Source organism: Jaculus jaculus, chromosome 2 (assembly GCF_020740685.1).
Source record: "Jaculus jaculus isolate mJacJac1 chromosome 2, mJacJac1.mat.Y.cur, whole genome shotgun sequence".
In the NCBI taxonomy this organism is placed as follows: domain Eukaryota; kingdom Metazoa; phylum Chordata; class Mammalia; order Rodentia; family Dipodidae; genus Jaculus; species Jaculus jaculus.
The window spans coordinates 101041489-101113577 of NC_059103.1; the positions used below are offsets into that span (position 1 = coordinate 101041489).

General features: G+C 39.0%; 2 protein-coding genes across 2 annotated transcripts; one reads left to right on the top strand and one right to left on the bottom strand.

Annotated features, from left to right (window-relative positions):
* Positions 1–6391: 6391 nt before the first annotated feature.
* On the bottom strand, positions 6392–6983 carry LOC101611790 (chromobox protein homolog 3-like). The gene has a single exon (XM_045144142.1). It carries the CDS (start codon positions 6893–6895, stop codon positions 6392–6394), a length of 504 nt encoding a protein of 167 aa, XP_045000077.1. The 5' UTR covers positions 6896–6983.
* Positions 6984–10624: 3641 nt separating this feature from the next.
* On the top strand, positions 10625–59670 carry Slc9b1 (solute carrier family 9 member B1). The gene is made up of 11 exons (XM_045143529.1): positions 10625–10693; positions 16344–16512; positions 26258–26428; positions 27489–27631; positions 29477–29604; positions 44536–44711; positions 45883–45989; positions 47469–47618; positions 53604–53712; positions 55008–55144; positions 59458–59670. The coding sequence occupies exons 1-11, from the start codon at positions 10625–10627 to the stop codon at positions 59668–59670; spliced, it is 1572 nt and encodes a 523-aa protein (XP_044999464.1).
* Positions 59671–72089: the final 12419 nt, after the last annotated feature.

Here is a 72089-nt window from a genome sequence, read left to right on the forward strand (position 1 = left end):
TTCAACTTGGATAGATAGCTTTGCAGGATAAAGTAATCTTGGTTGACAGTTGTTATCTTTCAGAACTTGGAATACATTATTCTAAGCCCTTCTGGCTTAAAAGTTTGTGTTGAGTACTCTGCTGTGATCCTGATGGGCTTGCCTTTATTGGTGACTTGCTTTTTCTCTCTAACTTTTCAATATATTTTCTTTGGTTTGTATGTTTAGTAATTTAATTGTAACATGGTGAGGAGAGGTTCTTTCTAGGTTTTGTCTGTTTGGTGTTCGAAAAGCTTCCTATATCTGCATTGCCATTTCTTTCCCAATTTGGGGAAATTTTTCTTATATGATTTCATTGAAAACACCTACTAAGGCTCTGGATTGAAATTCTTCTCCTTCTGTTATTCCCTGAACTCTTATATTTGATTTTTTCATAGTGCCCAGATATCTTGACATTCCCATTTATATCTTCCTATTAGCTTGTCTTTCTCTTTGTTGGTCTGTATTAGATCTGCCGCTTGGTCTTCTGGTTCAGATATTCTGTTGCTCTCCTTCATTCTTTCTACTGGTGAAACTTTCCACAGAATTTTTTTAGTTGACCTACTATGCTTTTTTTTTTATTTATCTGGTTGTATTATTTTTTCATGGCTGTGACAAAATATCTGACAAGAACAACTTAAGGGCATTGATTTTGGCTCACAATTTGAGGTACAGTCCATCATGGCAGGAACCTCATAGCAACAGGAGTATGAAGCAGCTGGTCACATTGCATCACCAGACAGAAAACTGAGATTGATGAATGCTGGTGCTCAGCTCATGTATTCTTGTTTTCAGTCAAGACCCTAGGCCGTTATGTGTTGTCACCCACACTTAGGGTGAGTCACCCTTGCTCTGTTAAGCCTTTCTGGAAACACTGTTACTGACAAATCTAGAGGTGTGTTTCTGTAGTCATTCTAAAGCTCATCAAGTTAACAGCTCCATTTAACCCATCTCAGCTCTACCTCTTGTCAACTGGATACTCGTCATTTTGTTGTTTTTTGGGGGGAGGGAGAGGGTTGGTTTTATGGGAGTGTTTTGTTTTTTTCTAGGCAGGGTCTTGCTGTAGTTCAGACTGATCTAGAATTTGTTACATAGTCTCAGGCTACCTTCAAACTCACGATTTTCCTACCTCCTACCTCAGCCTCCTGAGGGCTCACCATCATACCTGGCTGTTTTGGTTTTTGATCACATCACTGTAAATAATAACATGACACCCCTGATCTCAAAAGACTCATTTTCATCTCATAATGCAAGAGACATTTATTTCATCTCTAAATGTTTCCATAGTCTTTCAGAGTCCTAATGTAATCTCCTTAACTGTAAATCATCATAAAACAAAACAAAAGTTAGTGCTCAGAAGTACCAAATAAACATTCCCCCTATAAAAGAGAAAAATGTGGACATGGAAGAAATGATCAGGCCAGTACAAGACCAAAACCCAGCAAGGCAGATACCACATCCTGTAGCTCAATATCCAATATCTGAAACTTTGATTTTGTAACTTTTTTATGAGAGAAAGAGAATTGGCATGACAGGGCCTCCAGCCACTGAAATCAAACTCCAGATGTGTGTGCCACCTTGTGCACATGTAGGACCTAACACATCTGAGTCACCTTGTGTGTCTGGCTTACGTGGGACCTGGAAAATTGAACTTAGGCTTTGCCAGCAAGTACCTTAACCACTAAGCAATCTCTCCAGCCCCACCATCTGGAATTTTTGATGGGATCATCCAGACTCCAAGGGGCTTCCCCACACCTCTGGCTCTGCTGTCTATAACACACCTAGCCTCTCTCTTCAGCAAGCTCCACTCCATACCTACAACTGTCGTCAGCAGATATCCAATGTTCCTGGCATCTCCAACATCTTGGGGTCTCCACTGAAATGTGGGCTTGGTTGTAACAAATGCATGCAGTGATTTATCAGGCAATCTGACTGTGCCACACATTGTCTGTCCTTATCAGCTCATTGAAATTTTGGTGCCAGAGTCCATTGGATTGTGAAGATAAACTGTGGGAATGAACTGAAAGAACAAACTGAGAATGAACTCTGGGAATGAAGTATGGGAATGAACTATGGGAATATTTCTTATGGACCTTTCAGATAATTTTTCTGAGATTATTGCTGTGAGATGTTGAATTCTTTATTTGTAACTTACTCTAAAGTTAATCTACAAATATGTAATCTACCCACTTAAAGCAACTTTGCTTCCTCTGCCTTGGTATACCTTTAGCCTGACGAGCACAGGGGCCCAATATTGACAAGCAAAGTTTAGAGATGCTGACTGATCTTAAGCTATGCTCTTTGCCCAGTTCCACAGTGACCTGATTGGACACAAGTCAAAGCAAGCAAACATGCTTAAGAAGGGCTGGCCAGAGTATTGAAGACAACAAAGTCAGTAGTTACAGGCCCACAGATCTGTTGAAGACAACAGGTGGACTTAATGTGATTGCATTTGTGATCAGAGTGTATGTGCGTCTGTATCAGCAGAGTCCAGCAAGTCATACCCCTAAATACCTTCCTTTAACAAATGCTTAAGTATTATCCAAAGTCAAAAGTCCTTTACCCTTTGCCGATACAATATAGTACTTGTTCACATATTACTGGGTTTTTTGCTGTTTAATAAAAATGACAATGAGCACCTATATACAGAAGAAGTCATAGCTGTAGTAACATCAGAGCAATGGTGACAGTAGATATAGGAGGTATACTAATGGCTTAAACTAAAGTTCTTTTGAGCTTTGCTTTTCCTCAGGTTGTTGCTTGAGGCAGCTGTTCCACTGCTGGGATGGGGGTACTAGGAGTTAGCTCTCCCACTTCTCAGGCTCTGCTCCTAGAAAGAGTTTGACCACTTCTGGATAGGAAAGTTCCAGAAGTCAGTCTTTTCTAAACTCAGGGATGTGCCCCCCAAATAGGGCACTAAATCCTATATCATGTCTACAAAACTAGTACCATATGGATGATACCTGCATGTTCTACAGCCAGCTTAAATTATGCTGCCTAGCCTTCTTTTACCAAAGGCCTCATTTACCAAAGCCACCTATAGTGGCCTTTTTGTGCCTAGATGGTTGTTCACAAGCGCGGAACTCTCTTAGCAGAATTCTCAGTTTATGCTGTTTCCTTTCAAATGATTTTGCACTTTCACAAAATGGAGCCTTTAATGGGTAGGGTCTTGCCTTAGGAACCTTTTCTTTTGTCCAAGTGCAAAGTATAAAGTTTTTCTGCAAGTTGCTCTTTAATAATTACAGCTCTGTTCTCAGCATCAGCCTTATCTGCAAATTTATACTCATTTCTCTCTGCTCTGAAAGGCACATTATTCATATCTTGGTGCTCCACTTGTTCTCTCTCACTGTAGACATGGATAAGAATAGTGAGCAATAACTATGCTACAACCTGAATGCTATACAGTGTTAAAATTCAGTCCACCAACATAATTAGTCTGTGAGTTTTTGTATGCAGCTTCACTCAAGTTCTTAGAACACAGGCAGAATTCATCCAGACTCTTTTCCAGAACATAACATGAATAGCTTTCTGAATAGTTCCCAATAGAGTCTTTGTTCCCCTCCTAACTTTTATGAGTTGGGCCTCCATTGTCTGCATTTCTATTTGCATTCCAACCTTCCAGGCTCCCACCAAAATAGTCCATAAAGCTCTCTAGGGCATTGCAAGTCCACAGTTATAAACTGTACAACATTCTTCCCATAAGCCATTTTCTAGGACCTAAGAAATACATGGTTGGATTTATCACAGCAGTGGCCCCACTCAAGTTTTCTGGGATGTGAGGGCAATCTGGATGTGACATCTGTCACTGTGTTGATCAGCAGGGTTAATCTGGCTATCTAGACTGGTGTTCTCTTATACCCTTACTCCTCCATGGACATCCCTTCCAGGGCTGCACGCTTGGTTGAAGAGGAAGACCTTCCCCAAACACAAGAGGACTGGTCTTCAGTCAAGGGTGTTCAAGTAGGTGTGGTCCCCCTGCTAGACACTTCAAACAAGTTTTCAATTATTTTGGTATTGGCTGCTTTTCTTGTTGCCATAACAAAATACCTGACAAAAGCAACTTAAGGAAGGGTTTGTTTTCACCAACAGTTTGAGAATACAGTCCACCTTGGGGATGAAATCATAGCAGCAGGAGCATGAGGCAGTATATGCAGTCAAGAAGCCTGGAGAGAAGCATGCTGATGCTCAGCTTACATTCACCTTTTTTATTCAGTCCAGGACCCTAGCCCATAGTATGGTGCCATTCACATTCAGGGTGAGTCATCTCTACTCTGTTAAGCCTTGCTGAAAACACTCTCATAGTTATACCCAAAAGTATGTTTCCATGGTCATTCTAAACCTCACTGAGCTGACAATGAAAATCACAAGCAAAAAGCAAGCACTTAAGGTTCCTTAGATTGAGCCTTTTTTCATTTCTTATTGCTAGAATTCCGCGTTCCTTCTTATGGGATGATGGAACAGATAATGGTAGAGGAGGTAATCCCACATTTACTTGGACCCCCCTGCTCAGTCTCAGAGCAGACACTTTTTTTGCTGGTGGGCCAGCTACTTTTAGTGGTCAGCTTATGGTTTAGGCTTCTGTGAACATTTCATATGTAAATTAGTTGCAGCATTGCCAACCTTGAGGTAGATGCTGACCTTGGGTCTCATCTTGGTTTTCCTTTCTTCATTGCTGTCCTCTCTAGAACATCTTTGGCGAGGATGACCACCACAGCAGTAGTCATGCTTGTAACCTCATTTATATTCTGTCCCATTGCACTGCTTTGTTTTTCTGCTTCCCAGTTGTCAGCACCCTCCATCACTTTTCTTGGCATAGGCAGGGTAGGAGACCATGGTAGACACCCATAGAGTCCCCATATGGAATAAGGTACTTAAAATTTTTAAAGTTCTTCTTTTTAAATTATTTTTATTTATTTGAAAGGAAGAAAAAGAGGCAGAAAGAGAGAATGGGTACACCAGAGCCTCCAGCTGCTGTAAACTCCAGATGCATGAGCCATCTGGTGCATCTGGTATACATGGGTCCTGGGGATTTGAACCTGGGTCCTTTGGCTTTGCAGGCAAGCACCATAACCACTAAGCCATCTCTCTAGCCCTAATGCTTTTTTCTTAAAGGAAGAGGTAAAATGAAGAAATACATATAATTATCTGTGCTCATACTTCTGTTTACCATTTCCTGACCTAAATTCCTCATTAATCTGAGATACTGTTAAGTAACTTCCTTTCACTTTAGGCATGTCCAGCCTTTTCTTTCTTTTTTTTTTTTAAATATAAAACTATTTATTGACCACTGTTCACCATTATTTACAATAAAGTAAACAATATACAGCTGGATAACATTCTGATACTACAAAGTCATTATCCTGGATTCTGCTGTATCAGTGACCCAAATACTGAAAAGACTGAGCCTCCATGTGAGGAATGAGTCGGGGTAAAGCAGCATGCAGGTCAGGAACTCATAGTATCAAGTGTTGTGCCAGCAGGCCCTAAACTGCCATTTCTAACCATGATCACATCTCCATGCATTGCCTTAGAAATTCTATGAACTGATTTTTTAGTACAGATTTTAACTTTCAGCACAGGAATGACTTCAAAGAGGAACTATACAAATCTTGTTCTATTAACAAACTGGGATTTGTCTAGTTTTCCTGATTGAATGAGGAGTTGGTTGGTTAGTAAAAAATTTTGCAAATATACTATTGAATTTATGTGAGGGTATAGGTAATAATTATGATGTGGCTGCCTTTTAAATTACCCAGCCTAAACTATCCAGTTAACTACAGAATCATCTAATTTCAAAGGTCATGGCTTCAGGAAGAATTTGAACTTAATCTGAAGTGATTTCTTAGGAATTCTTAGAATAACAGCTCATCATCCATTTTTTTGAGGGGGGAGGAGGTATGTTGTAGGAGGATATTAAAAACAAAGCCACTTCCAGTAAGTATTTTATGCACACACATACACACACAGAGAGAGAGAACAAAAAAATACAGAATGGTCCTTCTTCACACTAGTTAGAATTAAGTTCTGACTGGAAATTTTCCCCTAACATTTAGAAAAAACTATTTTCCAATGTAGAGGAAATATACCATGGTATCAAATATTCTACTGTTAAGAAGCATCTATAGAAAGCTCAAAGTAACCAGTGCTCTCGGTGCAAAAAGTAAAATAAAAAAAAATTCTGACAACTGTCAATATTTTCAAAACCAATGTATCAAACTTGATCTGTATTAGAATGTAGTTATTTTTCACACCAGTAATTCAAAACCCAAGACCAGATTTTATATATATGTATAAATATATAAAAAAACAATGCAAACAATTATTGAGCTTCATCTTCTGGACAAGAGTGCCAGAGTGCCAAGTCAGCCTCTTCCTAGAAAGTGATGATGATCTGAGGACATTTCATGTTCGCCTCCTTCGCCAGCACCAAGTTGGCCTCATCGGAGTCCTTCCATTTCATGAGAAACATCAATTCCCCACTGCTGTCTGTGGCACCAATTATTCGTTCAGGTTCAAGACCTCTGGCAAAGCCTCTGGGTTTGTCAGCAACATCTCTTTTCTTCTTTGATTTGCTATCATCAGATTCACTGTCAGATAAAGATTTTCTTTTTGTACCATCTTTTTCTTTACCAGCCTTTTGAGAATTAAGAAATGCTTCAATTAACTCTGGACAATCTAAATTTTCTTTAGGTTCCCAAGTATTGTCAGCATCTATAAATCCCTTCCACTTCAGGAAATCCTCCACCTTCCCATTCACTACATGTCGATCCAGTACTTTTTCTACCACAAATTCTTTAGGCTCTGCCTTTTCAACTTTTTTACTCTTTCCATACTGTTTCTTTCCCACCTTTTGCAAAGTAGTTTTATCGGAGGCCATTTTTTTCTAACTGCAGACTGGAAGAGTTCACTGCGTCTCATGGTCCGGGCCGCGGGTCCTGCAGCGTCTCCAGAGTGTGCGCCTGGGCTCTAGTCTCATCTGAGGGGCCAGCCTTTTCTTTTTGTTTGTTTTATTTTGGCATGCATATGACTGTGTGCAGTATGCCTGCATGTGTGTATGTGTGTGAGCACAAGTGTGTGTGGGTGCATGTGCATTCAGGTGCATGTGGGTATGTACACAGACCTGCAGAAGCCAGATACTAATGTTGGGGGTCTACTTCTATTGCTCTCTGTCTCATTGTTTGAGGCAGACTCTTACACTGACCCTGGAGCTTACCAATTTGGCTAGACAAAGTAGTCAGTGAATCTCAGTGATTTCCTGTTTCTGCCTACCTCCCCTGCATGTGTCATCAGGCCTAGAAATTTTATATGGTGCTAAGGACCCAGACAGTCCCTGATGTTTGTGTGGCAAGTGTTCTACCTGCAGAACTGGTAAAGGCCCTCATAGTCCAACCTTTTGACATTGTGACACAACATTGTCTCCTGCAATGTTCACATTTGAAATATATGCAACTGAGTCACAAAAATAATCACAAGAAAAAAATCTCATGTTTTAGTAAGTATTCAATTTTGTGTTGGACAGAATTCATGGCTATCTTGAGGCACATGCAGCCATTGGGCCATGGGTTCAATGGACATATTAGCCGGTATTTTTAGCAAGAATGAATTCACTTCATTTTTATTTATCTGGGTATATTATAATTTCTCTTCATTTTGGGGTTAGTTTTGTTGAGTATGGAATTATACTTCACAGTTACTTTTTCTGCACTTTTGAAATATCTCCTTTGTCCTTCTTTTCACTTTTTCCTAATGAGTTGTTCCTGTGATTCAAAGTTTGTTCCCCTGTATCTTATTTCTCTGTCGACCTCCATGATTTTCTCATTATCTTTGGTTTACTTACATAATGATATTTCTGGGTGTGGCTCTCTTTGTGTTTATCATAGTTGGCAATTGTTGAGCTTCTGAAATTTCTTGGTTAATGTTTTTCTCATTAAATTTTTCAGTGTTTTCAATTATATCTTCTAGTACTTTTCTGCCCTCTCATTCCTTCTCTACTCCACTATTTATACATTGTTAACACTGTGATATATCAAAGTTTCTGATTATCTATTTAATTTTTCTTCTTTGTTCTTTCAGTTGATTAACCTCTGTTATTCTATCTTCAAGTTTACTGATTCTTTAACAAGTGCAAGTATATTCTTAAGCATAACTAATAAATTTTTAATTTAAATTTTTAGAGCTTTCAATTCAATATTCCTATTATTTTTTGTTGTTGTTGTTTTTCAAGGTAGGGTCTCACTGTAACTCAGGCTGACCTAGAATTTACCTTGTTACTCAGAGTGGACTCAAACTCACAGCAATCCTCCTGCCTCTGCCTCCCAAGTGCTGAGATTAAAGGCAGGTGTCACCAGGCCTGGCCAATTCAGTGTTCTTTTTTAAAAATAATTGATTAATTATTCAAGAGATTCAGAGAGAAAGAGGTAGAGAGTGAGAGAGAGAATGGATGTGCCAGGGCCTCTAGCCACTGCAAACGAACTCCAGATGCATGTGCCACCTTGTGCATCTATCTGGCTTAATGTGGGTCCTGAGGAATCGAACTGGGGTCCTTTGGCTTTGCAGGTAAATGCCTTAACTGCTAAGCCATCTCTCCAGCCCAAAGTGTTCTTATTTTTTAAGTGTGTATGAGTGTTGTGTGTATGATATATGTGGTATGTGTGTGTGCCCCAGCACCTATGTGGAAGTCAGAAGATAACCTTGAGGTGTTGGCTCTCGTTTTTCACCTTCTTTGAGACAGGATGTTGCAGTCAGGTTGGCATTGCTGGCAGAAATTACCCAACCAAGCCTTTGGGGTAAAAAAAGGATTTATTTTGGCTTACAGACTAGAGGGGATGCTCCAGGAAGGCAGGGAAAACAATGGCATGAGCAGAGGATGGACATCACCCCCTGTCCAACATAAGGTGGACAACAGGAAAGTATGCCAAACACTGGCAAGGGGAAACTGGCTATAATACCTATAAACCTGCCCCCAGCAATACACTGCCTCCAGGAAGCATTAATTCCCAAATCTTCACCAGCTGGAAACCTAGCATTCAGAACACCTAAGTTCATGAGGGTTATCTGAATCAAATCACCACATTCCACCCCGGGCCCCATAAACTGATATACATACAGGATATAAAATACAATGTAGTAAGTCCAACTTTAAAAGTCCCCATAGGTCTTATCAATCCTAATGATGTTTAAACATTCACATAATCCACGGTCTTTTTTTTTTTTAATTTTTTTAAAATTTATTTGAGAGCGACAGACACAGAGAGAAAGACAGATAGAGGGAGAGAGAGAGAATGGGCGTGCCAGGGCTTCTAGCCTCTGCAAACGAACTCCAGATGCATGCGCCCCCTTGTGCATCTGGCTGACGTGGGACCTGGGGAACCGAGCCTTGAACCAGGGTCCTTAGGCTTCACAGGCAAGCGCTTAACCACTAAGCCATCTCTCCAGCCCAATCCACGGTCTTTTAACTGAGCCATAATACAAAGGAAAAAAAAAAAAACCCAAATACCCACAATGGCACAGAATAAACATTCACGGTGCAAAAGATGACAATGGACATAGAAAAGAAATATTCAACCAATACAAGATTTAAAGAGGGAAACATCAAACAGTATAGCTACAAGTCCAACAACTCTAGTCAGTGATGAATCTCCAAGTCCGATAGTCCTAACCAGCAATGTCTGTGGAGTTCCGGTTCAGCCCCTCCACCTAGGCTACTCACAGTCCTAGAAAACTTCATGGGGGCTGGCATCTCTCCTTTGCAGCCATCTTGTGGTCCTGGCATCTCCACTGGGTCTTCACTGCAACCCGTGGTTCATCCTCATGGCTCCACCGGGTCTCCATGCAGGCATCCAGTAAACCTGCTTCACACTGCCCATGGCCATTTCCAAAACACAAGACCGTGTTGCAAACTCAATGACCCTCTCTTTCCTGCATTTCTTATACTCCACAATACCAGGTAGGGTGTCAATTTGTTAATCCATGGGGGAATAAAGCAGACTTTGAAGAACAGGACACTTCTTGAGCACTCAGGCCCCTTCAAAAGAATCTTCCTGTTGCCCCAGTGCAGGTCATCTGGCCCAATCTCAAAGGTTGTAGTCTCTCATATAACTGCAGCTGAACAGGCAGAAGTTTCAGCCCAAAGATTTCATTCCTGCACCATATCCCTCTGCACATGCCAGTCCATTTCTATGCGCTGCAGCACTGCACAACTTCTCAGGAAACTGACATAACACCAAGCCTCTCACACAAACAGCTGCTAGCCCAGTCCAGACAAAGCTCCTTTATGAAGGTAAAACTTCATAAGCCACACCTCACAGTCCATAATTCTTAATGCATTCAGGTCTTTCAAATCTGACCAGAATAGTCTATCAAGCTATAATCAAAGTACTGTAAGGCATCTCTTAGGCCAAGGTTTCAAATTCATCTACATTCCTCTTGAAAATCAGCTCCAAAAGGCCAAAGCAACACAGTCAGGTGTCTAGCAGCAAATGACACCACTCCTCAGTATCAACATTACTGTTGCAGCCAGGTTCTCATTGCTGGCAGGAATCACCTAACCAAGAGCAGCTTTTGGGAGACAAAGGAGGGCCTCATTTGGGCTTAAAGACTCGAGGGGATGCTCCAGTATGGCAGGGAAAACAATGGCATGAGGAAAGGGTGGACATTACATCTTGACCAACATCAGGTACACAACAGCAACAGGAGAGTGTGCCAAACACTGGCACGGGGAAACTGGCTATAATACCCATAAGCCTGCCCCGAATAATACACTGCCTCCAAGAGGCATTAATTCTCAAGTCTCTATCAGTTGGGAACCTAGCATTCAAAACACCACAGTTTTAGGGGGACACCTGAATCAAACCAACACGTAAGGTTTCTCTTGTTTGCCATTGCACGTACCAGGTTACCTGGCCCATGAGCTTCTGGATTCTCCTAACCCTGCCCCTCATTGCTGTAGGCATGCTGAGATTAGAGATGTGTGCACTGCTTGTGTCCCACTTTAGTTAGGTTCTGAGGATATGAACTCAAGTTGTTACATGTGCATAGCAAGTGGTTTTAACCACTAAGCCATCTCTCTTAACACATATTTTCTATTAAAAGAAACACTGCAGCCGTATTTTTTTTTATTTTATTTATTTATTTTTTTTTTTTTTGAGAGCGAAAGACACAGAGAGAAAGACAGATAGAGGGAGAGAGAGAGAATGGGCATGCCAGGGCTTCCAGCCTCTGCAAACGAACTCCAAACGCGTGCGCCCCCTTGTGCATCTGGCTAACGTGGGACCTGGGGAACCGAGCCTCGAACCGAGGTCCTTAGGCTTCACAGGCAAGCGCTTAACCGCTAAGCCATCTCTCCAGCCCTCTTTTTTTTTTGAGGTAGGGTCTCACTGTAGCTCAGGCTGACCTGGAACTCACTATGTAGTCTTAGGGTGGCTTTGAACTCATGGTGATCCTCCTATGTCTGCCTCCCAAGTGCTGGGATTAAAGACGTGCACCACCATGCCCAGCTGAGTGTTAACTAACTTTGTTCAATCTTCTGCATCCCAGAGAGGTTGTTTTTTTTAATTTATATGTAGATTAATATTTACTTTTGGATATGGAAAAAAATGCCAACGTAGTCACATCACCACTGTTGGAAGTCTCCTCCTCCCCTTACTTTTATATTCCCTAATCAGTTTATTAATAATGTGTCACATAGTCAACATTTATATAGGCAACCTACATGGTCATAAATTTCTTTGTACCTCTTTCCTTCCATTTTTATCCAAGTCATACTTCTAAAATATCTTTAATAGCTTTTCCCCAGTAAAAATAGCTGGTGTGCTTAGATGTAGGTGATGATATTTTCTATTTGTCTTTTGCTTGAATGACTGTTTAACAGGCTGCAGAATTTATTATTGGTTATTTATCTTATGTCTATACTTCATTTCATATCTTTCCTTTCCTTTTGGAAGAATTAAGTGTCTAGTCTAATGTTCAGTTGTAGATAATCTATGTTTCTTTTTTTCATTCATGAGAATTAAATCATTTATTGATTATACATGATAATGAATGATATACAAGCTTCATTCCAATGTTACCATTTTTTCTGGTACCATTATTCAATTTAGATATTGCACAGGATGTGCCAACAATCATTTATAATCAAATAACTGACTGCTTGGGTCACCCTTTCCAGTGGTGAAATTAGCAAGGTCATAACAGCTGTCAGTTCAACTACACCAGGGTTTCTGAAGACAATGGCTTCTCCACCCAAGCAGCTGTAAATAAATTTCAAGTCAACTTTGCACTTCCCTGAAGTAATTCTGACTTCACACTGTTGGGGAAGTTTACCAAGATGGCCAGAGAGTACACTAACTTTATACAGCACATTTAAAAAAATACATGTCAAGCCGGGCGTGGTGGCGCACGCCTTTAATCCCAGCACTCGGGAGGCAGAGGTAGGAGGATCGCTGTGAGTTCTAGGCCACCCTGAGACTGCATAGTGAATTCCAGGTCAGCCTGAGCCAGAGTGAGACCCTGCCTCGAAAAACCAAAAAAAAAAAAAAAAAAACATGTCTATTCAGTGTCATGATCAGACTATTACTGTTAGCAATCAACAGCATGGGTTAAAAAAAAAAAAGTCTATATTAAAACCTTACATTTAGCCAGGCATGTTGGCTAAATGTTTAATCCCACGACTCAGGAGGCAGACGTAGGAGGATTGCCATGAGTTCAAGGCCACCCTGAGAATACATAGTGAATTCCAGGTCAGCCTGAGCTAGAGTGAGACCCTACCTAGAAAAACCAAAAAAAAAATTAATTAATTAATTCTTAAATTTTCCACAGAACAGAAACTAAACTAACCTGTTATACTATTAATCACAAATACAGTCCTCAAGTATTTTTTGCCCAAACATGAGTTTTGTCTAAAACATGTCTTCTTTGTAGCAGCTAGGCTCTGCCACCACTGTGCTTAGCTAAGTTCAGAAATCTGTTGTGACCTGTAGCTTCCCTGTCACTTCTCTGGCTTTCCTCTCCTGCTAAGCTTTGTTTCCCTGCAGTAATTAAAATCTTCTGCCACTGCCATAGCTACTGCTGCTGCTGGAAGTATTGGCCTCGATTGCCATAAAGGCCAGAGCTTTTGCCTCCAAACTTTCCTCACTTCATGGGTCCAAAATTTGAAAACTGATTGTTGTAATTGCCAAAATCATTGTAGCTTCCACCACCTCCAAAACTGCTTCCATCATTACAAAATCCATTATAGCAATCACTATGTTTCTTTCTCTGGATTCTTTAAGATTTTACTTTTTTGTATTTTCAAGTATGCAATTTATCTCAAAATTGTATTTGATAAATAAATATTTTTTATTAATTAGTTTTGTACTCAGCGAATACAGTCAATTTGTTACCATTGTTAGGTTCATCCATGTCCTACCCCCTACCCCTAGCCCCTCCTTGTTGAGGTATATGGGTCATGCATTGTGGAGTTAGCCCACAGTTATGGGTAGGATAAATGTCTCTGCATATCATGACCCAACTTGTGGCTCTGACATTCTTTCTGCCCCCTCTTTCGCAAAATTTCCCTGAGCCATGTTGGGATCATTTTTTCTCTGCTTCATTGACGAGGTGTTGGGGGCCTCTGGGTCTCTGGATCTCTGATTTGGTAGGAGTTGATTTTTCTCTGTGTTGATCTCCTTCCCCCCTTGTGCTGGTACCCGGTTCTCCAGGAAAACAGCACCCTTGCTTGTTTCACCAATTGTTCTTAGATTCAGCCGGGGCCCTTTTTAGGTATGATAGGGTGGCTCTCTCCTTAGGATCTGCATCTATCTGAAAAAGAGAAGCAGATTCTCCCACAGAGAGTAAAGTGTGCACCCGACAAATGAGATAACCCTTACTTTTTTTTTTTTAATTTTTATTTATTTATTTGAGAGCGACAGACACAGAGAGAAAGACAGATAGAGGGAGAGAGAGAATGGGCGCGCCAGGGCTTCCAGCCTCTGCAAACGAACTCCAGACGCGTGCGCCCCCTTGTGCATCTGGCTAACGTGGGACCTGGGGAACCGAGCCTCGAACTGGGGTCCTTAGGCCTCACAGGCAAGCGCTTAACCGCTAAGCCATCTCTCCAGTCCAACCCTTACTTTTTTATAGAGAATTTAATAGGCATAGGCCCTCTTGTAGCCCACGATTGGTGGTAGCTTGATAATGGAGAGAGAGCGGGCTTATGTTTGGATATGGCTCTGACTTGTTTCCTAAATAAATATAATTTTTAAATCTATAAAATGGAACTTGCCAGCAATATATATAATATCTATAATATAATATATATAATGCACTTGTCAGCAAAGTCAAAGGCAAAGGTTTGATTCCCCAGTACCTACGTAAAGCCAGATACACAAGGTGGCACATGTGTCTGAGTTAATTTGCAGTGGCTAGAGTCCCTCGTGCACCAATTCTCTCTTTCTCTCTTCCTCTCTCAAATAAATAAATTAATTAAATATTTTAAAATTGTATTTAAATGTCCAATTATTTTTACAGAATTGATTATGGCTGTAGTCAATTCTATAAACTTTGAAGCCACTTACCTTCTCAAGTCTTTTGTCTCATTTATTCTATGTATTTTGTGTCTGGAGCTATTATTGGGCATATTTTAACCTATTCCATTATCTAAATCTTTCATTTTCTGACCTTATTTTTCTTTGTTTTCACTATACTGTAGATAATTTCTTTATATCACTTTGTTATATTTCTCCCTTCAGATGTGTTTAACCTGCATTTAAGGTATTGACTCATCTCTAATATCAGCTTCATTTTAATTTTTATAGGTATTCCATTTAATTTTTCTGCATTACTTTCAATTATTTTTTCATCTCCAATTTTTAATTTTTTTTCCTTTATATATTTTGGGTTTTTTTTGTTTTGTTTTTTTTTTGTTTTTGTTTTTCAAGGTAGGGTCTCACTCTAGCCCAGGCTGACCTGGAATTCACTATGGAGTCTCAGGGTGGCCTCGAACTCACAGCGATCCTCCTACCTCTGCCTCCCGAGTGCTGGGATTAAAGGCGTGCGCCACCATGCCCGGCTTCCTTTATATATTTTGAGGCAGCTGGATTAGTGAGTAAGATTGCTTTCTGTGCAAGCTAAAGATCTGAGTTAAGATCCCCAGTGCTATGTATAAGACCCTTGGGTGGTTTTAATGTAAATGGCCCCCATAGCCTCTGGCACTTTATTTATTTATAGGGTCTCATGTTAGCCCGGGTTGACCTGGAACACACTCTGTAGTCCCAGGCTGGCCTCAAACTCACAGTGATCTTTTTACCTCTGCTTCCCAAGTGCTAGGATTAAAGGTGTGCACCAGGCTGCCTCAGATTTTTTTTTTTTTTTTTTGAGTTAGGGTCTCACTCTACCTCAGGCTGTCCTGGAATTCACTGTGTAGTCTCAGGGTGGCCTTGAACTCTCAGAGATCCTCCTACCTCTTCCTCCCAAGTGCTGGGATTACAGGCATGTGCCACCATGCCCAGCTTTATTTATTATTTATTTATAAACAGAGAGAGAGAGAATGAGAAAATGAGCATACCAGGGCCTCCAGCCACTACAAATTCCAGAAGCTTGTGCCACCCTGTGCATCTGACTTTATGTGGGTACTGGGGAATCAACCTCAGGCTTTCAGGCTCTGCAAACAAACACTTTTAACCATTGAGCCATGTCTCCAGCCCTCGCATATTTTTGATTAAGCTTCCTACTTTAGTGTCTAGAAGGTGGTGTGGAACTGAGGGCAGATCTTGAGTCCAGCCCTAGGTAGGTGACCAGAGACAGCTTAAGCTCTGGCTGTGTTCTCTCTCTCTCTCTCTCTCTCTCTCTCTCTCTCTCTCTCTCTCTCTCTCTCTTCCTCCCCCCTACCTCCCTCCCTCCTTCCCTCCCCCCCCCCTCTCTCTCTCTGATATGGATTTATGATAAAGTGAGCCATCATCCTCTGCTATGAGTTTTGGAGTTAGGGGAGCAGGTCATAAAGTACCCAGTTTCTCAGAGCTCCTGAGATGTGACAGTGTTAAGGAAGGTTGAAATTCTTGTATGGAGACCTAGTAAGACTATGGAGCTGATGGAAAGACAATGCAATGACTGGCAAGGATAGCTGACAGCTTGGGATGGAGTTTTCCCCAGGTTGTCATCAGCCCAGCTGGAAAGGCAGAATTGTAAACCTAGATATCAGATTTAGAGCTACAGATGTTTGATGTTTGCCTACTGGTTATTAATTTTGCATTGGTCCAGTCTCTCCTTGTTAAGCCTTCTTTTTGCAATAGGAATGTTTACTCTGTGCCATTATGTATTGGAAATATGTGATTTGTGTTTTGATTTTACAGGGCTCACAGTTGAGAAACTATCTTAGATCTCAGATGAGTCTTTGGACTTTGTTTAAGTTGATCAAGACTGTGGGGACCTTTAAAGTTGGACTGAGTGCAATTTGCATTGTATCTGTGGGGGCCAGGGCCGAGTGTTGTGGTTTTAGTGTAAATGGTCCCATAGCCTCAGGTAGTTTTGATTAAGCTAGCTTCCTACTTAGTCTCCAATCACGGAGCCCTGCTGGAGACTGTGTAACAGGGTTAGGGACAAATCTTGAGTCTAGCCCTAGGTGTGTGTTCAGTTCCATTTTGAGCTCTGTCTGTGTTCTCTCTCTGTGTTGTGGATTTATGATGAAGTGGGCCAACTTTCTCCACCATGATGAAGCTTCCTGTGGAATCTTTAATCCTGAAATAAACACTTTCCTCCCATAAACTGCTTCTGGTTGGGTGTTTGTCCCAGCAATGGAACAGTAACAGAAACAGCTGGGCATAGCTGCGCATGTCTGAAACCCCTGATTGGGGTGGAGACAGTAGGATCACTGGGGTTCAATTATCAGCTACTCTTACTAAAAAGCAAATTATTACAGGTTCTGTGAGAAACCCTGTCTCAAGAAAATAAAGTGGAAGAATGATAGAGAAGGCCTGAAATCTTTTTCTGTTCTCTGCATACATGCACATGAGGTGCACACATGTATACACACATGCATGTGCCACACACACCACATATACACACCCTCAAAATATAAAAATAAATAAAATGCATATATTATAGTGTCTAGGGTCCTGTTAGCTGAGCTTTTGAGTATATAATCCTGTTATTTCTATCTTTTGCTCATGAGGTATTACTTTTTGTGTTACATTTATATTCATTGGAGCTTTACTTTTGAGACTTTATGCATTCTGGCCTCAGGAGAGCATGATGGAGATGTTGTGAGCCAGTATCTCATAATTGCCCTGGTATAGTTCCTTGGTAGAGGGAATACTTCTTAACTAGTTTTATGACTTTAAGGGTTATCAATCCACACAAATCATGTAAACTCGGGCTGTAAATATAAATGAGCCCTAGTCTAAGTATGGATTTCCTAAAGATACTTGGGCCACCTAATAGACCAGTTAATATAAACTGCCTTAGTTCTCAATTTGCCACTAAATGATATTTTCTGGTTTATTTCTAACGTAAGAGTTCTACTCCTCAAATATTACTTTTTCAAAGTATTAATAAATGAAGAATGAAAATAAATTTTAACGACCTGTCTTGAATCAGGCAAAATCCTCCTTGATTGCATTGATAGTTCCATACAGCCCAAAATAATGAATAGCTAAAATATGCACTTCACCTGTTTTACAATCTAAAGAACCTGGCGTGGTGGCACACACCTTTGATCCCAGATCTGGGGAGGTAGAGGTAAGAGGATTGCTGTGAGTTACAGGCTATTCTGAGAGTACATAAGGAAATCTATATGAGCCTGGGCTACAGAAAGATCCTACCTTGATTAAAAACAAAGAAACAAGCAAACAAACCCTAAAGAATACTTAGGATTCATAGTTAGTGAAGGTGGCTATTTAATTGGCACATGGAAATTTATGATGTGATTACTTTTCCTAAACAGAAACCTCTTCTGTGAAGATGGCTTTTTCTCAGTTTATCTTTGCCAGAACCAAGATGTATACTGCCTTATTTTACTTGGCCTGTCCACCAATATATCCTGTACATAAGGTGTTTTATTCTTGTTTCTTCAAAAATCGAGGTTTATTTCTTCCAGCATAAACCTTTTCTGATATAACTACATGAAGTATAGATATAGTTAAATTTGAACTATATGAAGTTCAATTTTAATCTGCTTTAAAAAAAAACCAAAAACTTGCTGTTGGGCTGAAGAGGTGACTCAGCAGTTAAGGCACGTGTTTGCAAAGCCTAACGTCCTGGGTCCAGTTTCCTAGTACTCATGTAAAGCGACATGCACAAAGTGACACATGCACCTAGAGTTCCTTTGCAGCAGCTGGAGCCCCCGGCACACTCATTCTCTACCCCACCCCCGCCTATCTCTCTCTGCTTGCAAGTAAATAAAGTACTAAAAAAAAAAGTACTGCTATGTAACTGTGATCTCAAATAAACTTGAGAATATATGACAGCTAATCATTCTATTATTTTTATTAAAAAGTTATTTTAAAACTTAAAATTGGACTTCCGGTTAAGATGGAAGTGTAGGTACCACGCCAAAGGAGCCTACGGGGGAAAAAGACCAAAAATACTAAGCAAAATACACACTTTTACTAAAAAGTGAGGTGTATAAAAAATTGAAGCAGCAGCGGAGAACTAGAAAAAATCCAGAGAAACAAGAGCCCGCACAGGCCGGCAAAAGTGGCCCCGGCAGGTCTGCAACCACGGCGGCGCACCAGAAAGCCACCACACTTGACTCAAGTGCAGGAAAAGCCAGGTGAGGGAGCTTCCACCCGCACCGGAGCTCTCAAAAACTCAAGAAACGTGAAGGGAGAGCGGCAGTGAGCAACGGAGGAGCAGACCACGAAGTAGAAGAACACGTGGAACAGCGAGAGAACCAGAACAGCTGCGGCTCCCTCCCCTCCCCAACCACCTGTGCCCAGCTCCAGCGAACAAAGCAGCGGTCCCGGGAATGGACATGCCAACTTGAGCCGACAGTGGAACCCAAGCAGGAACAGAGTCCAGTAGCAACATCAGCAGCTCCGGCACACATGACAACGGCCCCATCAGCAGCAGACCCAGCAGCAGCTCCAGCAGTGGCAGCTACAGAAGCAGCAGCAGTGGTGGACCCAGCAGCAGCACCTTCAGCAGCAGCAGCGACAGACCCAGCAGCGACAGACCCAGCAGCGGCAGCTTTAGCAGCAGCAGCTTTAGCAGCAGAAGTTCCAGCAGCGGGGGTGCTGATCTGCAGGGCCACAGCTGCCAGGCTCGGTTTGCCCCACAGGAAAAGCCAGGGCCCAGCTCCAGAAATCAGAACAGCAGCCCGACAACCCACGCAGCAACTTGACTGAGACCAAAATCATCCAAGGTAACTGGGATTGCACCAGGGAAGGGTCTCACTTGGTGACAAGTTGACTGGGATCCCTCAACAGACCAGAAATCTTAACTTCTATGTTGATAGAGGATTTGGTTGTTATAATAACTACTCTGGCATACATACTTGGGGCTGTTTTTGATTGAATGGGTACAGTGTTTAGTTAACTTTTAGAATCTACCTGTATTTTATTCCACTCAGCCTATTTGAATACTCCCATAGCAGGGAAACTCAACCCCTAGGAGCACCATTGTAGATACTCTGTGAGTCTTAAAATCCACACCTAACACCTTAAGCTCCTACCCTGAAAATATATAACATCAAATCAATTGATACAGCTAAGAATACACAGCTAGCTAGAAAATCCAAGCATTAACTTAATCCAAGATGCAAAAATATATACAATATAACACAAGAAACACTAAAAAGCAAGATGATATAAATCCACCTAAAAGTATTAATACATCAGAAATGACCTCCATTGAAAACGAGTTAGAGGAGATGCCTGAGAAAGATTTCAAAAGAATGATTGTAAATATGTTCAAAGAGGTCAAAGAACAAATCAAAGGAATCAAAGAAGAAATCAAAGAGGAAACCAAAGTAATCAAACAGGAAATCAAAGAAGATGCAGTACACCAATTTAATGAAATAAAGAAGGCAATACAAGATATAAATAAGGAAATAGAAATAATAAAGAAAAACCAGTCAGAATTACTAGCAATGAAGAACACAGTTAATGAAATAAAAAACTCTGTAGAAAATCTCACCAGTAGAATGGATGAAGGAGAGGACAGAATATCTAAGCTGGAAGACCAAGTGGCAGATCTAATACAGTCCAAGAAAGAGAAAGAAAGACAAACTAATAGAAAAGAAGGAGTGGAAATTTCAAGATATTCAGGACACTATGAAAAGATCCAATATAAGAATTCAGGGCATAGTAGAAGGAGAAGAATTCTACTCCAAAGGCATACTAGGCATCTTCAACAAAATCATAGAAGAAAATTTCCCCCAAATTGGGAAAGAGGTGCCAATGCAGATACAGGAAGCCTTTAGAACTCCAGCTAGACAAAAACCCGGAGAGGACCTCTCATCGCCATATTATAATCAAACTTCCAAACACACACACAAAAGAAAAAATATTGAAAGCAGTTAGAGAGAAAAATCAAGTTACCTACAAAGGCAAGCCCATCAGGATTACAGCAGATTATTCAACACAAACTTTTAAAGCCAGAAGGGCTTGGAGTGATATATTCCAAGTTCAGAAAGATAACAACTGTCAACCAAGGTTACTTTATCCTACAAAGCTATCCATTCAAATAGACGGAGAAATAAAGACATTCCATGACAAAAGCAAGTTAAAGGAGTATTTGAAGACAAAACCAGCTCTACAGAAAATATTTGATAGAATCCTCCATGCTGAAGAAAAGGAAAAGCACACATATAAGGAACCTAGAAAAAACAAGCAATACTCAAATACTAGTTAACACGAGACCAAACATAGAACCGGAACCACAAAAAAAGAAAAAATGGAAAACATAAATACACACCTTTCAATAATATCTCTTAATATCAAAGGCCTCAATGCCCCAACGAAAAGACATAGGTTTGCAGACTGGGTTAAAAAGGGGGATCCTACAATTTGTTGTCACCAAGAAACTCACCTTTCTACAAAGGATAGACATTATCTTAGGGTGAAAGGTTGGACAATGGTGTTTCAAGCAAATGGGTATAGAAAACAAGCAGGTGTTGCTATCCTAATATCTCACAAGGTACACTTAAGTCCAATGTTAGTCAAGAAAGATAAGGAACATCACTTTATATTGATTAAGGGCACACTCCAACAGGAGGACATTACAATACTAAACATATATGCACCTAACATGGGGGCTCCCAAATACATCAAACAAACACTATTAGATCTAAGGTCACAGATAACACCAAACACAGTGGTGGCGGGTGACTTTAACACACCACTCTCATCAATTCACAGGTCATCCCTGGAAAAAATAAACAGAGAGGCATCTGGACTAAATGAGGTCATAGAAGGAATGGACCTAACAGATATATACAGGACATTTCATCCAAATGCTGCAGAATATACATTCTTTTCAGCACATGGAACATTCTCTAAAATACACCATATATTAGGACACAAAGCAAATCTTAACAAATTCAGGAAAATTGAAATAATTCCTTGTATTCTATCTGACCACAATGGAATTAAACTACAAATCAGTAGCAAGAAAAGTTATAGAGCATACATGAAATCATGGAAACTAAACAATACACTACTAAATGATGAATGGGTCAATGAAGAAATCAAGAAGGAAATCAAAAAATTTATAGAGTCAAACAATTATGAGAACACAACATACCAAAATCTCTGGGACACAATGAAGGCAGTTCTAAGAAGTAAATTTATAGCATTAAGTGCCAATATTAAGAAATTAGAGGGCTGGAGAGATGGCTTAGTGGTTAAGCGCTTGCCTGCAAAGCCTAAGGACCCCGGTTCGAGGCTCAATTCTCCAGGACCCACGTCAGCCAGATGCACAAGGGGGCGCACGCGTCTGGAGTTCATTTACAGTGGCTGGAGGCCCTGGCGCGCCCATTCTCTCAATCACTCTCTATCTGCCTCTTTCTCTCTCTCTCTGTCACTCTCAGATAAATAAATAAATAAATAAATAAATAAATAAATAATTAAAAAAAAAAAGAAATTAGAAAGGTCGCAAGTAACGACTTACTGCTTCACCTTAAAGCCTTGGAAAAAGAAGAACAAGGCAAACCAAAAATCAGTAGATGGGAAGAAATAATAAAGATTAGGGCAGAAATTAATGAAATAGAAACAAAAAAAAAATCCAAAGAATTAATGAAACAAAGAGTTGGTTCTTTGAAAGGATAAACAACATTGATAAACCCATAGCAAATCTGACCCAAAGAAGGAGAGAAGAGACACAAATTAATAAAATCAGAGATGAAAAAGGTAACGTCACAACAGATTCCAGAGAAATTCAAAAAATCATAGAGACATACTATAAAAGCATATACTCCACAAAGTATGAAAATCTGAAAGAAATTGATGATTTCTTTGATTTATATGACCTACATAAATTAAATCAAGATGAGATTAATCATTTAAATAGACCTATAACAAACATGGAGATCCAAGCAGTTATCAAAACTCTTCCAACTAAAAAAAGCCCAGGCTCAGATGGATTCACTGCTGAATTTTACCAGACCTTCAAGGAAGAGCTAACACCATTTCTTCTTAAGCTTTTCCAGGAAATAGAAAAAGAAGGAATTCTACCAAACTTTTTCTATGAGGCCAGTATCACCAAAACCAGGCAAAGATAGAACAAAAAAGGAAAATTACAGACCAATCTCCCTCATGAACATAGATGCACAAATTTTGAACAAAATATTGGCAAACAGAATACAAGAATATATCAAAAAGATCATTCACCCTGACCAAGTAGGCTTTATCCCAGAGGTGCAGGGATGGTTCAATATATGCAAATCTATAAATGTAATACATTACATAAACGGGTTGAAGGACAAAAATCACATGATCATCTCATTAGACGCAGAGAAACATTCGATAAAATCCAACATCCCTTCATGATAAAAGTCTTACAGAGACTGGGAATAGAAGGAAGATATCTCAATATAATAAAAGCTATTTATGACAAGCCTACAGCCAACATATTACTAAATGGGGGGAAACTGGAAGCTTTTCCACTAAAATCAGGAAGAAGACAAGGGTGTCCACTGTCCCCACTTTTATTTAATATAGTTCTGGAAGTCTTAGCCATAGCAATAAGGCAAGAGACACACATAAAAGGGAAACAAATTGGAAAGGAAGAGATCAAGTTATCATTATTTGCAGATGACATGATTCTATACATAAAGGACCCTAAAGACTCTACTAGCAAACTGTTAGAGCTGATCAAAGCCTACAGCCATGTAGCAGGATACAAAATAAATATAGAGAAATCGGTAGCTTTCATATATGCTAACAACAAACACACAGAGGATGAAATCAGAGAATCACTGCCATTCACAATTGCATCAAAAAAAAATTAAGTACCTTGGAATAAACCTAAACAAGGGAGTAAAGGATCTCTACAATGAGAACTATAAAACACTCAAGCGAGAAATTCCAGAATACACTAGAAAGTGGAGAAACATCCCTTGTTCCTGGATTGGAAGAATCAATATTGTGAAAATGGCAATATTACCAAAAGCAATCTGCACATTTAATGCAATCCCTATCAAAATTCCAAAGGCATTCTCATGGAAATAGAAAAACCAATCCAAAAATTCATTTGGAATCACAAAAAACCTCGAATATCTAAAATAATACTGAGCAACAAAAATAAGGCTGGTGGTATCACCGTACCTGATTTTAACCTATACTACAGAGTCATAGTAACAAAAACAGCGTGGTACTGGCACAAAAACAGACATGTAGATCAGTGGAACAGAATAGAGGACCTAGATGTAAGTCTGGGTAGCTATAGCCACCTGATAATTTGATTAAAAAAAAAATGGCAAAAATACTCATTGGAGAAAAGACAGCCTCTTTAGCAAATGGTGTTGGGAAAAGTGGATATATATCTGTACAAGGATAAAAATAGATTCTCTTTCTCAATTCACAGGAATTAATTCACAAGAATTAAGTCCAAATGGATTAAAGACCTTAACATCATACCTGAAATTCTGAAACTACTATAGGAAAAAGTAGGGGAATCCCTTCAACATATTGGTCTTGGCAAAGACTTTCTGAATACAACTCCAATTGCTCAGGCAATAAAACCACAGATTAATCACTGGGACCTCATGAAATTACAAAGATTTTGCCCCACAAAGGACACAATGAAAAAAGCAAAGAGGCAACCTACAAAATGGGAAAAAATCTTTGCCAGCTATATATCTGATAGAGGATTAATATCTAGGATATACAAAGAACTCAAAAGGTTAAATAATAAGGAATCAAACAAGCCAATAAAAAAATGGACTATGGAGCTAAATAGAGCATTCTCAAAGGAAGAAATACGAATGGCATATATGCATCTAAAAATGTGTTCTACATCACTAGTCATCAGGGAAATGCAAATTAAAACTACATTGAGATTCCATCTCACTCCTGTCAGATTGGCCACCATCATGGAAACAAATGATCATTAATGTGGGCAGGGATGTGGAAAAAGAGGAAACCTTCTATACTGCTGGTGGGAATGCAATCTGGTCCAGCCATTGTGGAAAACAGTGTGGAGGTTCGTAAAACAGCTAAAGATTGATCTACCATATGACCCAGCTATAGCACTCCTAGACATATATCCTAAGGACTCATCTCATTTCCTTAGAAGTACATGCTCAACCATGTTTATTCCTGCTCAATTTATAATAGCTGGGAAATGGAACCAGCCTAGATGTCCCTCTGATGAATGGATAATGAAGATGTGGCACATTTATACAATTTTGAGTTCTACTCAGTGGTAAAGAAAGTGAAGTTATGAAATTTGCAGAAAAAATGGGCATCTGGAAAGGATTATACTAAGTGAGGTATCCCAGGCCCAGAAAGTCAAGCACCACATGTTCTCTCTCATATGTGGATCATAGCTACAGATGATAGGGCTTCTGCATGAGAAAGGAAATACTTAGTAGCAGAGGCCAATAAGTTAAAAAGGAGATATAAAGGGAAGAGAAAGGAAGGGAGGAGGGTACTTAATAGGTTGGTATTGTATATATGTAAGTACAATGATTGAAATGGGGAGGTAATATGATGAAGAATGGAATTTCAAAGGGGAAAGTTGGGGGGGGAAGGGAGGGTATTACCATGGGATATTTTTTATAATCATGGAAGATATTAATAAAAATTGTGAAAAGCAAAAAAACTTAAAATTAAGAAGATCTCATTAAAATACAGTAAAATAATTTTTTTTAATTTTATTTATTTATTTATTTATTTTAGAGAGACAGACACAGAGAGAAAGACAGACAGAGGGAGAGAGAGAGAGAATGGGCGTGCCAGGGCTTCCAGCCTCTGCAAATGAACTCCAGACGTGTGCGCCCCCTTGTGCATCTGGCTAACATGGGACCTGGGCAACCGAGCCTCGAACCGGGGTCCTTAGGCTTCACAGGCAAGCGCTTAACTGCTAAGCCAACTTTCCAGCCCAAGTAAAATAATTTTAAAAGAGAAAAATCTTATCATATTGTGATGACTTTTATGCCATCTGTTAGCTGGGTATGGTAGAGCTATAATAGTCCCAGTTATTATGATATGATGCAGAGGGATCCTTTGAAACCCCCCTGGGTGACAAAGCCAGAATCTAAAACAGAGAAAACAAGAAGAAAGAAAACAAGAAACAAATATTTCATAAGAAATGTTTAGTGCCAGCCGGGCATGGTGGCACACGCCTTTAATCCCAGTATTCAGGAGGCAGAGTTAGGAGGATCACCATGTGTTCGAGGTCACCCTGAGACTACATAGTGAATTCCAGGTCAGCCTGAGCTAGAGTGAGACCCTACCTCAAAAAACTAAAAACTAAAACAAAAGTCTAGTGCCATAAAGTAATGCACATAGAGGACTAGGGATGTAATTCTGTGGCGGAATGCTTGCCTAGCATGTGTGAGGCCTTAGGTTCAAGCCTCAGCACCATAAACATAATGGATTCACATAGAGCTTTAAAATATTTTTAAATAAAAATACTTTGTGTAAAACTTGTTTTTTAAATTGTTAAGGTCTTTGGAATATATCAAACAGATATTCTTCAACCATACTAGTGTCAACATGACCCTGAACTATATAGAATTATTTATTTAGGGCTGGCTAGCAATGTACTTGACAAAATAGAATTCGTCTTTTGTATACATATATATGAATATATTTTTGTATTTCAGGAGTTATATTACTTATGATATGGATTGTACTCTTGTCACTCTCAGGCAATTCAGCTCTCCCTGGAGGAACTATATTTGGATTGTTAATTATTTCTTATAGTGCCTTCCTTGGGGGAAAACTTTTAGAATTCATTAAAATACCTTTAATGCCTCCACTTCCACCTCTTCTTGGTAAGTATCAGTTCTTTTCTTTATTGACTACAAATCAGAGTATTTTCTATTTCAACTAAATATAATCTAGAATGTTTTCATTTAATATGATCTATATAGCTTTCTTTTAATTATCTACTATACCTATGTGTGTCTAGTACTTTTATAGGTTTTTTTCTCTAGATATAGATTTTTTCAAAATATATTTTTAAATAATTAAAAATATTCAATATTGTCATTTGTATTGCTTTACCAATTTAATTTTCACTAAATTTTAACTGCATTATAGAAAAAGTAATACTTTAAAGAATGTGTATGTCATATAATTGAATACAATTAGGAGACTTAAGAGTATGAGACAGGTACTGTATCTGTGCCTTGCATCCTGTTTATATTTTTGGATACATTGTCTGCTGCTCCCATGTTATCACTATTTCATCATCTTGATTATTATATAACTAGCCAGGTAGGTAGAAGAAAGTTAGCAGAAGAATTTTCTCTTTTAAATAATCAGTACATCTAAATATTCAGTATACTGTCAGCAGAGATGATCTCTGTATGTTATCTCTCACACTGTGTTTATGTCCAAGATACCCTTGCCCCTGATATCTCTTAAGCATTTATTGAATCTGTTCCCTCTTCACAACTTCACAAACTCTGCTCAGGCTGTTTCCAATTTGTGCATAGACTATACAGAGCCTTCTTACTGGTCTCTGTTCCCCAATTTTATCTCTGTCTCATTCACCAAGATGACCACATAGAAAAGAATGACTCACTATCATCTCCTACCTATAATTGCCACAGTGCCTGACTGCCAAAAGGGAGGAATCTTTCCTTGATCTGGCTGCCCCAGCTCATTCTGCCCACTCTCTCCTGGTTCTTAATGTACCAGCCACACTGGATTGCTTGCTCTGCTGCCCTTGGGCATGTCGTGTATAACCTTCATTCTCTTACCCATGCCACTTTCCCTAGTAGCAACCTGCCCTTGTCTTTCTCTCTTGGAAAAATGAACTCAATCACATATACCTTGTTTTTTTTCTTTTCTTTCTTTCTTTCTCTCCTTTCTTTCCTCTGTTTTCAGGGATGTTACTGGCTGGTTTCGTTGTCAGGAATATTCCATTTATCAGTGAACATGTCACTATTCCTAGTACATGGTCTTCAGCTTTAAGAAACTGTGCCCTAACTGTTATCCTAATACATGCTGGGTTTGGAATGGATCCACAGGTAAATTTCCTATATTTTGAGAAAACTCTTTCAAATATTAGAAGATAGCAGGAAATTGAAAGAGGCAAAATTTCTGTTTTAGCTGTTCTCAGTGGAGTCACTCAGATAAAGGACAATGATTTGTAGAAATGATGGCTCCATGCTTTGTAGTTCAAGCAGTACTGTTTCTTAGATAAGAGAAATCACTGTGATAAAATCTCTTATGATGATCATCTTTAATTATCTGCATAGTAGCAAATGTTCCTTGTGTAGCACGTATGCTATTTGGGATGTTTTCTATGGACTACTACTTAATTTTCATTAACAAAAGATCAAGTTACTTTATCAAAGGTTTTTCTTTTTCCCTCCCTGTATTAAAGGTAGATTAAGAATCTCATGGGCTGCTTGCTTGCAAAGTCTGCTGGCCTGTGTTTAATTTCCCAGTAGCCATGTAAAGCCAGATGCACAAAGTGGCACATGTACATAGAATTCATTTGCAGCAGCAAGAGGCCCTGGCATGCTTATACTCTCTTTCTCTTCCTCCTCACAAATAAATAAAAACTATTTTTTTAAAAAAAGAATTTCACATGCTGGAGAGATGGTTTAGCAGTTAAGGCACTCACATGTGAAGCCTAAGGACCCAGGTTCAGATCCCCAGAGCCTGCGTTAGCCAGATAAACACATGCTCACGAGATGGAACACGCATCTGGAATTCTATTGCAGTGGCTAGAGGCCCTGGCATGACAGTTCATTCTCTCTCTTAAATAAAATAAATTTATAAAAGGATTTTAAAAAGAATTTCAAGCCTGGTGAGATGGCTTATCAATTAAGGCACTTGTCTGTAAAGCCTAAAAGACCCAGCTTCAATTCCCCAGTACCCATGTAAGCCAGATACACAAGTTACGCATGCATCTTGAATTCATTTGCAGTGGCTAGAGAGGCCCTGGTGCACCCAATCTCTATATCTGTCTCTTCTTCTTCTTCTTCTCCTCCTCCTCCTCCTCCTCCTCTTTCTCCTCCTCCTCCTTCTTCTTCTTCTCTCTCTCTCTCTCTCTCTCTCTCTCTCTCTCATAAATAAAATAATTTTTTTTAATTTTTAAAAAAGAATGTCAGGACTGGAGAGATGGCTTAGCAATTAAAGTGCTTGCCTGTAAAACCTAAAAGACCCAGATTCAATTCCCCAGTACCCGTGTAAGCCAGATGTACAAGTTGGTCAATGTGCCTAGAATTCATTTGCATTGGCTAGAGAGGCCCTGGTTCACCCTGTCTCTATCTACCTCTTCCCCCGCCCCCACCCTCTTTCTCTCAAATGCAGTATTTTTAAAAGATTTTCACCAGGTATGGTGGTGCATACCTTTAATCCCAGCACTCGGGAAGCAGAGGTGGGAAGATTGCCAAGAGTTCGAGGCCACCCTGAGACTACATAGTGAATTTCAGGTCAGCCTTAGCTAAAGTGAGACCCTACCTCAAAAACCAAAATATAATTTTTTAAAAAGATTTTCAATATTTTTTACTATTAAGTTAAATTTTTGTTGCTGTTGACTGATTAGAAAAAGCTAATAATAGAGTATTAGCATCATACATTGTAGTAGGAAAATTAAGATGGTAACAATAATCATAGAGAAGCAAATCTTTTAAAATTATTATGTAAATACTGCATAAATTGTGAAATTGTTTATAATCCAATCTATGACAATTTATAAAATGAGCTCTAGTCAAAGTTTCTAGCCTAGTGGGACAGTCTGGCCAAATGAGACTCAGTTTAGTAAGTGTTATTAATCAAAAAAGATGCTCTGCTACAATGTTTGCTCAAATAATTTTGTTGGTCTTTGTAAGCTTATCTAAATATGACCTTTGATATTTCAGGCTTTGAAGCATTTGAAGGGAGTTTGTTTAAGATTGTCTTTCGGCCCATGCATCATTGAGGCGTGTTCAGCTGCTGTTTTCTCACACTACATTATGAAGTTTCCTTGGCAATGGGGATTTCTCTTAGGGTAATTGTTTTTCTCCACCCCATGAAAATGTGCAGTTAAGACTGATTCAGAGTAATGTATAGAAAAGTTCTTCATTGCAATTATTTTCACAAGGTAGAAGTTGTGGCTCAGTGATACAGCACTTACTTGCATCCACAAGACCCTTTGTTCAATCCCCTGAACTGACAAAGGGAAGAAAGGAAAGAAGGAAGGAAGGAAGAGGTGGAAGGAGGAGCAGAGGGAGGGAAGAAAGAAGGAAAATTCTTTTCACAATGGTGAGTAGGAATCCTTGAAAATTAGTTGATCAAAAGCAGAACAATGTCCCCAAATGCCAAATCCAGCTGGACATAGTGACATACACTTTTAGCCCAACACTTGGGAGACTGAGGCAGGAGAATCTTTAATTCAAGGCCAAGCTGAGCTATGTAACATGATGCTATCTCAAAAAAAAAAAATTAAAAGACAAAGAACATATCTACTATGTCCATGACAAACATTCATAGTTCCTAAGTGTATAGTGTCAAGATAATCTACTTCCTCAGTTTATTCATTTTCTTCTGTGTTGTGTGTCTTCCTCATACACTACTGCTTGTATGTATGTATGATGCATGTATGTGTATAAGAGAGATTTTTTAAATAGGTATGTAAGTAAAAACTCTCATTTTAAGATAATTAAAAATAAACAACTTTTTCTCTCGATTTAATCCCATAACTATTTTTGCCATTATCCAATTCCCTTATGTCCAAATTCTTCAAACCTGACCTCAGGGTCTCCCACTCCTGATTTCTCCTTGGTTTTCAGTTCATTAACTTTTTTGTTGTTGTGTTCTAGGTCGGGTCTCAATTTTCAACTCAGGCTGACCTGGAACTCACTCTGTAGCTCCAGGCTGGCCTTGAACTCACAGTGATCCACCTACCTCTACCTCCCAAGTGCTGATATTAAAGGCATGCACCATCATGCCCAGTGAATTTCTAAACTTATGCCTCCATTTATCCATTTCAGTGAAATTTGTTGGAAACCCCATCAATTTCATATGGTGTGTGTGTGTGTGTGTGTGTGTGTGTGTGTGTGTGTGTGTGTGTATTCAGTGCTGGGGATCAAACTCAGTTCTTCAGCACTATGAGCTAAGCAGCCTATCACTAAACTACATCCCGTGCCCATATTTGTCTTTTAAAAAATTAAAACTTGGTTAGCCGGGTGTGGTGGCAAACACTTTTTTTTTTTTTTTTTACACAAAAGGGTATAGTTTATTGTACTACTGATGTTGTTCATACCACGAGTCTTGTCGTGACTTCCATCCTGGTTATTGTAGAAATACATAGCTTCCTATATGAATTTTTAAAAATATTTTATTTTATTTTTTATCTTTTCACAATTTTTATTAACATTTTCCATGATTATAAAAAACATCCCATGGTAATACCCTCCCCCCCTGCACTTTCCCCTTTGAAATTCCATTCTCCATCATATTACCTCCACATCTCAATCATTCTACTTACATATATACAATACCAACCTATTAAGTACCCTCCCAGCACTTTAATCCCAGCACTGGAGAGACAGAGGTAGGAGGATCGCCATGATTTGAGGCCACCCTGAGGCATAGTGAATTCCACGTCAGCCTGACCTAGAGTGAAACCCTACCTCAAACCCCTCCCCCCAAAAAAAAAACTAAAACTTGGGATGGGGAGATGGCTAGTGCTTAAAGCACTTGCCTGCAAAGCCAAAGGACCTAGGTTCAATTCCCCAGGTCCCCTGGCACACCCATTCTCTCTGTATCTGCCTCCTTCTCTCTCTCTCTCTCTCTCTCTCTCTCTCTCTTTCTACTTCTCTCTCAAATAAATAAGTAAAAATAAATAAAATAAAGTAAAACTTTACAGATCCAAGTGAACTTCCCTCTGATTATGCCTTCAGTATATAAAATGGTAGGAGCTCCAGGTCCTACACAGTGATCATGTTTATTGACTGTTAGCATTTCTAGAGACTGTTGGGTGGACCTGTTGTGGAGTTAGCATACATTCCTCTGACAACTACTGACAATGAGCATTGTTTCTTATGCAAGCATCCTTGGTGCATCTTTATATTGGACAGACACCAGTCCTCTTTGATTTGGAGCCCACCTTTTATAACTTAATTGGTTCTTTTTTTTTTCCTTATCTTAATTTTTAAATTGTTTTATTATTAAAAATTTCCATGATTGTAAATAGTATCCCATGGCAATGCCCTCTCTCCTCCCACTTTCTACTTTGAAACTCCATTCTCCATCATATCCCCTCTTCCTCTCAATCAGTCTATCTTTTATTTTGATTCAAACCCAATCCCACTGATGGTAAGGGTCAGCATATGACTTTGTGAAAATGAGGAAACAGTTCAGTTTGTAACAGTGTAATTCAAGGAAATTTTCTTCCTATCTTCTGTAACAGTTCTCTCCATTAAATATAGGAATAAGGATAGAGAGATGACTCAGCTATTAAAGGCTTTTGCTTGAGTTCAGTTCTCCAGTACCTACATAAAGCTAGATGCACAAAGTCGTGATGTGTCTGAGGTTTGTTTGCAGTGGCAGGAGGCTCTGGTGGACTCATACTTTTACTCACTTTCTCAAATAAATTAAATAAATAGACATAGGAATAGTTTAAGTATTTTTTTTCTCATTTTGACTTTTCTTTAACATTCTAATGATTTCACATTCCCTCTTTAAACTATTGATATTCAAATACATAATTCATTTCTAATAGTTTCCTTTAACCATCAGAGGCACTGTGATAGTTTGAATGTATGGCCCTGTTGTAGTTACTTTCACATTGCTAGCAAAAAGTACTGAACCAAAAGCAGCTGATGGTAGGAAAGTTATTTATTTTGCCTTATAGACTTGAGGGGAAACGTCATGATAGCAGGGGAAACCTTGCATGAGCAGAAGCTGGACACCTCCTGGCCAACATCAGGTGGACAACAGCAGCAAGAAAGTGTGACAAACACTGGCCAAGGGCAGCTTGTTGTAACACCCATAAACCTGCTCCCAACAACACACCTCCAACAACATTCCAATTCCCAAATTGCCATCAGCTGGGGATCAAGCATAAAAAACATAAGTTTATGGGAAACACCTGAATCAAACTACCACAGACCTCATAGACTCAGATGTTTTATTAAAATTGAACTTGCAAGCCAGATACACAGGATGGTGCATGTGTTTGGAATTCATTTGCTGTGGCCAAAGGCCCTTTCATGCCCATTCTCTATCTACCAGCTATGTAATCTATCTATTGTCTATATCTGCTTCTTTGCCTCTCTGTCAAATAAATAATAAAGTAAAATTTTAAAACATTGAGCTTGTAACATGAGCCCCCAGCAGGCAGATCTGTGTTATGGGGTGCATATCACTGGGGGTAGGTATCGTCAGCTTGCTCGGGGGTTACTGCTTCTTGGTGTTGGAGTTGGTGTTTGCTTGCTGCAGTTGTGTCTGTCTACTTGGATCTATGAAAAGGAACCAGATTCTTCCACCATTGATGGGGTTCCCCTGCAATGTAAGCCTGAAATAAACCCCTTTACTCACAGAAGCTGTATCCAGTTGAATGTTTGTCCCAGCAAGGAGGAGCTGATTGCAGCAGGTACCAAACAAGTTCTATAAGTGGTATTATCACATGAGAGTTGAGGGTCCTGTCTCATGAAACAAAGGTGGATGCCCAGTTCTCAAACACCAACAATGTCCATCTGAAATTTTTGTTAGTGTTTTATTTTATACCTTATAATGCAACAATGAATGGACATATTTTTATTGTTTTTTTTTTTCTTTGAGATAGTGTCTTGCCCAGGCCAACCTGGAATTCACTATGTAGTCTTAGGGTGGCCTCAGACTCATGGCGATCCTCCTACCTCTGCTTCCCAAGTGCTGGGATTAAAAGTGTGTGCCACCACACCCTGCTGAATGGACATTTTAAAGTATTTGCTAAATTTTACACGTGCTTCTATATACTTTATACATGTTATAATCCTCAGGATGATTTTATTCTGACATTATTCCAGTTTTACAAATTTTTAAACTTAGGTATAGAATGGTTACATAATTTACTTAGAGCCTCACAGCCTGAAGTGACTGTAATTACCTTGTAGTTTGACTCCAGGCCTTACATTTCCATGTGATTGGACAGGTAGTATATATTTCACATTTAAAATAAAAATAATGTGTCAAGTATGAATAAGGAAGTTTAGTCAGCAAGTATACCAAATAGTTGAAATACTATTTGAGAAAAATAAGATACAACTTTTGCTCTGCAAAGTAAATGTCAAATGAACTAAAGACTTTAACATAAAACATCCACTTTTAAAAGGTAAAAAATTGAACCTGGGTCCTTTGTCTGTGCAGAGAAACACCTTAACTGCTAAGCCATCTCTCCAGATACACACACACACAAACACACACACACACACACACACACACACACACACACACATTTGTTTGGTGTTCGCTTTTTCCGAGATTTTATAAGATATGAATACTTACTTGTTTCAAAAAAATAGAGATATTTCACAACTAATTTAGTGAGAATATTTGAATTAAAAAAATTTCATATATCAAATGTTTTATTATTTTTATCTATACCTGGTTAATAATGTTTTTATACTTATTTGATCTGTTTCTTCTAATGTTTAGTATCCAGAAATATATGACCCATTTGCTATTTGTATTTCAGAATCTAGTTTATTATGTCAATGGCTACTATCTCATTTTATTGACCTTTTTTTTTTTTTTTTTTTTGGTTTTTCGAGGTAGGGTCTCACTCTAGCCCAGGCTGACCTGGAATTCACTATGGAGTCCCAGGGTGGCCTCAAACTCATGGTGATCCTCCCACCTCTGCATCTCAAGTGCTGGGATTAAAGGTGTGCACCACCACGCCCAGCTCCATTTTATTGACTTTTTAAAGAATCTCATGCTCTACTGACTGAGCCAGCCAGGCAGCCATGTGTGTGTATGTATGTGTGTGTGTGTATTTAAAACAAACCCAGAAAGCTTACAACAGTGCTGTACAGAAGCAGTATTTGAGTCTGATATGGTGGCACACACCTTTAATCCCAGCAGTTGAGATGCAGAGGTAGGAGGATCACCGTGAGTTTGAGGCCACCCTGAGACTCCATAGTGAATTCCAGGTCAGCCTGAACTACCTTGAAAGACAAAAAGAAAAGAGAGAGAAAGAAAGAAGAAAGGAAGGGAGGGAGGGGAAGGAAAAGGAAGGGAAAGAAAAGGGGAATGGAAAGGAAAAAGGAGAGGAAAAGAAAGGAAGCAGTATCTGTTTTAGAATATCACTTAGAAATATGGGGCTGGAGAAATGGCTTAGTGGTTAAGCCTAAGGATCCTGGTTCGGTTCAACAGGACCCACATAAGCCAGATGCATAAGGGAGCACATGCATCTGGAGTTCATTTGCAGTGGCTGGAGGCCGTGGTGTGCCCATTCTCTCTTTCTGCCTCTTCCTCTCTCTCAAATAAATAAATAAAATATTTTTTAAAAAAGAAATATGAGGGGCTGGAGAGATGGCTTAGCGGTTAAGCGCTTGCCTGTGAAGCCTAAGGACCCCGGTTCGAGGCTCGGTTCTCCAGGTCCCACGTTAGCCAGATGCACAAGGGGGCGCACGCGTCTGGAGTTCGTTTGCAGAGGTTGGAGGCCCTGGCGCGCCCATTCTCTCTCTCTCCCTGTATCTGTCTTTCTCTCTATGTCTGTCGCTCTCAAATAAGTAAATAAAAAATTAAAAAAAAAAAAAAAGAAATATGAAGCTAGAGAAGTGGCTTAGTGGTTAAGATACTTGCCTATGAAGCCTCAGGACCAAGGATCGATTCTCTAGGTCCCATGTAAGCCAGATGCACGTGGTGGTGCATCTGTCTAGAGTTCGTTTGCAGTGGCTAGAGGCCCTGGTGCACCCATTCTCTCTCTCTCTCATAAATAAATAAGAATTTTTTAAAAAGGAAATATGAGACAAGAGCAGGAGGGATGGCTTAGCAGTTAAGGCACTTGCCTGGAAAGCCAAAGGACCCAGGTTTGATTCTCTAGGACCAACATAAGCCAGATGCACAAGATAGCTCATGTGCCATGTATCTGGAGGCCCTGGCATACCCATTCTATCTGTCTCTCTATGTGTCTCTGTCTCTGTCTCTCTCTATTAAATAAAATTTAAAAAAGAAATATAAGAATAATTTAATCATAGATTTTCAGTTTAGTTCTTTTCAAATTTCAGAATTAAGCCAGACATGGTGGTACATGCCTTTAATCCCAGCACTTGGGAGGCAGAAGTAGGAGGATCACTGTGAGTTCGAGGCCACCCTAAGACAACATAGTGAATTCCAGGTCAGCCTGGGCTAGAGTGAGACTCTGCCTTAAAAAAACAAAACTCAGGGCTGGAGAGATGGCTTAGCGGTTAAGCACTTGCCTGTCAAGCCTAAGGACCACGGTTAGAGGCTGGATTCCCCAGGACCTATGTTAGCCTGATGCGCAAGGGGCGCACGCATCTGGAGGTTCTTTGCAGTGGCTAGAGGCCCTGGCATGCCCATTTTCTATCTATCTATCTGCCTGTTTGTCTCTCTGTCTGTCGCTCTAAAATAAATTTTTTAAAAAATTCAGAATTATATTTTTGCTGCTGTTGTATTAAAATGTTTTTTAAATTTTACCTTGAGGTCTGGAGAGATGACACAGCAGTTAAGGCACTTTCCTGCAAAGCCTAATGATCTGAGTTTGATTTCCCAGTACCCACGTAGAGCAATATGCACAGAGTGGCACATGCATCTGGAACTCATTTGTAGGGGCTAGAGGCCCTGGTACACCTCTCTCTCTCTCTCTCTCTCTCTCTCTCTCTCTCTGCCAGGCATGGTGGCACATGCCTTTAATTCAAGCACTTGAGAGGCGGAGGTAGGAAAATCACTGTGAGTTCAAGGCCATAGTGAATTCCAGGTCATCCTTGAGCTAGAGTGAGACCCTACCTCAAAAAGCAAAAACAAGCCAGGTGTGGTGCTGCATGCTTTTAATCTCAGCACTTGGGAGGCAGAGGTAGGAGGATTGCTGTGAGTTTGAGGCTAGCCTGAAAGTACATAGTAAATTCCAGGTCAGGAATTCCTGGGCTAGAGAGAAACCTTACCTCAAAAAACAAAAAATAAATAAATAAATTTACCTTGAAATAGAGATGAGGGTTATTTGGTCAAGATGGGCATTAAATCTAGGGTCTTGTGGTAGTTTGAATAGATGGCCTCAATATATTCAGTGTTTTATTAGTTTGGAGTTTGGACCTGCAGCCACCTGGCTGGAGGAGGTGTCACTGGGCAGATCTTAAGGTGTGGTAGTAGGTTTGAAATTCCAATCTAAAGATATGCCAAGTGCCTAGTTCCACCTGGAGTTCCTGAAATGTACTGTGGCGTTTGGCTTTGGGTTTGTGGCCTGCCTTCCCCCCACCCCCGCACCCTCCTTGGTCCTGTGAAAGCAGGCCAGCTTCTTCTGCCATTATAGAACTTGCCCTGGATCTGTAAACTTCAATAAATCCCTTCCTCCATAACTGTGCCTAGTCTGGAAGTTCATCTCAGTGAACTTGAACCTGTCTGCTACAGGCCCCATGTAGTCTATGCAAGTGTTCTACCACTGACCTATAGCCCTAACAAAATTTTAAATGTGCATAGTATGTTTATATTCTCCATAAGAATCATAAAGTTAATCAATTTACCAAAAACTGAAGGTGTGTTAGGCAGGGTTCTCTAGAGGAACATAGCATAGAGAATATAAATATATTATAAAGAGCATCTGTTAGATTTGTTACATAATGCAGGCTGGGTAGTCCAATAATGGCTCTCTACACACTGGAGAGGCAGAGAACCTAGTAGCTTCTCAGTAGCACCATTCTGGTGCTAAAAGCATGGAAGACTCCTAGAGAGTCCCTTGCATTCAGTCCATGTTGGAAGGCTGAAGAAAGTAGAGTCTGCTGTCAGCAAAGGGTGGTAGCAGCAGCAGGAAAGTTTTACCATAAATCTTGATGTTTTCCAAACAAAACTTGTCACCTTCATGACCTCCAAAGTATCACTGATAGTCATAGCCTTTATGTTTCCATATAATTTAGAATAAATTTGTCAGTTTCTACGAAAAAATATTTGGAAGGTAGAAACTCATTTTCCCAGTGCTTACGCATAATTTGGGAAAACAGAATAAAATTTAAAGCATGTTTTCTCTTTCTTCTGTTCTTTCATATAGTCTCTCATCAATGGATATAATGTGGATTTTTTTATTTTTTTATATTTATTTTTAATTATTTGGGAACGACAGACAGAGAGAGAAAGAGGCAAATAGATAGATAGAGAATGGGTGTGCCAGGGCCTCTAGCCACTGCAAACGAACTCCAGACACATGCACCCCCTTGTGCATCTGGCTAACATGGGTCCTGGGGAATCTATCCTCGAACCGGGGTCCTTAAGCTTCACAGGCAAGTGCTTAACCGCTAAGCCATCTCTCCAGCCCAATTTTTGTTTATTTTTATTTATTTATTTGAAAGCACCAGACACACAGAGAGAAATAGGCACATGGAGAGAGAGAGAGAGAGAATGAGGGCACCAGGGCCTCCGGCCACTGCAAACGAACTCCAGATGTGTGCGCATCTTTGTGCATCTGGCTAAGGTGGGTCCTGGAGAATCGAGCCTTGAACCTGGGGTCCTTAGGCTTCACAGGCAAGTGCTTAACCACTAAACCATCTCTCCAGCCCTAATCTGGATTTTTAATCCATGGTTATTTTAAGTTTTCTCCATGCTAACACTTCTGCGGGGTTATCATGAAGTTTTGGTTTTCATCTTTGTTCCTTATATTTATACTAATTCCAGCAAATATTTGTGTAATGCTTGTGAATCCAGGCATTCAGTGAAGTATTGTTATTTATTTAATCCTTATAACATCCCTGCAAAATAATAATATTGTCCTCCTCTTTACATATAAATATATAGGATAGAATGGCAACTTCTTTTTTAAGATATGTTGTATTTTTTTTATTTGAGAGCAAGAGAAAGAGACAGAGACAGCTATAGAGAGAAAATGGGTGCACCAGGGCCTCTAGCCACTGTAAGCGAACTTCAGTTGCATGCACTACCTTTTGAAATGGTCTTTACATGGATACTAAGAAATTGAACTTAGGTTCTTGGCCTTGCAGGCAAGTGCCTTAAACACTAAGCCATCTTTCCAGCCCCAAAATAGCAAATTCTATTTAGTCGTCCAGCTTTAATTAAGTCTGTAGCTACACCCAAATACCTACATATTTTTTACATTTTGAAAGTGGGTTGTTGCAATGTAAGAACTATACTTAGAACATTATGGGTTCAGTGTATTTTGAATTCAATATCCTTTCAATTATTTGGAGAACACTGATAGTTACTCTAAAGTCATATTCTGGTTGTTCTCATTATACAATGCCCCCTTCCTCACAGACATTTTTCTATGTAATGAACATAATCCTTTAATTCAAAGTGTTAGCTTTCCTTCAAATTTTCATGACACTTTAATAGGTGCCAATGGGTGCTTATTTGCATATTTAAGACTTTTAATGACTGGAGATGACTGTCTGTACTACTGGTACAAAGGCCAATTTTATTACCAAGCAAGGAATCTTGTTTCCCAGAAGCAAAGTCTGAGATCGGGACTCTAATGCAAGTCATATGTTAGAAGCTCTCAGAAGAAAACTCTTAGTGAAGGAAGTCAGATAACACTTGGGAACATCTACTTTTCTACCATTAAATTTCCTTGGAGCACTTTTAAATTTTCTAGCGCAGCAGAGATAGTGCAGCAAATGGTGGCATCAGAAGTTTCAAGCTCTCCTTCAACTAGAGAAACACCACCTTAATAGCAGCATATGGAACACACTGCCTTGTATAACCCTAGGTGTAAGAATAGAGGTTAGAGGACCCAAAGCAAATGCAAAACTAAGAAGAAGTGAATGAGAGAGCGTAGGAAAATCTGATGTTTTTAACCACTACACCTCTTCACCTCTCTGCACAGCTTGGAACGATGGTGGGGGAATACTCACCTTCCAGTGTCTTCCTTAAGAGGAAAAGAAGAGTGAATATGAGACCTATGTTTTGGTTTTTCAGGGAACATGCAAGAGACTGGCTTCTGTTTCACTGCCTAGGAACACTTATGGGAAAGTGGAACATTTGGATACCTTGGGTCCACTGAGAATAAAGGTAAGCTACTAAAGGGACTCATGCACTGAGAGACTACAATACCACCAAGACCCAGAAGCAGCTCCCCAGTACAAAACAGTGACCTACTGAGCGGGAGAAAACAAGAATACCAGACCAGAGAAGACCACCCCCAGAAATAAATAGACTGATTGCTTGGTAGAATTCTTTCTCTTACAAAAGAGACTGGGAAAGGTGACAATTTTTCAAAATGCACAAATTAAACAAATAACAAAGCAAACATAAAAAGTGATTCATGTCTCAGTGCAGTGAGTCTACAGAATGCAACGTAAAAAAAAAAAGAAATGTGTAAATGCATGAATGTTTCCACATCAGTTCAAAATATTCATCATAAAGGTCCTCAACAATCTAAAAGAATATGTACAGACAACAAAATGAAATCAGAAAGGGATACATGAACAAAGTGAGAATATTAACAAGATAGAAACCATATCACAAGAAGCGTGCAAAAACCCTAGAGCCAAGGACTACAAGAACTGAGTTGGAAAGTTCACTAGAGGATCAGCAATAGGACAAGTCAGTAAACATAAAGATAATTTGAAAATACCAAGTCTTTTCTGTAAAAATTTGAAAAATGAAAAAACTAAATTTAAAAAATATTAAAAATAGCTGGGCGTGGTGGCGCACGCCTTTAATCCTAGCACTTGAGAGGCAGAGGTAAGAGGATTGCCATGAGTTTGAGGCCACCCTGAGACTCCATAGTGAATTCCAGGTCAGCCTGAGCTAGCGTGAGACCCAACCTCAAAAAAATACATTAAAAATGAAAGACTATGAAGAGAACTCAAAAGATTTATGAAATGCCATAAACATATTAAGTTTCAATATCAAAAACTGAGATGGTGGCACAAAGATAAATGCAGACCAATGGGACAGAATGGAGAGCCCAGAATGAAGTCTTCACATATGTGGTCAAGTGATCATAGATAAAGATGCCAAGATCACATGGAGAGAGAAAAATTTCACCAAAAAAATGGTCATATTCTTCATTTAAAAAAAAATGGTCATAAGGCCTGGGCATGGAGGCACATACCTATAATCCCAGAACTCGGGAGGCAGAGGTAAGAGGATCGCTATAAGTTCAAGGCCACCCTGAGACTACACAGTCAATTCCAGGTCAGCCTGGAGGAGAGAGACCCTACCTCGAAAAAAACCAACAAACCAAAAACAAAGATGGAAAACTAATATCCACATGTAAAACAATATAGTGGAAGGTCCCATGACATTGAGTTAGGCATTGATTTTTTGGAAGTTACAGGCAACAAAAGCAAATATAGATGAATAGGACCACATCAAACATTCAAGCATATGCATAGCAGATGAAATAACATGAAAAAAATGGCACCTGGGCTGGAGAGATGGCTTAGTGGTCAAGGCACTAGCCTGCAAAGCCAAAGAACCTAGGTTCAATTCCTCAGGACCCACATAAGCCTGATTCACAAGGTGGCACATATGTCTGGAGTTCATAGTGGCTAGAGCCCTGGCACACCCATTCTCTCCCTCTCCCTCCTTCTGTCTCTCTCTCTCTCTCTCACTTAAATAAAAATATTTTTATAAAACAGCACTCAGAATAAGGAAGTGGATTGAGAAATACATTCCTGATAAGAACTTAATGTCTACAATAAATGAATTTCTGCAACTCAATAATAATAACAACAACAAAAACAAAAAAAAATCATCAAATGGGCAAGCTAGGCATGGTGGCTCATGTCTATAATCCCAAAACATGGGTAGCTGAGCAGGAAGATTATCTGAGTTCAAGGCCAGCCTGAGATACAAAATAAGGTCATGTTTCAAAAATGTAAACAAAAAAAATGGGCAAATTACTTGACAATGGCCAGTAAGAATATGAAAAATTAACATTTGTAATCATTGGGAAATGCAAGGCAAAAACAAACTATCACTGTACGTGTGTGTGTGTTAAAAGAAGGTCTGGGAATATCTCAGTAGATAAAGAACAAGCCTGAGGACCTGAGTTTGGCTCCTGAGTTAAGGCTCTTGCCTGAGAAGCCTAAGGACCCAGGTTTGATTCCCCAGGACCCACATAAGCCAGATGCACAAGATGACACATGTGTTTGGAGTTTATTTACTGCAGCTAGAGGCACTGGCATGCCCACTCACGCTTACACACACACACATCAAACATCAAATAAATATCTAGGATAAAAGAAATATACTGAAAATATTATATGATCCAACTATCCCACTATAGGTCATATATCCAAAAGAACTGAGAGCAGAATTTGAAGAGAGATTTGTAAACCTGTGTCTATTTCAAAATTATTCACAATAGCCAAAGGGTAAAAACAGCCCTAGTGTGTATCTAAAGATCAAAAGATGAAGAAATGTACTACAGACACACATTACTCAGCCATGAGAAGGGAAAAGTCCACCACCTACTACACCATGGAGTCACATAGTATGCTGATTGAAATAAACAGGTCACAATAGCGCAGTTACTGTGTATTCTACTTATATAAGCTGTCTAGACTAATTCACATCGCTCCAGTCATCATTCTTCTCCTGGGGGTAAGGGTGGCAGAACCTCTGTAGCATGCCCAAGCTTTTGTCAGCAGCCCACAGCTCTTAGAACTCCATAGTGCTGGCAGTTAGACTACAGGTAGCAGGCAGAGCAATTGAGCACTGGCTTGTAAAGGCACCAGAGATATCCCCAAGAGTTCACTCCAGCCATTGTAAAGTGAAAGTAGAAGAGATGAGCCAAAGTTTGATAATATATTCTTTGAGGTCAGCACCTTGCTTCTTTGTTGTTGTTGTTTATCCTTTTATTTATTTTTTTAATTTTTTATTGATTAGTTTTGTATTCAGCAAATACAGTCAGTTTGATACCATTATTAGGCTCATCCGTGACCTATCCCCTCCCCTTGGTCCCTCCTTGTTGAGGTATATGGGTCAAGCATTGTGAAGTTAGCCCACAGTTATGGATAGGATAAATGTCTCTGCATATCATGACCCACATGTGGCTCTGACATTCTTTCTGGCTCCCCTATGTTGGGTTCATTTTTGGTCTGCTTCAGTGATGAGGTGTTGGGGGCCTCTGGGTCTCTGGCTCTCTGATTTGGTAAGAGTTGATTTTTCTCTGTGTTGATCTCCTTCCCCCTTGTGCTGGTATCCAGTTCACCAGAAAAACAGCACCCTTGCATGTTTTGCCAATTTTTCTGAGTTTCAGCTGGGGCCTTTTTGAGGTATGATGGGATGGCTCTCTCCTTAGGATGCACCTTGCTTCTTAATGACTCAAAGCACTAGGAACGTGTGGAAGGTAAATTATTGGGGTCATTCTTAGTATAAATGCAAATATTTTCCCATTTGGTTTCCTCCAAAGACCTAACATCTGCTAATTCTAAGCTTGGAGTACCTTTAAAAAATATATATCATGTATTTCTCAGCAATCATACACATTTTGGCTTGTGCTTTCCTTTTTAAACCCTAATCTACTATTTATCTTGTTGGAATACTTAGTTTTTGTGCATTATGGATTTTCCTTTATTTTTGAACTAGGTTATGGACTTCTCTAGTGCCTTTATGTCCTCTTATCAAGATGGCTTTGTCATTAAGATGCTTGCCTGTGAAGTCTAAGGATGCAGGTTTGATTCAGCAGAATCCATGCAAGCCAGATGCACATTGTGGCACATGCATCTGGAGTTTGTTTGCAGTGGCTAGAGGCCCTGGTGTGCCCATTCTTTCTCTTTCTCTCTCTCTCTCTCTCTGTCTCCATCTGTCTCTCTCTCTTTTTAAAAAAAATTTATTTATTTATTTATTTGAGAGCGACAGACACAGAGAGAAAGACAGATAGAGGGAGAGAGAGAGAATGGGCGCGCCAGGGCTTCCAGCCTCTGCAAACGAACTCCAGAGCGTGCGCCCCCTTGTGCATCTGGCTAACGTGGGACCTGGGGAACCGAGCCTCGAACCGGGGTCCGTAGGCTTCACAGGCAAGCGGTTAACCGCTAGGCCATCTCTCCAGCCCTGTCTCTCTCTTTTAAAAAATGTATTGAAATTTAAATTTAAAAAGTAACAAGAACAGAGGAGAGCCTGCAATATGTGCTTAGTCTAACTCTTTGAGCCACATTTCTTTTTGTTGTTGTTTCTGTTTTGTTTTGTTTTTGAGATAGCGTCTGGCTTTAGCCCAGGTTGTAGTCTCAGGGTGGCCTCAAACTCATGGCAGTCTTCCTACTTCTGCCTTCTGAGTGCTGGATTTAAAGGCATACACCACCACATCCAGCTTTGAACCACATTTCTATAAGATTTTAGCCAGCACCAAAATGTGTTCTTTATCTCTGTTAAATTGCTTTCACCCAAATGCAGAATGATTTTATATGAAATTGTTTCAAAGGTTAATATAGGTGCTAGAGAGATGGCTGAGCAGCTACGGCACTTGCCTGTGAAGCCAAAGGAGCCAAGTTCAAGTCCTCAGTACCCACATAAGCCAGATGCATAAGGTGGCGCATGTATCTGGAGTTCCTTTGCAGTGGCTGGAGGCCCTGGTGTGCCCATTCTCTCTCTCTCTCTGCCTCTCTCTTTCTCTCTCTCTCTCTCCCCCCCCCCTGTCAAATAAATATTTTTAAAAAGATTAATAGATTTGTTTTGAAATATTCTACAGTAAACATATTGATCAACTTGGTCTTAAACAAAAAATAAATACATAAGAAAAGATTAATAGATTTATTGTATAGTTTATGTAACAGATTCTGGTTAAAAGGATGTTTTTAAATGGCTTTCAAAGTTGGTCTTACAGTTTTGTCCTAGGTGCCGTCTCTCCTGCCGTTGTAGTCCCTTCCATGCTGCTGTTACAGAAAAATGGGTTTGGCATCAAGGAAGGCATTCCAACTTTACTGAACGCAGCTAGCAGTCTGGACGATATTGTCGCTATCACTGGATTCAACACATTCTTGAGCATAGTTTTTGCCTCAGGTAATCAAGAACTGTATCTGCCATTTTTGACTTATATTGTTTGTAATAAAAATTTAGCTGAATTTCTGACTTTGCTTCCTTATTAACAAAGACTTTTCAGTTTAACACCTTTTTATTCTGTTAAGAAAGTTCATTATAAACCTGGTAAGATGCTACAGCCTGGAGAGATGGCTTAGCAACTAAGTGCTTGCCTGTGAAGCCTATGAACCCTGGTTTGAGGCTCCATTCCCCAGTCCATGTAAGCCAGCTGCACAAGGTGGCGCATGTATTGAGTTTGTTTGCAGTGGCTGGAGGCTCTGGTGCACCCATTACCCCTCCCCTCTCTCGCGCCTGTCACTCTCAAATAAATAAATAAATAAGTAAAAAATTTTTAAAAAGAAAGAAAATCAATTTAGAACTCAAGTGACACATCTGTTTCTAGAATTGACCCTGGAATGACTGTTGTCAAGTTGTTCTTTTCACATTTATGTATATTTATCTTAAGAATTACCAACCCTGTGAGAAGTGTCACAGGTACTTCACTAGCTTTTACTATGCAGTCTCCTGCCTCACTTGGTTTGATGGGTTCTGTTGTTAGAGCTGGTAATTTGAACCAGGTGTCCCCATAAACTCATGTGTTTTGGATGCTTGGTCATAGATTGGAAGGTGGAGCCTTGTGGAGGAGGCATGTTTCTCGGGTCAGGCTTCTGGGTGCTCTACCCAGCTTCCCCATGCCACAGCTCAGCACACTCTCAGGTTACTATCTTCCACCTGCTGTGGCAAGGAGGTGGTGCCAGGCCTCTGTGCTACCATCTCTCCCTTGCCATGAGGAACCTTCCCCTCAAGACTATTGGCCAAAATAAAACCTTTCCTCCCATCAGCTGCTTTGGTTCAGTATTTTGAACCAGCAATGAGAAGATAAATATGACATGAAAAGAACACATTGTGGCTTATTATTTATTTTTGAATTCAGTTTTACAATGGGAATTTCCAGGTTGTATGTTTATATTGAATTATTTAAGAATGCACATTTAACTTCAAATATATTTAAATATGTTTTCATACATGGTCCAATTTTGTAATTTGTTCTATAAAATGCTTTCTTCATGAGCCATCTAGGTTTAATTTTTTAATGTGAAGTATACATAAAAATATTTTTCTGTGAAAAGCTTTTCTTGTTGTGTACTTACAGGTACCGTAATCAACCATATCTTATCATCTTTGCGGGACATATGTATTGGTATCGTGTTAGGTATTACCATGGGATTTTTTGTTCAACATTTTCCAAGCGGAGATCAGGTAAATAAAAACTTAATCTGATTTGTAGAACTTTAATGTGTTAGTCAATTTTCCATCACAATACTGACTGCCTGAGATCAGTAACCCTGTACAAAGAAAGATTTCCTTGGACTCACAGTTTTGAAGACTCCAGTCTATGACTGATTGAACAGTATGGCAGAGTCAAGGCCATGCATTACCATTGCAAGAGTGAGTAGCAGAGCAAAACCATCTTATCAAGAACCCTGGAGCCTCACAGTCTGTCTTGACCTCTCACAAGCCCCATTTTCCAAAGGTTCCACCACCTTCCAGTACCACCACCATGGGGATCAAGTTTATATCCACACACTTTTAAAGAACACTCAATATCCAAACCATAGCATACATATAGTACTAGACATTCCTTTCTAAGAGTTGAACTTTGGAAAGAACTACAAACTTATTATTTTTTCTTTTCCCAAAAGTCGCCTCCACTATCTCCTTTTCACTTAAAACTGAGCACAGTAGTAATTGATTCGGGCCCATATTTCCCTATTTCCCAACATGGCAAATAAATCTCAGATAAATGTATATATCTCCAAATATCCATCTTCATTCTCCCCACCCTTTTCTCCACTAAATTATTTGTTCATGCTTAATAATGTTTCCTAATCTTTTTTGTCCCAAACTTTTCCTTGAGCAGTTTTGAAAGAGATAGATTCCCATTGAGCTTGCCATAATTTCTGACTTAAATTTGTTCCTACTTTCTTTGAACAATGGCTTTTAGACCTGCTTTTTTTTTCTTTTTTTTTTTTGGTGGGGGGGGGAGAACAAAGTGTCACTGTGTAGCTTAGGCTGGCCTTGACCTCATAATTGTTGATTGTCATACGCCTTAACTTACATTTTGGTAACTTTCATCCTAACTTACCTATAACACCTATTTTAACTGAAGAAATATTCAAATTTTTATTTTTTAATAATTCATTTTGAATGGAAGGTTATATAGAAAGTTTTCTTCACTTTCAGTTAATGTATTATAACCACTTTAGTGGTGTCAGCATCAGAGATATATCAGAGGATGGAAGTTTAATATTTGTAAAGTTCTTAACTTGGTACCATATCTGCCAGATTTTCTTTTAAATTTTTTTTCAATTATTTATTTATTTATTTGAGAGCAACAGATGCAGAGAGAAAGACAGATAGAGGGAGAGAGAGAGAGTGGGCCGCCAGGGCTTTCAGCCTCTGCAAACGAACTCCAGACGCGTGCACCCCCTTGTGCATCTGGCTAACGTGGGACCTGAGGAACCGAGCCTCGAACCGGGGTCCTTAGGCTTCACAGGCAAGCACTTAACCGCTAAGCCATCTCTCCAGCCCCAGATTTTTTTTTTTTGATGAGGAATAGAGGCAACATTTTAGACATTAATCTGACATTTGGAAATATGGTAATCGGTCAAAAATAAATGATAGATAATGCCAAGACTTATATATTTAATGTAAAACAACTTCTAAATATGTTTCTAGGAAAGACATACACTGAAGAGAGCCTTCCTTGTCCTGAGTATATGTGTCTCTGTCGTCTTAGGCAGCCATCACATTGGCTTACATGGATCAGGAGGGTTGTGCACACTAGTGATGTCTTTCATGGCAGCAACAAAGTGGGCTGAAGAGAAGGTGAATATATAAATGAGACAAAACAACTGTCTTTTGAAATGCATAATGGACATGTAAGAAATCTCCTCATTCTAATTGGAAGATGTTCTACTTTCTCAGGACATGTATGAATCAATCAAAAAAATAAGGTGTTTCAGAAAAACATCTTGAAATACTTTGGGCTTCCTTTTCTTCCAAGTTTTTTTAAAATTTTATTTATTTATTTATTTGAGAGTGACAGACACAGAGAGAAAGACAGATAGAGGGAGAGAGAGAATGGACGCGCCAGGGCTTCCAGCCTCTGCAAACGAACTCCAGACGCGTGAGCCCCCTTGTGCATCTGGCTAACGTGGGACCTGGAGAACCGAGCCTCGAACCGGGATCCTTAGGCTTCACAGGCAAGCGCTTAACCGCTAAGCCATCTCTCCAGCCCTTCTTCCAAGTTTTATGTAATATAATTATATGGCTTTAATTAATTAATTTGTTCTTTAACTTTTTATTTGGGGAGGGTTCGAGGTAGAGTCTCTCTCTAGCCCAGGCTGACCTGGAATTCACTATGTACTGTCAGAGTAGTCTCAAACTCATGGCAGTCCTCCTACTTCTACCTCCCAAGTGCTGGGATTAAAGGCATGTGCCGCCATGCCCAGCTTTTTTTTATATTAAATTATTATATTTATTGAGGGAAGTACAGAACCCAAGAAAGGCACCCAGGTTGCTAGAGATCCCACATGGAGGGCCTAGGAAAGCCATGGAAGGAAAAGAGAGAGCTAGAGAGATGGCTTAGCGGTTAAGGCGTTTGCCTGTGAAGCCTAAGGACCCAGGTTTGAATCTCCAGATCCCACGTGAGCCAGATATATATGGTGGCACAGGTGTCTGGGCTTTGCAGTGGCTAGAGGGACTGGTACACCCATCATGCTCTTGCTGTCTCTTATATGCTCTTTCACTCTATCTCAGATAAATAAATAAAATATAAGCTGGGCGGGGTGGTTCACACTTTTAGGTAAGAGGATTGCCATGAGTTCAAGGCCACCCTGAGACTACATGGTGAGTTCCAGGTCAGCCTGGGCTAGAGTTAGAAAAAGCAAAAAAAATAAAAATAAATGATAATAATAAATAAAATATTTTTTAAAAAGAAAAGAAAGTTCAAAGTGCTCCTGCCATGTGGGGAGTTGGACGGGGTTAAATAGCCCATACAGAGAGTAAGGGCTAGGGGGTTCTCCCCTCTGCTCATCCTGACTGGGCCTGGCCGAGCTGAGGGGAAACCCACCAGCAGCTGGAAGTTCCCAAGTAATCAGCCAACTCAGAGCTATTCTTTAACTTTTTATACTATTCATCCATGTAAACATGTTCATAAAATTTAATGTTTATAGGCCGCTAATTCTCTTACTAGTTTTTTTTATTCAATCACATTATTACTTAAGTATGCTACAAAGTGGATCTTAAATTCTGTCCATTTTTTATACATTGATTTTTCTTTCATTTTATAATGAACTTTTGATTTGAATATATTTTTAAATGATAATGTAAAAATTGTATGTTCAGGCGTGGTAGCACATGCCTTTAATCCCAGCACTTGGGAGGCAGAAGAAGGAAGATCACCATGAGTTCGAGATGAAACATATTCATGTAGCAAACATATTCATGTGAAGCTACATAGTGAATTCCAGGTCAACCTGGACTAGAGTGAAACCCTACCTCAAAAAAACAAAAAAAATTATTTATATACATATATGTATGTTCATAAATATTATACATATATGTCACATGGAATAATATGCAAAATATTCCTTCATCCCCACTAAGTATAAAGTTTATTTCTCCAGTTACTCATTTCTTCCTTTTGGAAGAAATGAGTAACCAATCCTCTATGTATAGATAGTTAGATATTTTCTATTTTAAAAATAAAAATTATATTACCATGAACAATTTTGTTCATATGTCTTTTTCATATATAAAAGTACTTTTGAAGCCAGGCAAGGTAGTGCATGCCTTTAATCCCAGCACTCAGGAGGCAGAGGTAGGAAGATCGCTGAGAGTTCAAGGCCACCTGAGACTACATAGTGAATTCTAGGTCAGCCTGGACTAGTGTGAGACCCTACCTTGAGACCCCCCCCCCTAAAAAAATTACTTTTGAAAGAATTCCTAGAATAGGACTTCTGGATTTCAAAGAAGAATCTGTTTTTATTTTGATGGGTACTGTCAAATTATCATTTCAAATTATTTTCATTATCTATACTCCTACTAACAGTATAGGAGTGTACTAGTAATATCTCAACTAGTTCTCTTTTTGCACAGTTAGATATATAAGAAAACATATAAGCAGGGTGTGGGGTCACATACCTTTAATCCCAGCCCTTGGAAAGCAGAGGTAGGAGGATCACTGTGAGTTCGAGGCCACCCTGAGACTCCATAGTGAATTCCAGGTCAGCCTGGGCTAGAGTGAAACTCTACCTTGAAAAAAAAAAGAAAACATATGTCATCATTATAATTTACATTTCTCTGGGTAGATTAGCCTTCTCTTTATATGTTCTTTTTAAATTAGATATTTATATTCTTTTCCCATAATTCTTGGATTATTCCCTTTGGTTTCTAATATATATGTCCTAGCTATATAATTAAATATATATATTACATACAGTTTTGCTTATCTTCAACTTTGCTTATGGTGTTTTGGAAAGTAAAATTCTATATAACCAAACTTATAAGTTTTTACTTTTTTGCTACATGAATATGTTTATTCTTTTTTAAAATTTAAAAAAAAAAACAAAAAAAATTTTTATTCACAACTTCTGTGCATATAGGAAGTATACCATGATCAGAATCCCCTGGGATTATGATTTCCCTTCCACTGAATCCCTTCTTCTTTCCAAGTTGTCTTTCTTGTATTTTTATGACATCATTTTCCCCTGTTATTATGCAGGTCTTGTATAGGTAGTATTAGCTACTGTATGGTCATGAATATCAAGGCCATGATTATGAAACTAGTTAAATGATTAATAATGAGAGATGTTGCTAAAAATGAAGTGAAAACAGTAGGAATTATTTTATATGATAAAAGAAATAAGAATCCATTTTTTAATTTATTTTCATATACAAAAAGATAAAACTTGAAATAGTTCTAGGTTTTTCCTCCTATTCTGTGGAGGTGTGGCTGCTTCTTCACACAGGGTGGAATAAAACTACATTCACATCAGTTTATTTGAGGACCTAGGGCGGAAAGCAGCAAAACCGCAATTTAGAAGATCTAATTTCAAATGTGACACTCATTTCTAAAATATCCACAGTGAAAAGGAGCAAAGACCCATTGCAAATAAATGAACCATTCATACAATGTTCTTGCCAATATGTTTTCATTTTGCAACTATAATGACATGGATGTCTGCTTCAGGCCATTTTAGATGTCCATATATGCATACACACATAAATCCAGACAGGCTAAAACCAACAAGCTTAGCTCTGTATATATATATATATATTTTTTTTAAAAAAAAAGCAAAAAAGGTTTTATTCACATTTCCTTATAGCATGGTTTGTTGAGGGTAAGGATATCTTCAATTTCAAGTATTTTTATTCAAATATAAGCACAAACTGTGACTTAGAAACCCTTGGGTTTGTGTCATCATTAAGATAAGCACACAATAATACCATAGAAACCACATGTCATTTATTATTACATGGACTTAAAAATCAACACAAATCAATTTCAGGCACTTCTTCTTTTTTTTTTTTTTTTTTTTTTTTGGTTTTTCGAGGTAGGGTCTCACTCTGGCTCAGGCTGACCTGGAATTCACTATGTAGTCTCAGGGTGGCCTCGAACTCTCGGCGATCCTCCTATCTCTGCCTCCCGAGTGCTGGGATTAAAGGCGTGCGCCACCACGCCCGGCTTCAGGCACTTCTTGAATACACACTATGAGAAATTTCTACCAAGGAACAGCATATCTAGCAGGCAATACCATAAAGACTTACACTTTGGGCTGGAGAGATGGCTTAGCGGTTAAGCGCTTGCCTGTGAAGCCTAAGGACCCCGGTTCGAGGCTCGGTTCCCCAGGTCCCACGTTAGCCAGATGCACAAGGGGGCGCACGCGTCTGGAGTTCGTTTGCAGAGGCTGGAAGCCCTGGTGCGCCCATTCTCTCTCTCCCTCTATCTCTCTGTATCTGTCGCTCTCAAATAAATAAATTTTAAAAAAAAATTTAAAAAAAAAAGACTTACACTTTTTCATTTTCATTTTTAGAATACATGAGGGTGGCTGAAAAGAAACATTGCATAATTGACCCAACTGTGCCCTTTCATATTTCTTTACAATTTCAAACCATTCTAGAGTTGAATATAAACACTCACTTTTTAAAAATTTATTTATTTATTTATTTGAGAGTGACAGACAGAGAGAAAGACAGAGGGAGAGAGAGAGAATGGGCGCGCCAAGGCTTCCAGCCTCTGCAAACGAACTCCAGACGCGTGCGCCCCCTTGTGCATCTGGCTAACGTGGGACCTGGGGAACCGAGCCTCGAACCGGGGTCCTTAGGCTTCACAGGCAAGCGCTTAACCGCTAAGCCATCTCTCCAGCCCAACACTCACTTTTTAAGGACCCAAAGTGCTAAATCCTTTTCCTTACTCCATTAGCATGGTCTTCATTCATCACACCTGCTCTGAGGGAGCATGTCCTAAAAGTTTTCATAAGTGGAGCTCTGAAGACTGATTTTCTACATTACCAGTGGTTCTACTCTGTAAGCCAAAATTCTGATGTCCCCACTACCCCAATAATACTTTATATAGTATTTAGGTGAAAAAAAAATTAAAGATTAAAAGTAACAATTAGGGTAACACTATGCTATAAACAAGAAATCATATTGTGTTGTTTTTCCTTTCTTTAACTTTTATAAAGGACAATCAAAACATTCATAAAGGAAAAAATTATGAAGAAAGTTTATGTTCCAAAAAAGGGACAACAAAATTCTTAGGTATCTTCTGTAAAGAAAGATAAGCTCAGTCTGAGACCCAAATCTCCATCCTGAATCCTACAGTATGAGCACCGTTAGGGGCCTTTCCTCTCACCTTTCCATTGACAGAGCAGGTATCCAAAGAAGAATCTAGTAGGCGTGGTGGCTCACATCTTTAATCCCAGCACTTGGGAGGCAGATGTAGGAGGGTCGCAGTGAGTTCAAGGGCACCCTGAGACTCCACAGTGAATTCCAGGTCAGCCTGGGCTACAGTGAGACCCTACCTTGAAAAAACTAAAAACAAAAACAAAAACAAAGAATCTAATACATAGTTTTAGGGTAGTCTTAAAGAAAAGATAATTTTTAAGTAGTCATCCTGTGCCTGTGGGAAGCAGGCCTAAGAAACTAGCAGAATTTTGTTTCGAGGTTCATTGTCATGGGATTGGGCTCCATAACTGTTAGTGGAATGTCTTCACAATGCTCTTACCAAAAGCCAGATGTTCTCATCTGGCATCATATGTTTCCATCTCTAGAAGTCTTCCTGGATATTTCTGAAAGTCCAGAGTGTGCTTTTTCTGTGATGCAATGAAATAATAGTGGGGTTTTTTGTATATTACTTTTAACCAAAGTTTTACATGTTTCAGTAAAAGAACTTACTTGACTTTTACTAATTAGGTTATAACATTTCTCCTAACAAAAAACATTACCAGTTTATCAAAGATTATTAAAAGTTAAAAATGACTTTGCATTTCTGAAATGAATTTATCTTTTTTAATTTTTTTTTATTTTTATTTATTTATTTGAGAGTGACAGACAGAGAGAAAGAGGCAAAGAGAGAGAGGAGAGTGGGCGCGCCCGCGCCAGGACTTCTAGCCACTGCAAACGAACTCCAGACGCGTGCGCCCCCTTGTGCATCTGGCTAACATGGGTCCTGGGGAATCCAGCCTCCAACCCGGGTCCTTAGGCTTCACAGGCAAGCACTTAACCGCTAAGCCATCTCTCCAGCCCTGAAATGAATTTATCTTTATGTGCCACAATAACTAAAAAGTGTAATTCCCTTTTTTGCAGGATAGTATCCAAAACATTATTTCACATGCATGGAGTATTTTTCAACCTCTTCTTTTTGGCTTAGTGGGATCAGAAGTAGCTGTTGACTCTCTTGAATCAAATTCTGTTGGTAAGAATAATTAAAGGAAAAATATATAAAACATAAAACTATTCAAGAAAATGATAAGTGCATTTTTTTTTATTTTGGTTTTTGTTTTTCAAGATAGGGTCTCACTCTAGCCCAGGCTGCCCTGGAATTCACTATGTAGTCTCAGGGTGGCCTCATACTCATGGTGATCCTCCTATCTCTACCTCCCAACTGCTGGGATTAAAAGCATACATCACCATACCCAGTTCACATTTTACTTTTATTTAAAACATATGCTGGGATGGAGAGATAGTTTAGCAGTTAAGGTGATTGCCTGCAAATTTGGCCAAAGAACCCAAGTTCTATTTCCCAGAAACCATGTAAGCCAGATGCACAAGGGGGGTGCATGCATCTGGTATGCCCATTCTCTATCTCTCTCTCCCTCTTTCTCTCTCTCAAACAAATAAAATAAACTTGGAACACATGTTAATATTTTTGTTTTTCCTTAACCCTTTGTGTTTGTTTTTAACCAAAGACAACCCTAAATATGTTCCAAGTGATCCAAAGAAATAGATTAATATTTATTTTGAGAGAAAATACTGGATTTGATGGAGAATGGAATTTCAAAGGGGAAAGTGGGGGGGAGGGAGAGAATTAACATGGGATTTTTTTTATAATCATGGAAAATGCTAATAAAAAAATTTAAAAAAATAGAAAATACTGGATTTTATAAGATGCTTCTGATTGCTGTTATTTTAATGCATAACCAGAAAGGTCTGTTAGTTCAAAATTAAATAAAGCCTGGTGTGGTGGCCCATGCCTTTAATCCCAACACTCAGAAGACAGAGGTAGGAGGATCACTGAGAGTTCCAGGCCAGCCTGGCCTAGAGTGAGACCTTACTTTTCCACTCAAAATACATAATTTCAAAATGAACTGAAGTCATCATTCTTTTTTTTTTTTTTTTTTTTTTTTTTTTTTGGTTTTTCAAGGTAGGGTCTGGCTCTAGCCCAGGCTGACCTGGAATTCACTATGGAGTCTCAGGGTGGGTGACCTTGAACTCACGGCAGTCCTCCTACCTCTGCCTCCTGAGTGCTGGGATTAAAGGTGTGTACCACCATGCCCAGCTATCATTCTTATTTGCATGGCACCCCATCAGATAATCTCTAACACTTTAGCTGGAAGTCTCAATCATAGTTGTATTCTTCATTATTTTGGTATAAAAATAGACATAAGTGACAACAGTCTTAAAATTGTTCCAATGGTTTTAGAAGTTGCTCTTCTAAGTATGGAAAACCCTGGTCCCCAAACATCTTATGTTTGTTCTGATGCATTGCAGGCACTTGCATTGCTACCCTGATTTTGGCATTATGTGCTCGGATTCTAGCCACATTCGCATTGATGTCGTTTGCAGGGTTCAGTTTTAAGGAGAAAATATTTATTGCTTTAGCATGGATCCCTAAAGCTACAGTCCAGGTAAGAACACACTAAGTCATAATAATTTTATTTTTGATGATTTTTGTAAAATTCTAAATGAAAAGTATTCCCATCACAAATTGTGGGCTAAAGCTGGGCGTGGTGGCACATGCCTTTAATCCCAGCGCTCAGGAGGCAGACGTAGGAGGATTGCCATGAGTGCAAGGCCACTCTGAGACTTCATAGTGAATTCCAGGACAGCCTGGGCTAGAGTGAAACCCTACCTCAAAAAAATGAAACAAATTGTGGGCTAATTTACCTTAACTTACCCTCCTTTTTTTTTTTTTAATTGAAGCAAGCCCAACAGAGTGGCCTTTTTTTTTTTTTTTAATAAGAACAAGAGAAAGAGAGAGAGAGAATTGGAATGCTAGGGCCTCCAGTAACTGTAGCTGAACTTCAGGTACATGTACCATCTTGAATACATGTACAACATTGCATATGTGTCACCTTGTATGTCTGGCTTATATGAAATCTTGGTTCCTTAGGCTTTCCAGGCAAGTACCTTACCTGCTAAACCATCTCTCCAGCCCCTCTTACCTTACTTTTAATAGGTTTGATGATAGATATTTATTAAAACTTAATGTAACTTTCTAAATTTTTCACTTTTAAAAACAATTATTCTGAAATTTAAAATTGTACTTTGTTGGTATGTTTTTTTTGTTTTCAAGTTAGGGTCACACTCTAGTCCAGGCTGACCTAGAACTCACTCTGTAGTCCCCAACTGGCCTCAAACAGCGATCTTCCTACCTCTGCCTCCTGAGTACTGGGATTAAAGGAGTATGCCACCATACCTGGCTAAAATTGTACTTTTAATGACAAACAATTTCTAGGTTTTATGATTTTTTTTTCTATTTTCTTAAAGTATAAAACAAGAAAATTTGGGGTTGGAGGGATCAGTTAAGGCACTAGCCTACAAATCTAAAGGACCCAGGTCTGATTCCCCAGAACCCATGTAAGCCAGATGCACAAGGTGGCTCATGCTTCTGGAGTTTTTTTACAGTGGCTGAAGGTCCTGGTTTGCCCATTCTCTCTCTGTCTGCCTCTTTCTCTCTCAAATATAAATATAAAATAAAAAAATTTGAAAATTGGGATTTTAAGTATTTTGTTGAATACTATAAAGCTAAATATTATAACCTTATTCATAATGTTTTTAATATATCTTTCCTAACCCTTATATTCACTTTATTACATAAATGTATGTATACTGTTTTTAATTATACATTTATTTTTAATATTTTATTTTATTTTATTTATTTATTTGAGAGAGACAGACACAGAGAGAAAGACAGATAGAGGGAGAGAGAGAGAATGGGCGCGCCAGGGCTTCCAGCCTCTGCAAACGAACTCCAGACGCGTGCGCCCCCTTGTGCATCTGGCTAACGTGGGACCTGGGGAACCGAGCCTCGAACCGGGGTCCTTAGGCTTCACAGGCAAGCGCTTAACCGCTAAGCCATCTCTCCAGCCCCATTTATTTTTAAATCTCAATGATTAATAACTGAATCGCCTCTGCCCCAACTTATTATATAGAAAGAACAAGAACAGTGTCTGTTTTTTGGCATTTTATTTGTTTGTTCACTTGCTATCTCTCCACCTCCCCCTCAGCATTTAACCCAGTACCTGGCCAGAAGATAAATATGGACTATATATGTCTACTAAAATGAATGAGTGAACATCTAGGAAGAGTGGCTGTTTTGTTCTCATTCTTGTGGTTAGACTGTTAATCATAGCAACATTATACCTCGATTTTCTGGAGTTCTTTTCTCCATTGTTATTACAAAACAGAAGCTTACAAATGTCTATACAACAGAATTCTCCATTCCAGTTGGCATGAGACTATTAAAGCTCTATTGTTAGTTCTGAGTACTATGTTACTTGTCTACAACTTTAGCTAAGTAACCTCTTACATTCTCAAAACTTCAATTTTCTCACTTTACTATGAGATCTATGATTTTATTTTCTGACCAGCAGTGTTGTGAGGATTAAAGGAGCTTATCCATGGAAAATGCTAAGCACAGTTTCTGGCACATGATGGTGCTGATTTAACAACATTATAATTACTTTTTCCTTCAAAGTAATGTAAATAATAACCTTGTATTAACTTCTGCTGTTTGTCCAACAACAAACTTGGAACTTTGTTTCATCACTCATCATTTTCCTAAAGCAGGAAAGAAGATAAGCAAGTATGAAGAAGGAAACCATTTACCCAGGACCTGCCCAATCCCTTTACTTTGGCCTGGTACTTCCCCAGGGCTGAGCCAGGCTGTCTTACAAACAGAGAATATCAAGTGGGTTCCAAGAACTCGCAAAACAGTTTGTAACTTTTTTTTCAGTGCTGAGTATCAAACTCTAGATCTTGTGCAATGGTAGGCAAGTGCCCTACCAATAAACTAAACTACCAGCCAACATTCTTTGTATGAGTAGAGTCACAACAGACAGACATGATGATGTCTCACATAAGTTAGATCAAATATTTTAAATATGACATGTCTTAACCTTGATCATTTTCTTCCATTTTATGCTCTGAAATAAAATTGACTAAGCCTCAGTCCTTTCCCTTGTACCTCTACTCAGAGATACTGCTGAAAATTAAAGTGGAAAAATGAAAGACATTAAGAGAGCTATAAAGAATTTAGTTTATAAATGTAAGATGTGTTTGCAAATTTGATTTTTTAAGGAAATAGTACTAAATCTCAGTTATTTTGTGGGAATTATTTACCAACTAATAGTAGTTCCCAGTGGCAGGTTTGTCAAGAGCAGTAAATACATTAATAAATGGAAAGCTTTAAGAATAGAACCTATCAGCCAGGCATGGTGGTGCCCAGGGAGGCAGAGGTAGGAGGATCACTGTGAATTCGACGCCACCCTGAGACTACATAGTGAATTCCTGGGCTAGAGTGAGACCCTATTTCAAAAAAAAAAAAAAAAAAAAAAAGAATAGAACCTACCATATGGCAAGTGCCATGTAATGATAAGTGACATTATTCATGCCATGGCCATCATCACTCAACAGTGCTGGTTTCCTGGTATTTCATATCTGTAAAGACCCTCTTCTAAATTGTTAGACTCTTTAGAATTGGTTTTCTATGAGATTGATCCTTTTCTCCTGAGCATTCAGCACACTGGCTTCCGTTGTCATGTGAAAAAAATACCACCTTTAACCATTGCTTTGAGATTTGGACACTGACCTTAAGTTGCAGATTTCTTTTGCCATAATGTCCCATTTCAGAGGTACTGTTTCCACCTCTGGGCTATTTTTCTGTGCCTCCATGGAGGGGGGAGACTTTTATTTAGTCCCTGAAAATTTAAGGCAATTTCTAACCTATATTAGTAAATATAAAAAAATAAGTAAATGTAAAGAAGTTTTAAAAATAAATATAAGCTAGGCACAACAACACAGGCCTGTAATACCAGCACTCAAGAGACAGACGCAGGATAATCATAAATTAGATGACACCCTACTGGATCTTACACAGTGAGACCACCAAAAACAACAAAATTTAGTATATAAATAAGTGACAAGAATATACCTAGTGGGGGGGTACTTTATGACTCATTAGAGTCACTATAAATCAAAGAATGTAAGGAGTGCACCCCCTGACAGGGGAGGAGGAACAAGTGAGAACAGTAATTTAAAATTATCTGAATACCTACTGTGTGCCAGGTGTTCTCTGCATTCTCGTGTAGAACCCTCACAATTGTCCTGTAACATACTATGAGGTTGAATTGACAAATAATTAGGTTACAGAACATGAGTGACTTTTAAAAAGCTCACTCATTTAGTTGAGGCAAGATCTGAATTCAAAGTCATTTTGCCAGATTCCAAAGGACCTGTCAGTCTCTATCCCACAACTTCACAAGTACTCAGAACAATGAGAAAAGCAGCACACCCTGGAGCCCCAAAGAGACTCAGGATCTTGTGTTACCTTGGTGCAGCCATGAACCTAGTGGCACATGGTAGAGGCAACAAACTCAAACCCTGATCCAACAGGAGTTCCTAAGGTTCTGGGAGCAGTGTGAGCACTCAGGAGATATTGAAGTAGAGGAAGCCTGAGGGGACAAAAACAGCCACAAAATGTCTGCCCACATGATTTGGGAAGAGTATTCCCTTCCTCCAAATATATTTGTTACAAAAACAGAACTGATGAGTAAATTGCTCATCATTTTTAGTTCTTTTACTCTCGAGTAATCTAGGTGGTCAGTTTGGTTTTTTGTCTGTTTGTTTTGGTGTTTGCTTTTGTTTTTAACAGAGCCATTTTTATTATATGTTAACTCTGATTACATTTTTCTTTCTGCCCTTTTCTTCCCAACTGCAGGCTGTATTAAGTCCTCTGGTTCTAGAAACAGCAAGGCTCAGCGCACCCCACTTGGAATTTTATTCAAGGGATGTGATGACAATGGCCTTTTTAGCCATCTTGATCACAGCTCCAAATGGAGCTCTCCTGATTGGCATACTGGGACCCAGAATGCTTAAACACAGTGACACAAGCAAAATAACAATGCCTATGAAAAGTTTTGAATATCATTAAAAAATTTGCCATCACCCACATGCTTCTTGTATTGTATTGCATTTTTTTATTTATTTTGAGAGAGAGAGAATGGGCACCCAGGGCCTTCAGCAGCTGCAAACAAACTCCAGGTGCATGTGCCCCCTTGTGCACATATGCAGCATTGTGCTCTTGCCTCACTGTGCATCTGACTACAAGGAACTTGGAGATTTGAACATGAGTTCTTAGGCTTCACATGCAAGCACCTTAACTGCTGAGCCATCTGTCCAGCTCCTATTTATTTATTTTTAATATTTTTATTTTTATTTATTTGAGAGAGAGAGGAGAGAAAAAGTCAGATAGAAAGAGAATGGGTGTGTCAGGGCCTCCAGCCACTGCAAACAAACTCAAGACACATGTGCCACCTTGTGCATCTGGCTAACATGAGTCCTGGGAAGTTGATCCTGGTCCTTTGGCTTTGCTGGCAAATGCCTTAACTGCTAAGCCATCTCTCCAGCCTGTATTTATTTTTAGTAGCATACAATGAGTTAGGTTGCCTTATGATATTTTCAAACAAATTCTGTTTTTTGTTTCCCTTTGCCCCACTTTCCCCTATCACCCACTACCTATGTCCCCTCAACATAGCTTCATTTCTGCTCTTATACTCCATGCTTCCTTTTATACTTTCCCCACTTCTCATCACCTCTTGTCCCCTCTTGTGATCTCCTATCTCAAATCATAGCCTATACTCAGTTTCATATCCCCTTATTTCACATATACATACAAACATTCAAAGTTAGGATTCATGTAATAGAACAAGGGATGTTTTCCTTTTTGTGCTTGGGTTATGTCCCTTAGTGTAATTTTCCCAATTCTATCAATTGTAACCTCATTTCTCTTTACAGCAGAGTAAAACTCCATTGTGTATAGGTACATTTTCATTATCCAGTCATCAGTTAATGGACATCGAGTTGATTCATCTCTTATTTTGTGAATAGAACAAAAATGAACTTGGCTGCATAAGTATCTCTGTGGAGGATACAGTTTTGGGGTATGTGTCCATTAGCAGTGTAGCTGGGTCATATGGTAGTTTAATTCTTACCTTTTTTTGGCTTAAATAGTAGATTTTATTCCTCACAGTTCTAGAGGATAGACATCTGAGATCAGGGTACCAGTATGGCCTGGTAGCTTTTAGAGAAACTGAAAGGCCCAAGAATTCAGAAGCCCAGAAATACTATCATGCTCCAAAGGGAGCTTAAGTGGGCCCCTGCATACCTCAAACTCCAGGCTTTACTCTCTGTTGGAAGCAAGTAAAGAATCCCTCTTCTCATTATATCAGAGCCCGCTCCTAATATAAAACTAGGTAAAAAGGGCATGAGATAGCCCTCAAGGATGGGAAATGAATAATAAAGTGAACCACTTACTTGGTTTCTGTAAATAGCCTGCACCGTAAGCCTTAGTAGTCCACACCATAAGCCATAGCAGCCTGCCTCAGACCACCAAGGTCATAGGAGACTGATACCACACTCTGCTACCCCCACCCAAGGACCTGCGCAAATGCTGACCACCAAGGTCATAAGAGACTGATTGGTCCACGAGGGTCTTGAACAAATTAAACTAATTGGCTTAGAAAATATGGATTGGCACAAACTGACTGGCTCGCACCCCACGGGCTCCTGATGTTAAAACAATGATTGGTCTAATGCACAGGCTTTGTTAGAAACCCTATAAAAACTGTCCCGTTCCTGCATTCGGGGCTCTGCAGTCCTCTACCCCTGTGCGGTGTACGACTGTGGGCCCCAGCGCGCTTGGAAAAAAAATCCTCTTGCTGTTTGCATCAAGACCTTTTCTCGTGAGTGATTTGGGGTGTCGCCATTTCCGGGCAGAGTGTGGGGTCCTCATTCTGGGGGTCTTACAAAACCTCCACATTGATAGTGGCTACACCAGTTTACACTCCCATCAACAGTCAATAAGTATCCCCTTCCCCACAACCTCACCAGCATTGTCATGAGTTTTCTTATTGAGAGCCATTCTGACTGGGATGAGATGAAATCTCAAAGTGGTTTTAGTTTTCATTTCCTTGGTACCTAAGGATGTTGAACACTTTTAAAAATATCTATTGGCCATTTGTGCCTGTCTTTTTAGCAACCATCTATTCATTTCATTAGTCTATTTGTTGGTTGGCAGGGGCTTAGGGGGTGTAGTTTTTTCAGTTCTCTAAATATTCTAGAAATCAACTCCTGTCATAGGAATAGCTGGCAAAGATTTTCTCCCAGTCTGTCATCTTTCTGTTTCTCTACTAATAGTTTTCTCTGCTGTGAATAAATGTTTTAATGTCATGTAGTCCCATTTGTTGATTCTTAGAACTATTTCCTATGCTACTTGATTCCTTTTTAGAAAGCCCTTACCTATAACTATAATTTCCAGTTTATTATCTATGTTTTCCTCTAGTAATGTTGGCATTTTGGCCTTTATGTAAAAGTCTTTGTCAATTTTGAATTGGTCTTTGAGCATGATAAGAGATGTGGATCTAACTTCTTTCTTCTTCAGGTGGATATCCAGTTTTGCCAGTACTATTGGTTTAACAGGCTATTTTTTCTCCAGTGTATGGTTTTTATGTCTTTGTTGAAAATTACATGACCATAGGTGTACATCTCTTTCTGGGTCCTATACTCTGGTCCATTGCTCTGTGTGTTTATTTTTCTGCCAAAACCATGCAGTGAGTTTAGATCAGGTATTATGATACTTCCAGCAATTTTCTTTTAGGTCTGCTTTGGCTATGAATGTTTGTGTTTTTATATGAATTGTTAGATTGCTTTTCCTGGTTCTGAGAAGGATATCATTATAACTTTAATGGAAATTGCATTGAATTTGTAGATTATTTTTGGTTATATAGCAATTTTCACAATATTGATTCTGCCAACCTAGGAGCATTGAAAGTCTCTCCATTTTCTGGTGTCTTCTTTTCAGTGTCTTAAAGTTTTCTTTTTAGAGGTCTTTCACATTCATGGTGACACTTATTCCAAGTTACTTTATTTTTGAAAGGAGCTATTGTAAATGAGACATTTTTCTTAATTTCATTTTCTACAAATTCATGATTGGAATCAATGAAAGCTATCATGTTAATTTTGTATGCTGAAATTTTGCTAAAAGTGTTTATTAATTTTAAGAATTTTCTGGTAAAGTCTATGTATGAGGTCATGTAAGTTTAGAACCATATCATCTGTGACTAGAGATAATTTTATTTCTTTCTCTCTTTAGCCCTTTTATATTTTCTCTTATATTATTGCTCTAGCAAAGACTTCATGAGCTATATTGAATAAGAGTGGAGACAGTAAGAACCCCTGTCTTGTTGCAGATTTTAGAGGAAATGTTTTCCTGTTTTCTCCATTCAGAATGTTGACTATAGGGCTGGAGAGATGGCTTAGCGGTTAAGCGCTTGCCCGTGAAGCCTAAGGACCCCGGTTCGAGGCTCGGTTCCCCAGGTCCCACGTTAGCCAGATGCACAAGGGGACGCAAGCATCTGGAGTTCATTTGCAGAGTCTGGCAGCCCTGGCGCCCCCATTCTCTCTCTCCCTCTAACTGTCTCTCTGTGTCTGTCGCTCTCAAATAAATAAATAAATAAAAGAGACAATCTTGAGTCTCAGATGAGATCTTGGGCTTTGAACTTTAAAAAAAAAAAAAAAACAGAATGTTGACTATAGCCTATTACATAATATGTAGCCTTTATTAATTTGAGGTATATTCTACCTATTCCTGATTTCCTCAGAACTTTCATCATGAAGGCATGCTTGTTGGACTTTGTTTACTTCCACTGAATCTGTACAGATTATTATATAGTTTCTGTCCTAAAGATTATTAATATGGCCAGGCATGGTGGCACACGCCTTTACTGCCAGCACTTGGGAGACAGAGGTAGAAGGGTCACCATGAGTTTGAGGCCACCCTGAGATTACATAGTAAATTCCAAGTCAGCCTGAGCTAGAGTGAAACCCTACCTTGAACCCCCCCACACACAAAAAAAAGATTTTTTATATGGTGAATTACATTATTGACTTGCATATTTTGAACAAACCTTGCATCCTTGGGATGAAACCAACTTGGTCATGATGTATTTGTTGATTTTTTTTTTTAATATCAATTAGATGGAAAAGAAAATTTCAGGAAAAAAAGACTACAATACATAAAGATATTCAAAATGAGCTGGGCGTGCTGGCACACACCTAAAGAGGCAGAGGTAGGAGGATTGCCATGAGTTTGAGGCCACCCTGAGACTACAGAGTGAATTCCAGGTCAGCCTGGGCTAGAGTGAGACCCTTCAAAAAAAAAAAAAGAAGAAGACAAGACAGCAGGGCATGGTGTCACACACTTTTAATCCCAGTACTTGGGAGGCTGAGGTAGGAGGATTTCCATGAGTTCAAAGTCACCCTGAGACTACAGAGTAAATTCCAGGTCAGCCTGTGCTAGAGCAAGACCCTGCCTTGAAAAAAAAAAAAAAAATTCAATATGACTGCCCTTCTTTAAATGTTACCATCTGTCATTATATAGTCTTAAGTCTGTCTTTCTCAACTGACACATATGTTATTGTTCCTCACCTTGAATGCTTTTTTGAGATTAAATCTTGTGTTCCATGTATTTTGAGCACATTGAAACAATAATGACCAAAGTATTAGAAAAAACTTTGTGAATCTTGTTTGGGCTTCTTCTTACTAGTGATTTGATAGAATTCAGCATTGATTCCATCTGGGTCTGAGCTTTTTTGTTGTAGGTACTTAAAAAAAATTTTTTTTGTTCATTTTTATTTATTTATTTGAGAGCAACAGAGAGAGAGAAAGAGGCAGATAGAGAAAGAGAGAATGGGCATGCCAGGGCCTCCAGCCACTGCAAATGAACTCCAGATGCGTGCACCCCCTTGTCCATCTGGCTAACATGGGTCCTGGGGAATCAAGCCTTGAACTAGGGTCCTTAGGCTTCCCAGGCAAGCACTTAACTGCTAAGCCATCTCTCCAGCCCTGTTGTAGGTACTTTTAATTACAACTTCAATCTCTGCTTGTTGTGAGTCTGTCGATTTATATCTCCTGGGTTTAGTTTTGGTAGGTAATATGCATTTATAAATGTATCCATTTTATCTAGGTTTTCAAGTTTTTGAGGATATAAGTTTTCATAATGTTCCCTTATATCGTTAGATTGTTTACTTGAGATCTCTGTGAGTTTTTCATGGGGCCCCTTCTGGCTGTGGGCTCTCTTCTTAGGACTGCCTTGATGGTACTTAGCTCTGTTAAGTAGTGTTACCATTCTCATTAACTTCAGTTTCTTCAGTGATCGACTCTTCACGCAGAAATGTACTGTTCAATCTCCAAATGTGTGTGTAGTTGCTGAAGTTTCTCTTGCTAATGGTTTTGGATTTATCCCACTGTAGTCTGATAGAATACAAGGTATAATTCCTTTTTTATACCAGTTTTTTGTATTTGTCAGGGCTTGCTTTGTGGCCTATAATGTGGTCATTTTTGGAGAAGATTCCATGTGTTGCCAAGAAGAATGTATATTCTGTATTGCTTGGATGAGATGTTTTGTAAATATCTGTTAAATCCAGCTGGTATTTGGTATAATTTAGTTCTGAAGTATCTTTGGTAATTTTTAACTTGTTTTTATTGACAGCTTCCATGCTTACAAACAATAAACCATGATAATGCCCTTCCCTCCTTTCCCTTTCACAAATCCACATTCTGTTATATCCCCTCCCTCTCTCGAGTAGACTCTCTTTTATTTTGATGTCATCATCTTTTCCTGCTATTATGAGGATCTTGTGAAGGTAGTGGTAGGCACTGTGAGGTCATAGATATTGGGGCAAATTTCTGTATGGATGATTGCATTGTAAGCAGACCTACCCTTCCTTTGGCACTTACATTCTTTCCATCACCTCTTCCACAATAGACCCTGAGCCTTGAAAGGTGTGACAGAGATGTTTCAGTGCTGAACACTCCTCCATCACTTCTTCTCAGCACTGTGGTGCCTTTGGGTCATCCCAGTGGTCATACCTATCAGAAAAGGGAAGTTTCTCTAACCAAAATTGAGAGTATCATTGATATATGGGTATAAATGTTAAGAAAAGTGCTTTTAAGGAAGTTTGGTGAGCATAATACATGCATTTAGCCAGACAAGAGCAGTCATTATACTCCCGGTGCTCATGACCTCCCCCATCATAGGCTTTTGATTAGGTTTTCAATACCAGGCATGTATTCCCCTCCCATACAGCAGGCCACAAGTCGAATTAGAGCAGTTGTTTTCCCTCATAATAGTTATGCCACGATTGCACCCATTTGGTCATTTGTCCTGACTGGTCAAACTTTAGGCTTGCAGTGTCCACTGTTTTCACTGCTGATGGCTCCTATCTTCCACAGGGCTGCACATAGTACAGCTTTTTCCAGCTTTCTGTCAGCTTGTCTACATGCAGGAGGTTTTCAGCTCAGTCCCAGCTTGAGTTCTCAGTGACCTTTCAGCCCAGGCATGTGGAGTCTTTAGCAACAATGTCTTATCATCTATTCCTGGTGGGAAACCATGAGCTTTGGCAAAGGCCTGTAATGTTTTGGGAGCATCAGAACCTCCCTGGGCAAAAACTCACTGGATGTTATCCCATCCCTGGCACTGAAATTTTTCTAGTAACAGTCTATGGCTTCTGGGTGTGCCATTATCCAAAAAAGTAGGTTATCATATGACTTATTCACAATATCCTGAATTTTGATTAACCCTCTCCCCACCCTTCTTTTACCCAGTCTCTTCCCGTGACTTCACTTAAGCCATTCCACCCCAGTGATCTGTTTGTCTACTTACATATATACAATAGTTTGAAGTCCTGTCTGAATGTAAATAGGGTATTAAAGTCTTCCTTATTGTGTATGGAGCAATTCGATCTTTTAGCATTCATCAAATTGGGAACCCCAATATTTGGTGAGTAGATATTTGTAATTATTAGGTCTTTTGATGAATTGTTCCTTTCATTAATATATTATGTCCTTCTTTGTCTGTTTTTATTAGCTTTGGTTTGAAGTCTAGTATAACAGATTAAAAAATAGTCATACCCACTTGTTTATGTTCTCCATTTGCTTGATAGGTTACCTCCTATCCTTTGACAGTGTCCACACTGTCTGTGCTAGCTAGATGTGTGTCATAGACAGCTCTACAATGCTGCAATGAACTTCCAAACAGACACAGTTTATAAGAGGAATGGGGTATTTCAAGCTTATAGACCCAGGGGAAACTGCATCAATAACAGAAGTAGCTGCTTCCATACATCCAAGGAGAGAGAAATCACCAAACAGCCAGCAAACACCAAAAAGCACCAAACCAGAACAAAGAGATCAAATTGATTACACACACTTTTAGGCTGGAATTAGATCCATCCCCAAAAACGCTTTGAGCTGGACCTCAAGATTGTTTGATACATCTAACAATACTGCAACTAACTAGAAAATCCAAGCATTAAATTAATCCAAGATGCAAAAACATATATACATAATAACAGAAGAATTCAGAGTATGACAGAAGGAGAAGAATTTCAGTCCAGAGGCTTAGTATGTGTTTTCAACAAAATCATAGAAGAAAATTATCCCTAAATTGGGAAAGAAATGTCAATGCAGATACAAGAAGCTTTTAGAACACTAAATAGACAAAACCTGGAAAGAACTTCTCCTCGCCATGTTATAATTAAACTACTAAACACACAAACCAAAGAAAATATATTGAAAGCAGTTAGGGCAAAGAAGCAAGTCACCTACAAAGGGAAGCCCATCAGAATAACTGCAGATTACTCAACACAAACTTTACAAACCAGAAGGGCTTGGAATGACATATTCCAAGTTCTGAAAGATAAGAACTGTCAACCAAGATTACTTTATCCTGCAAAGCTATCTACCCAAATTGATGGAGAAATAAGGACATTCCACAACAAAAACAAGCTAAAGGAATTTGTGACAACTAAACCATATCTACAGAAAATACTTGAAGGAATTCTTTCTTTTTCTTTATTTTTTTCTTCTTCTTTTTTTAATTTTTATTAGCATTTTCGATGATTATAAAAAAAAAATCCCATGGTAATTCCCTCCCTCCCTCCCCCACACTTTCCCCTTTGAAATTACATTCTCCATCATATTACCTCCCCATCACAATCATTGTACTTACATATATACAATATAAACCTATTAAGTACCCTCCTCCCTTCCTTTCTCTTCCCTTTATGTCTCCTTTTTAACTTACTGGCCTCTGCTACTAAGTATTTTCATTCTCACGCAGAAGCCCAATCATCTGTAGCTAGGATCCACATGTGAGAGAGAACATGTGGCGCTTAGCTTTCTGGGCCTGGGTTACCTCACTTAGTATAATCCTTTCCAGGTCTATCCATTTTTCTGCAAATTTCATAACTTCATTTTTCTGTACTGCTGAGTAGAACTCCATTGTATAAATGTGCCACATCTTCATTATCCACTCATCAATGAGGGACATCTAGGCTGGTTCCATTTCCCAGCTATTATAAATTGAGCAGCAATAAACATGGTTGAGCACGTACTTCTAAGGAAATGAGATGAGTCCTTAGGATATATGCCTAGGAGTGCTATAGCTGGGTCATATGGTAGATCAATCTTTAGCTGTTTTAGGAACCTCCACTCTGATTTCCACAATGGCTGGACCAGATTGCATTCCCACCAGCAGTGTAGAAGGGTTCCTCTTTTTCCAATCCCCGCCAACATTTATGATCATTTGTTTTCATGATGGTTGCCAATCTGACAGGAGTAAGATGGTATCTCAATGTAGTTTTAATCTGCATTTCCCTGATGGCTAGTGACGTAGAACATTTTTTTAGATGCTTATATGCCATTCGCATTTCTTCCTTTGAGAATGCTCTATTTAGCTCCATGGCCCATTTTTTGATTGGCTTCTTTGATTCCTTATTATTTAACTTTTTGAGTTCTTTGTATATCCTAGATATTAATCCTCTATCAGATATATAGCTGGTGAAGATTTTTTCCCATTTTGTAGGTTGCCTCTTTGCTTTTTTCACTGTGTCCTTTGCAGAGCAAAATCTTTGTAATTTCATGAGGTCCCAGTGATTAATCTGTGGTTTCATTGCCTGAGCAATTGGGGTTGTATTCAGAAAGTCTTTGCCAAGACCAACATGTTGAAGGGTTTCCCCTAATTTTTCCTGTAGCAGTTTCAGAGTTTCAGGTCTGATGTTAAGGTCTTTAATCCATTTGGACTTAATTCTTGTGCATGGAGAGAAGAGAATCTATTTTCATCCTTCTACAGAGAAGAGAATCTATTTTCATCCTTCTATAGATATATATCCACTTTTCCCAACACCATTTGCAGAAGAGGCGGTCTTTTCTCCAATGAGTATTTTGGGCATTTTTATCGAATATCAGGTGGCTATAGCTACTTGGGCTTACATCTGGGTCCTCTATTCTGTTCCACTGATCTACATGTCTGTTTTTGTGCCAGTACCACACTGTTTTTGTTACTATGGCTCTGTGGTATAGGTTAAAACCAGGTATGGTGATACCACCAGCCTTATTTTTGTTGCGCAGTATTATTTTAGATATTGGAGGGTTTTTTGTGATTCCAAATGAATTTTTGGATTGTTTTTTCTATTTCCATGAAGAATGCTTTTGGAATTTTGATAGGGATTGCATTAAATGTGTAGATTGCTTTTGGTAAGATTGCCATTTTCACAATATTGATTGTTCCAATCCAGGAGCAGGGAGTGTTTCTCCACTTTCTAGTGTCTTCTGCAATTTCTCGCTTGAGTGTTTTAAAGTTCTCATTGTAGAGATCCTTTACTTCCTTGGTTAGGTTTATTCCAAGGTACTTTATTTTATTTATTTATTTTTTGATGCAATTGTGAATGGGAGTGATTCTCTGATTTCAGCCTCTGTGAGTTTTTTGTTAGCATATATGAAGGCTACTGATTTGTGTGTATTTATTTTGTATCCTACTACATGGCTTTAGGTTTTGATCAGCTCTAACAGTTGGCTAGTAGAGTTTTTAGGGTCCTTTATGTATAGAATCATGTCATCTGCAAATAATGATAACTTGATCTCTTCCTTTCTAATTTGTATCCCTTTTATATATGTCTCTTGCCTTATTGCTATGGCTAAGACTTCCAGAACTATATTAAATAAGTGTCTTGTTCCTGATTTTAGTGGAAAAGCTTCCCATTTTTCCCCATTTAGTAATATGTTGGCTGTAGGCTTGTCATAAATAGCTTTTATTATATTGAGATATGTTCCTTCTATTCCCAGTCTCTGTAGGACTTTTATCATGAAGGGATGTTGGATTTTGTCAAATGCTTTCTCTGCATCTAATGAGATGATCATGTGATTTTTGTCCTTCAACCCATTTATATAATGTATTACATTTACAGATTTGCATATATTGAACCATCCCTGCATCTCTGGGATAAAGCCTACTTGGTCAGGGTGAATGATCTTTTTGATATTCTCTTGTATTCTTTTTGACAATATTTTGTTGAGAATTTTTGCATCTATGTTCATGAGGAAGATTGGTCTGTAATTTTTTTCTTTTGTTCTATCTTTGCCTGTTTTGGTATCAGGGTGATGCTGGCCTCATAGAAGGAGTTTGGTAGAATTCCTTCTTTTTCTATTTCCTGGAAAAGCTTAAGAAGAAATGGTGTTAGCTCTTCCTTGAATGTCTGGTAAAATTCAGCAGTGAATCCATCTGGGCCTGGGCTTTTTTTAGTTGGGAGATTATTGATAACTGTTCGGATCTCCATGTTTATTATAGGTCTATTTAAGTGATTAATCTCATTTTGATAATTTAGGTAGGTCATATAAATCAAGAAAATCATCCATTTCTTTCAGATTTTCATACTTTGTGGAGTATATGCTTTTATAGTATGTCCCTATGATTTTTTGAATTTCTCTGGAATCTGTTGTGATGTTACCTTGTTCATCTCTGATTTTATTAATTTGTGTCTCTTCTCTCTTTCTTTTGGTCAGATTTGCTAAGAGTTTATCAATCTTGTTTATCCTTTCAAAGAACCAACTCTTTGTTTCATTAATTCTTTGGATTGTTTTGTTGTTGTTGTTGTTGTTGTTTCTATTTCATTAATATCTGCCCTAATCTTTATTATTTCTTCCTGCCTACTGATTTTTGGTTTGCCTTGTTCTTCTTTTTCCAAGTCTTTAAGGTGAAGCATTAAGTCATTACTTGCAACCTTTCTAATTTCTTAATATTGACACTTAAGGCTATAAATTTACCTCTTAGAACTGCCTTCATTGTGTCCCAGAGATTTTTGTATGTTGTGTCTCATTATCGTTTGACTCTATAAATTTTTTGATTTCCTTCTTGATTTCTTCATTGACCCATTCATCATTTAGTAGTGTATTGTTTAGTTTCCATGATTTTGTGTATGCTCTATAGCCCTTCTTGCTACTGATTTGTAGTTTAATTCCATTGTGGTCAGATAGAATGCAAGGAATTATTTCAATTTTCCTGAATTTGTTACAATTTGCTTTGTGTCCTAATATATGGTGTATTTTAGAGAATGTTCCATGTGCTGCTGAAAAGAATGTATATTCTGCAGCTTTTGGATGAAATGTCCTGTATATACCTGTTAAGTCCATTCCTTCTATGACCTCATTTAGTCCAGATGCCTCTCTGTTTATTCTTTCCCGGGATGACCTGTCAATTGATGAGAGTGGGGTGTTAAAGTCACCCACCACCACTGTGTTTGGTGTTATCTGTGACCTTAGTTCTAATAGTTTTTGTTTGATGAATTTGGGAGCCCCCATGTTAGGTGCATATATGTTTAGGATTGTAATGTCCTCCTGTTGGAGTGTGCCCTTAATCAATATAAAGTGACCTTCCTTATCTTTCTTGACTAAGGTTGGACTAAAATCCACCTTGTCAGATATTAGAATAGCAACCCCTGCTTGTTTTCTAGGCCCATTTGCTTGAAACACCATCTTCCAACCTTTCACCCTAAGATAATGTCTATCCTTTGTAGAAAGGTGAGTTTCCTGGAGATAACAAATTGTAGGATCCTGCTTTTTAACCCAGTCTGCAAACCTATGTCTTTTCGTTGGGGTATTGAGGCCATTGATATTAAGAGATATTATTGAAAGGTGTGTATTTATGTTTGCCTTTTGTGTGTGTGTGTGGTTCTGGTTCTACCTGTGCTCTCTTGTGTTAACTAGTATTTGAGTATTGCTTGTTTTTTCTAGGTTCCTTATATGTGTGCTTTTCCTTTTGTTCAGCATGGAGGATTCTATCAAGTATTTTCTGTAGAGCTGGTTTTGTCTTCAAATATTCCTTTAACCTGCTTTTGTCATAGAATGTCCTTATTTCTCCGTCTATTGGAATGTATAACTTTGCAGGATAAAGTAACCTTGGTTGACAGTTGTTATCTTTCTGAACTTGGAATATATCACTCCAAGCACTTCTGGCTT

Bases quoted from the DNA above. Each gene is read 5' to 3' on its own strand.
- Slc9b1 (XM_045143529.1), top strand. From the start codon at position 10,625: ATGCTCCAGTATGGCAGGGAAAACAATGGCATGAGGAAAGGGTGGACA. The intron at 44,712-45,882 runs GTAATCAAGAAC...GTGTACTTACAG, and splicing joins GAGCATAGTTTTTGCCTCAG to GTACCGTAATCAACCATATC. The intron at 53,713-55,007 runs GTAAGAATAATT...GATGCATTGCAG, and splicing joins TCTTGAATCAAATTCTGTTG to GCACTTGCATTGCTACCCTG.
- LOC101611790 (XM_045144142.1), bottom strand. From the start codon at position 6,895: ATGGCCTCCGATAAAACTACTTTGCAAAAGGTGGGAAAGAAACAGTAT.